The following is a 68,790-nucleotide window of genomic DNA, read 5'->3' on the forward strand; positions in this document are numbered from 1 at the left end:
TGGCATTTACTATCTAAGGGAGGGCGGGCACTGGGCGGACTCTGGGGAGCTCCGCCCGCAGAGGCCAAGCCCTGAAAACACGGGCAGAGAAAGACACAATCAAGTGCATCACAGAGAAGTGGGTGGAGCGGGAGCGGGGGGCGGGGGCCGCGCGGGGGCGGGGCCGAGGAGGGCGGGGCCGCGCGGCGAAGGGAGCGGCTGCGCGGGGAGAGGGGGCAGAGGGCACGGGGGCGGGGCTGCGTGGGGGTCGCGTCTGGCCGCCGGGCAAGGAGGTGCTGAGGGGACGGGCGGCTGCTGGGGGCCCAGACCCGCGGCGCGTAGCCGGCGGAACTGACGGCTGGAGGCGGGGCTGGAGCTCCGGGCCGGGATCACCCAGGAGGCGGAGCGGGCGGCTGTGGGGGCCCGGCGCTTCGCGTCGCGGAAGCGGCGGGCGTAACGCAGGTGAGGGCGCAGGCCTGGCTGGGATGGCGGGACGGAGACGGGGTGTTGGGGGCGGGTCGCCGAGGGGACGGACGGAGGCGGGAGCGGCTTCAGGGGACTCCGGCCGGGAGGCCCGGGCCGGGTGACTTCCGCCTCGGACGCCTACTGGCCGTGCGTCAGTCCGCTGGGTTCGGACTGGGCCTCCGTACGCGCCCTCGCCGCTTCCCCCTCCGCAACCTGGGGCCCCGGGGAACCCCGACCGGTTTGCGAGGAGGGCCCGGCTCCCGGCCCCTGGTTGACCCCACACCGCTATAACCCTGCCTGGGTTCCTGCCCCCAGCCGGTGTGGGTGTCGGTATGCCAACACTTGCAAATTTATTGTAAAAGCAGAATTTGTGAGAGTCGATTTGCTGTATGTTCACTCTCCTTTGAGAATCCACAGTGTTTACCAAGATTCTCTAAGCCGTAGAGTCAAAGGTAGCTTCCGCCGTCAAGGAAAAAAATACTGTGCAAGAAACTACGAGTTACATGTGTGACTTTAAAAGGGAAGAGCGAAATTAACTTAGTAATACACTTTACTTAGCCCACTGTGTTTAAAGTATGGTCTTTTCAACGATGTCATCAGTATTTAAATTTTTAATGAGATATTTTCTTCGTTTTGGTAGGAAGTATGAAATTCGGTGTGTATTTTACACTTCGACTCCATCTACATTCAGACGAGCATCGTTTATTTCAGGTGCTCAGGAGCCCTGTAGCTTGTGGCCCCTATACCGGATGGCAGGTCTGAGGCTCAAGTCGTACTCCTTGCCATCAGTGTTTTTCAGTCTGGCCACTGTCTTTTTCTGCTCCTCCTCCAAGGATGGTTTTATCTTCCCTGCCCAAACCACTTGCCCTTCCCTACACACCTTTGTTCAGCTGCCCCTTCTCCGTGGGGTGCTCTCCCTGCCCTCTTTCCCAGGCCTGGTAGGGAGACACAGCTTCTGCCAAGAGCTTTTCCAGACTCCCTGACCCCACTTGCTCCTTCCTCATTGTCCCCTAGCACTGGGTTCACACCTGGATTAGAGCATTAACACCGACTGTTTAATTCTTTTCCACGCTGTCTTCACAGCTAGCATAGCGTCTTATTCTTCTCAGTTGTGGTCAGGACCAGTGCCTGATAGTTGATCAGCCCTTGTTAGACAGAATGAGTAAAAGCTCTGGACACCTGTACTGAGGCTCTGAGTTCTTTGACAGACTTGCTATTTCCTTGCCAGGGGGCTTTGTGCCTGTTGCCCCCCCTGGTGCGTGGACAGACACACATTAGGTGGGTGACTGACCATGAGAAGGGCATCTCAAGATGAGCACAGAAAGTACCTTCTTTCTGCCTTTTCCTCCCTCTCTGTCTTACAGGTGGGAAAACTGAGATACTGAACTAAGCTGGGATGCCCAGCAGAGCTGCATCACTGCAAATGCAAAGAGGGGCAGGAGTGGGGGTGGTTTGGGATCAGTTGGCTCCACTTTGGTCACTTGATGGTGGGAGGAGAGGTGGGGAGGTGATGAGTTACTCCGAGAATCCTGACGAGGGTGCTAGGCAGGCTCAGGTGTAGGAAGCTGCGGTGTTCACCGCTGGAGAAAGGCTTGGAGAGCAGACTGGTCATCTCAGACCAGGAAAAGTGCTGGCCTCAGAAGGGTAGGAGAGAACAAGCTGGGTGGAAGGTAGAGTTGGGGAAGCCAGCAAAGGGCGAGAAGGAGTAAGCTCCAGCATGGTGAGGATGTTGGTGTGAAGCATTGAGCATAACCACTTTTCAGAGGGCAGTGCCATTCTCAGTCTGTGGGATGAGAAGTGGAAAGAATCAGAGATTCAGAGAAGGCAAGCAACTTACCCCAGGTCACATAGGACTTGAAGCTCAAACAAAGCCTCCTAAACCCACCCTGGACTGACTTACCCAGCCCCACCCACACTTCTGTTGCAACCTAGGAGAGCAGGTCTGGGCCATGGTGCCAGGCTGATTAATGTCTTCTTCACGGTCTTCTACCGAGGGGCCGTGATTAGGCCTATTTATAGGGGCTTGGTGCCTTAATATTCTGCCCTATGCCTCTCTTGCCAATCACATCAGTGCTGTCTGCGGTGATTGCTGCTTTGGTGGCACCAGGGAGTGGAGTTAATTAAAGCCAGTATAAATAGACTGACTCTGCCCTCCTCTTGCAGTTCGAAGGAGGGTTTTTCCTTCCCGTCCACCTCCCATGTGTCCTTCCTCTTGCCTCCCCCCACTCCACGCGCAGCTCTAATCTGGGAGAGCAGAAGCCGGACATCCCTGCCTCCCGCCATTGCCTGTCCTTTCTCGGGAGCTGGTCCCAGGGACCAGAAGAGGAAGAACCCAGAGTCCATATTTTCTGTGCTCTTGCAGAACCGGTGCCATTTGCTAGTACCCGGCAGTAGACACAGGCAATTCCCCCCTGCCCTGCAGTCCATCCCTCTTTTTCACTCTGCAGCCACGGTCTCTTTATTGTTCATCCAGGCTTGGGAGGTTGAGGTGAGATGAGGTAGGGCAGGGGCACCTAGCCGGGTACCATGCACCCACCTTGTGGCAGCCAGTCAGTGCCCTCTGAATGCCTTGTGTCCATCTCTGGTCCTTACAGTTTCCCTTGTTCACTCAACCAGCATTGACAGAACAGCAGCTCCTGGGAGCCCCCCGACTGCCACGCAGGCTGAAGCCATGCAGACCATTGGGATGGGGGGCTGCGTGCATGCTCTTCTCCTGCACCTGGCCCTGTGTTGGGTGGGTGTGAGCAAGTATAGGGGGGTCCTGATGCTCCCTTCTGTCCCCCAGGCACCATGACCCCCACGGGGACCCAGCATTCCTTGGCCGGTCAGACCTATGCAGTGCCCCTCATTCAGCCAGACCTGCGGCGAGAGGAGGCCATCCAGCAGGTGGCGGATGCCCTGCAGTACCTACAGAAGGTTTCTGGAGACATCTTCAGCAGGTGGGTGCTGCTCCCTGGCCCGGGCAGTCGTCTCTCCAGTCCCAAAGGCATCCTCTCGGAGCACCTCTGTGGTGACTCTCGGTCCTGAGGGGGACCCAGCTGGCTTCCCTGTGCCCAGGGGGCCAAGCTGGGTGCCCTGCTTAGAACTTTTTCTTGTAAGCACTCACTGTTTACCATCCCGCTTAGCCCTGGGGTTCCCCATGCATCCACGGGCCCTGGCGGTGGTATGACTCTCCCAACTGCTCTTCCCTTGCTGGGGTGCCCTGTTCCTTCGCCTGTTCCACCAGTCAGCCCATGGTTGGTTATCCAGCATTTCTTGTGTGCAAGGCTCTGGGCCCTTTAATAAGGCAGCATCCTTGCCCAGCTGGAGGGTCCGCTCCAGCAGCAGAGACAGACTCGAAGCGATCAGTCGGGGGTTGGTTGCAGTTGTGGTAAAGCCAGTCTCTGCTGTCTCGTAACACCTAATACTTGCACCGCATTAACCGTGTGCCACCGGTGACCTGAGTGTGCTCACTCATTCAACACTCCCAACAGTTTTTTTTTTCAACATGTATTTATTTATTTGGCTGTGCTGGGTCTTAGTTGCGGCTTGTGGGATCTAGTTCTCTGACCAGGGATCAAACTCAGACCCTCTGCACTGGGAGCGCAGTCTTAGCCCCTGGACCACCAGAGAAGTCCCTCAACAACTTTTTGTCTGAGCTTCTGTTATTTCCACTTTGTCGATGAGGAAACTCTGGGAAAAGGGTCAGGAGACTTGCCTGAGCGGTGGAACTAGGAGTCACACCCAGGTGTTGGAGCTCCAGGCTCTGGAATTACCCCTATCTCTGTGATAAGAGGCCTGACTTGGTTTGCAGGGTCAGGGAAGACATTTGTGAGGAAAAGCCGGACCGGTGGGAGGGGAGATACTGTGAGTGGGTAGGCTGGGGGGAAAACCTTCAAGAAAGGAGGAAGGGCATGAACTAAAGTGGAGAGGGGCCTGAGTGGAAGCCAGCGTGGCTGGAGCAAGGGGCTTCGTGAGGCTGGCAAGGTGGCCTTGGTTCCTCAGTGGTCCCGGGTGGGGAGTGGTGGCTGTTTGTACCCCTAGCGCCGATCCAGCTCAGCTCTCAGGCTCTTGTGATTTTTCATTCAGTGTTGGTTGAACGTGTGTGCGTGGTGTTTGCTGTTTTCTGCAAAGGTTCCCTAGTTTTATCCTATGTAAGGTCCTGTTTCTCTGGTCATGAGCAAGCTAAGATGGGCTAGCGCTTCTCCCTGGATGCCCACACTGTGCTTCCCCGGCTGGAGCATTTGACCGCCTGACTCAGGTCCCTCTCCTGGCCAAGTCTCCCCCACTGTCCCCTGCTTGTATCCCAGACCAGGGACCCCCACCACTGCAGCGTGCAGTCTCCTCCTCCACCAACTGGAACCCCACCTCTTCCCAGAAGCCTTACCCAGTGGAGGCAGAAAATGGGGCCATTGTCTCCAGACGGAGAGTCCCAATGTTAGATCCACTTGACTCTAATGCCTCTGAGCTGCCCTCTAATGCACATGGCTGCCCCAGGCCCTGGAGAAGGCGATGGCACCCCACTCCAGTACTCTTGCCTGGAAAATCCCATGGAGGGAGGAGCTTGGAAGGCTGCAGTCCATGGGGTCGCTGAGGGTTGGACACGACTGAGCGACTTCACTTTGACTTTTCACTTTCATGTATTGGAGAAGGAAATGGCAACCCACTCCAGTGTTCTTGCCTGGAGAATCCCAGGGACAGGGGAGCCTGGTGGGCTGCCATCTCTGAGGTCGCACAGGGTTGGACACGACTGAAGCGACTTAGCAGCAGCAGCCCTAGGCCTCTCCAGGATGTGAATGTAACTGAGAGTGGGGCCTTATTAAGGGGGTTGACTCTGGAGCAGACTTCCTGGCTCCAGTCTGGCTTCCCCATTTGCTTGCTCTTAACCTCCCTATAAAGCCTCAATGTTCCCATCCATAAAATGGCAGTGATAATGGTGCCTTCCTCAGAGGATCATTGTTAAGATGAAATGAATTGAAATGTATAAAGGAACCGAAGATAGTAAGCATCTAGTAAATGTTCCCTCTTGTTATCTAGTAACATCATCTCTGCTCATTTGCCGCCTATGCTAGCCCTCCATTACCTGTTGTCAGTAGTTATAGAAAGTGTTAGGTGCTAAATATATCCAGGGGTCACCTAAGCAAGAGGACACAGGCCTTTAAAAGCCACTAGTGCCAGAGACCGGTCACCCCACATCTCATGATGAAACAGCCCGTCAGAGATGCTTGTGTTTCCTCACCAGGACCGTGACTGCGTGCCTGCCTGTCTGTAAGGGGAGCACTGGATTCTTAGTGTGCTTTCCCTTCCTGTAGCCATCTCCAGGTTCCTCTGCTCCTGGATGGGAGAAGCAGAGAGCAGGAAGGCCATGTCACATGGAGGGGTGGTGGGCTCGTTGAGGCCCAGGGCTGGCAGGGTGCTCCCCTAAACAGCCGACTTCCAGGTGGCCCTGCCCCTCTCCCAGCAGGCGCCCAGCGTTTGGGACTGAGGGATACCAATGATGCATGGCCGTGTGGTCCCTGTGCTCAGGGGCTGCATCATTTCAGAGGGGAGAGCCACCGGCTGAGCTGATTCTGAGCTGTGTAGCATGCACTGTGTGGGCATCTGGGGATCCAGAGGAGAGAGAAGCAAGACTTGGCAGCACATTTATCAGTTAGATTCCCCAAGCCAACTGAAGCAAAAGTAACCAGTCGGCAGAGCAGGCTTTGGAGCCGCAGGGCTCAGTGATGTCGTGAGGACCAGTTTGCTTTCATCCCCTCCCTGCTTGCTGCCTCTGGGTTGGCCCCACTCCCAGACAGGCCTTGCTCTGGCAAGGGGACCAGTGGGCCCACAGCTCAGGTCCAGCAGGAAAGAGCGCCTCCCCAGAAGCCCCAGCCTCACGGCAGTCCCAGAGCCATGGCTGGGGCAGCATGGGGGTAACACAGCGGCTGGCCTAGCCCTTGCTCACATGCCTAATCCCCAGAACCTAGGGTTTAACCTGAAATGTGGGGACCAGGCCTGTGGGAGCAGTGGCATCCCCAGTGGAGGCTGGCTGTGATGAAATGAGGGAGCAGATGGTGAGAGGAACATGACCGCCTGCTCCCGAGTCAGGGAAGGCCTCCTGAAGGGGGGCCACATGGGGCAAGTTCTGCTGAGGGATAGGGAATGCAGTCTGCATGGGACCTGGAAAGGGGCGCCAGGGGCTTGAGGCTGCCTGGGCGGCAGGGACCTGAGCACCCCAGCCCAGAAGCCACTGTCCCTGCGGTCTGCTCCTTCACTGCAGGGTGGAGTGAAAGTCAGCCTCTGTGTTTGCGCCCACCACCACCAAGCCCTTCTCATGTCTCCACAATGCTGGGACAGTCCCTGGTGGGAGGAGTGGGTGAGGGGAGAGCTGGGCCACATCAGGGCTGTGAGGGCTTCTCCCAGCTGGACGGGGCTTTGAGCTTAAGCCCAGGGTTTTGGGAGCCTTGATGGGTTCTGAGCAGGAAGTGATGGGACAGAGAGCTGAGAGGGGTCATCAGGCAGCTGCACAGGGGCCAAGGAGGGGGGCTGTGGTGCAGGGCAGGCGGATGAGACACTTTAAAGGGAACGGTGATGGGACTTGGTGACAGATTGGGAACGAGGTCGAAGGTGGGGGAGGGGTCGGGGATGACAAGGAGTGGGGATGCCGAGCCCTGTCCCCCTATCCCCCAGCCACCTACGAGCCTGAGGCTCTTCTGTCCTCATGGGCTTTTGCAGTGGGGATGTGACCCCAGCTTGGAATCGCTCCCCTTGAACGTACTCCTCTTGCAGAGAAGAGCCCCCTCGCCTCCCCTCCCCTCCCCTCCCCTCTGTTCAGGCCCAGGCGCAGCCCTTGGCCCCCCTGGAGCCCGTGCCCAGCTCTGCAGGCAGGTGAGCTCATAGGGTATTAGCATTCCGAGCTCTGCTCTGCCGCAGCCAAGTCTACAGAGCTGGAGAGAATGACAAGGACCTTGCAGGCGCCTGGACCGCTCCTCACAGCCCCTCCCCGGCCTCTTCTGCCTAGCAGACCTCCCGCCCTCACCTGCCCCTCGTCACCTGGGAGATGCCAGCCCCAAAATAGCTACCCAGAGACGTCACCTGCTCCACATGACTTAGATGACATGCAGAGGGGCTGCTGGAGGAGTGCAGTGGACTGTGTGAACGGCGGATTTAGAGACGGCCCTTCCAGCGGCCCCAGCCTGACCACTTGCCCTCTGCAGAGCTTTTCCCTTGTCTTTTCTCCACCCCCCCCACCTCCCCTCCCCTCTCTTCCTCCTCACTTCCTCCATCCTCTCCCCTTCCTCCATGCCCCCCTCCTCCCCCTAATTGGCACCTGGTGCCTCCTAGGGTTAGGAGGCCTCAATCAGCTGCCTGCATAATTAGCAGATCGCTCTTAATTACCCCAGCTAGTGGAGAAGATCCAGGGGAAAGCAAGAGCTGCTCAGAGGGCTGATGGCAGGGTGCTGGGGAGGGGAGGGAAGCGGCAGTTAGGGCTGGGGGTCTTCCCCCGCCCACCACCACCAGCTGACTGGTATGATGCTGGGAGCAGCAGCAGCCCCAAGGGAGCCCTGGGCCTGCCTGGCTCCATAGGCGATCTCCACAGAGGGTTGTGGGGATCAGCTTCAGCTTCGGAGGTGATGGGACAGGCAGCCCAGGCGCTGTCCTGGCCCCCTGGGGGCCTCGTTGACCTTGATCGCCTCACGCCCCAGGCCCCGGCAGAGGAACTCTCTGCCCTCCACGGTGCTCCCTTGCAGTGTGCCGTGTCCTTGTCTGGAGTCTGGAATGTTCTTCTCCGGGTCTACTCAGCACTGCCTGGGGCCCCTCACCCCACCTAGTCTGTGGGTGGTCCAGGCAGGTGTTGACCGTGTTCTGGGGACTTGTTGGCTTGTCTGGGTCATGAGACACATATCACTGACTTTGACCTTTATGGCAGCTCTCCGACGTAGAAGTTACCAGCTTTGCTTCTCATCTGAAGAAGGTGGGACATGGACCAGTTAAGTGACCTGCCCACGGCCATACTGCTCCTGTCCCCAGGGCTTGGGGACATGGCAGTTGTCTGTCTCCTTGGAAACAGGCGTGTGCTGCCTGATTTCTCTCTGCCCCAGGCTCTGAGCAGACCCACTGAGCCTGCCCCTCCCTGCTGGGGTCCTGGTGACACTGCGGACGCAGCTGCAGGGATGAGCCTGGAAGCTGAGCCGTGGGGTCTAGATGAGGAACAGACAAGCCACCCTCTTGGCACCGTCCTGTTCACAGTGGATGTTGCTGATCAGTCCTGGCTCTCGGGCCCCACCCCACCTGCCCTCACAGGCCTTCCTTCCCAACACTGCCTTCCAGCCTGTCCCTGCCAGTCAGGAGAGATGACCCGCCAGCTGAAACCTCTTCTCTCACCCTTGGTCTGAGATTGGGCTGCCTGAGGCCTTTGTCAACAAGCAGGACATTACTTAGATAAGAATAGAACTCTGGGAATTTCATCTTCCGTCCTGTCCCTCACAGGAATCCAGCCCGGAGCACCCTGACAGTGGGCATCCGGCTGGAGTCTGATGGCTTCCCAGGCCAGACGGTGGTTTACGAGGACGTTCTCCTCTGCAGCACTGAGGTCTGCATCCGTGTCACACACACTGCTCCCCCCGCCCCCACAGACTCTGATGCACCCACTCTCTGCATTGACAGTTGCCTTCCCACCTGACAGGGCTGGCGGTCTTCTGGTATCGGAAGGGAGTTACATTCTCAAAGTCATCTCATCTTTGGACCGAATGTCCTTCACTTACCTTGTATGACGTGAGCTTCTCACTCCTCACCTTGCTCCTCACCCTCCTCTGGACGTTCGTTACCTCGTCACGTCTTACCTAGCTGCTGTGTTCCATGTCAGGTGCTGTCCCAGGTGCTAGTGATGCAACCGTGACTCAGGCAGAGCCTGTAGCCTGGAAGGGAATTCAGGGTCCTCTTAAGGTGTGGACCTGGTTTGAAGGGGACACGGCTGTGGGTGAGTGGGATGTCCAGGAGATGAGCTCATGAGTCCAGGGCTCTGCTTCCTCTGCCATGCCTCCAAGAGAGTGGACATCCCGTTTGTTGAAAGAAGGTGGGAAAGGAACATGGTGCTGTGTGCTCCACGGACTCACTTCCTTAGTCCAGGTTGCCATTAGCGCCTAGGTGACCAAAGTCGTCAGGTCCTCCTCCACCTGAGCTCCTGCTCGACCTCTGTCCCCTGTGTGTGTGCACTTGCTTTTTAAGCCTGCGTGCTGAGCTTCAAGTTCTTCTGTATCAGTGTCACCTTTCCTGGCCTTTCAGCTCACGTGGGTCTTGATTCCGCCGTGCAGACCGTTTGGGGGCCTTCTCACTGGATACCCCAGCTTCCTCATCAAGCACTGGGTGAGCTGTGCAGGGCCCTGCCAGAGACCTTTGTTCACGACTGAAATCAGCCCATGGTGCCTTCCGGGTGCTGCTGTTCTCTGGCTCGCTCTGATTTTTCCTACGTGTGCTCTTCTCCAGCCCCCAGCTCCATCTCGTCCACAGGACTTTGTGAGGAGCCATCAGCGTCCTTGCTGACTCAGGCTGCACTGTGTGTAAGGTTTTTCCCCTCATACACCGGGCTAATAACCCTGCCAGAAAACGCTGTAAATTTAGAACAGTGCTGGCCCTGGGGATCCACCTCTTCCATTCAGATTTCTCAGGACCCTGTATTTAATAATCCATTCCAGAAATTTGCCAGGGCTCACTGTTAAGCTTGATGTATGCAACTTTGAGAAATCAGACAGAGAGCAGGCTCTGTCTGTGTCCAGTTCTGACGTCCACCCTCTATGCCGCCATTATGTTAACCGTGAGGTTGCTTCATCCCCCAGCAGCATGGGGCTGAGCTGGGAACTAGAGGAGATGGCCTGTGTGCAAGTAGAGAACCCGTCCTCCCTGCCAGAAAGTGGGCCCAGACAGGTCACTGGTTCCATATCTCCTGGAAGGAAGCTGTGCCTTTTGTTCTGGTATGCGTTGCTGCCCCACTCAGACCAGCCTGTCGAGGAAAACTAAGCTGGTTTGGGTACCTGCTTGGAGCCCATCTTCTGCGTCCCCAAGCCCCTGCACACGAGCGGCCACAGGAGTAATCAAGGAGACTTCATCGGGGTGGAGACCCTGGGCTTGTGAAACTGGCTGATGAGGGCTGGTAAAAAAGTCCTTGAGTTCCCTCGCCATGTGGTCTCTGACTAGAGACCGCAGGCCCTTCTGCCATCCACGAACTGTGGCCGTGGTCAGGGGCTGGTGTTCCTGGAGGTAGGGGGGCTCTTGGGCAGAGGGCACCCTGGTGGGGTGGGCTGGGGCTCCTGGGAAGTGAGAAGAACCTTGTGCTGCTGAATAGTGAAAGTGAGGTGCGTGTGCATTTACCTTGGGGCATGTGGTGTTGGCCATTCAGTGACCGCAGAGGAGCCCTTCAGGTGCCCAGCACAGTGCCACGTACTGGGAACACAGCAGAGAACAGAGCCCCAAGTGCAGGAGCCCCCAGGCAGGAGACACATGGCGACAGGTGGTTCTTGTTCAGTTGCTAAGTCATGTCCAACTCTTTGAGACCTCATGAACTGCAGTATGCCAGGCTTCCCTGTCTTTCACTACCTCCCTGAGTTTGCGCAAACTCACATCCATGGAGTCACTGATGCCATACAGCCATCTCATCCTCTGTCACCCCCTTCTCCCCTTGCCCTCAGTCTTTCCCAGCAACAGGGTCTTTTCCAGTGCGTTGGCTCTTCGCATCAGTGCAACATTGACTTCTTTTAGGATTGACTGGTTTGATCTCCTTGCAGTCCAAGGGACTCTCAAAGGTCTTCTCCAGCACCACAGTTGGAAAGCATTAATTCTTTGGTGCTCAGCCTTTATGGTCCAGCTCTCACATCCCTGCATGACTACCAGAAAAACCATAGCTTTGACTCTGCAGACCTTTGTTGGCAAAATGATGTCTCTGTGATGGTGACAGGTGGCAGTGTGTAACAATAGAGCCTGCTAGGGGTTGGAAAGTGACAGTGAGTTTTAAACTCTGTCTCCGGGAGGCTTTGGCCAGGGGCTGAGTGGAGTGAAGGACCAGCCGTGTGGGGAGATGGCTGGGCCATATGACAAGGCAGCGTTGGGCATATTCAGGAACTAACAGGGTACCCTGTTGCTGGAGCCCGCTAATCATGGGAAGGGGAGGGGCAGCCCTTTGGCAGCCCACCCACAGCTGTGAGAACCTCAATGGGGACTAGGGTTTACCCAGAGCCTCCTGCCCTGAGTCAGGCAGTTCCTTATGGACAGCTCTGGGACTGGAATCAGGACCAGTCTGACCTGTTGCTCAGCCTCGCTAAGCTCTAATTTCCTCCATGTCAGTCATGAAGATTCTGTCTCTGCTCACCTGGGCCTGAGAATGAAAGCCCTGGTGGGTGGGCACTATATCCTTTCAGGTGGCACGTACAGGTGCCAGCTTGGTGCCAGGGTGATTGCCTGTCCCTGCCCAGAGCTCCAGGGAACGGAATATAGTCTCTTCCCAGACCGTTCAGGTTGGATGGTCCTGATCGAGGTCACTTGGGCAGTTCCAGGATCAGCCCTGACAAGCAGGATATTGCTGTTTTAAGAGCCCTTACCTGAGGGCTTCCCTAGCGGTCCAGGGGTTAAGACTGTGTTTGCACTGCAGGGGCATGGGTTCAATCCCTGGTCAGGTACTAAGATCCTGCATGTTGTGGGGCGTGGCCAAAACAAAAAATTCAGGCACAAGCCCTTACCCGAGTCCCCGTTCACCTGTTTGCTGTTGGAAACAGAAGGGGGGCCAGAGGCTGCAGGGGCTTGGGGAGGAGCCTCCAGCCCTGGTTATTAGTTTTTGTTTTGCCTTTTTTTTTGGTGGCAGGATCTCCCAGCGAGTAGAGCTCAGCCGGAGTCAGCTGCAGGCCATCGGGGAGAGGGTGTCCTTGGCCCAGGCCAAGATCGAGAAGATCAAGGGCAGCAAGAAAGCCATCAAGGTAGCAAGCGTGTAGCTCTGTTCTCTGGCTGGTTGGTGGTCCCAAAAGTCCTCTTCTTTCCCCTCTCCCCATGCCTCCGAAGCTGCCGGGTCCCTGCTTCCACTACCCCTCAGGTTTCCTCCTGCCCACAATCCCTCCACCCCAAACCCAGGATGGCTGGAGCTTCTCAGGCCCCAGCAGGAGTGACCAGACGCCCTGTGTCCACAGGTGTTCTCTAGCGCCAAGTACCCTGCCCCTGAGCGCCTGCAGGAGTATGGCTCCATCTTCACGGGGGCCCAGGACCCCGGCCTGCAGAGGCGTCCCCGCCACAGGATCCAGAGCAAGCACCGCCCCCTGGACGAGCGGGCCCTGCAGGTCTGTGGGGGTGCCCTGTACCCTGGGGGGAACCGAGGCCCCAGAGGATTCTGACTGCTGGGGGAGTGGGGGGAGCACTTTGGCCTGGAGCCGAAACCCGCCTCCCTCAGTCAATTCCCATCTCCCCACACCCCAGGAGAAGCTGAAATTCTTCCCCGTGTGTGTGAACACCAAGCTGGAGCCTGAAGACGAGGCTGAGGAAGGGCTGGGCGGGCTCCCCAGCAACATCAGCTCTGTCAGCTCCCTGCTGCTCTTCAACACCACCGAGAACCTGTGAGTGGGGGCGGGGGGGGGGTGGACCAGGGGGTCTCCAGGCTCGGGTGCAGCAGAGGTCTATGGCCCAGGAACCAGGTAAGGCCTGGGTGGCCATAATCCTAACTTGAGCTGTGGCCCTAACGATGTGAGAAGGGTGGTCCAGCCCGAGGGCCGAGCACAGGTGCTGCATCCCCTGCCCTCCACCTTCTCCAGGTACAAGAAGTATGTCTTCCTGGACCCCCTGGCCGGTGCCGTCACAAAGACCCACGTGATGCTGGGGGCCGAGACAGAGGAGAAGCTGTTCGATGCCCCTTTGTCCATCAGCAGGAGAGAGCAGCTGGAGCGGCAGGTGGATGGAGACGATGCCTGGGGGTGGGAGAGGTGTGGCCCCCCCAGTGTTGTCTGGACCAGGGGTCTGATAAGCCCCCTACCCGCCCAGCTGTGCTTGGGGGCCTGGGAAACTCCAAGACCCGTTCCCTGGCCCCCCTCACCCTCCCAACCCACAGGTCCCGGAGAACTACTTCTACGTGCCCGACCTGGGCCAGGTGCCGGACATCGACGTACCGTCCTACCTGCCTGACCTGCCAGGCGTGGCTGACGACCTCATGTACAGCGCTGATCTGGGCCCTGGCATCGCCCCCTCTGCCCCTGGCGCCATTCCCGAGCTGCCCACCTTCCACACAGAGGTGACCCAGCCCTTCAAGCCAGGTGGGCCGAGAGCTGGGGACGGACTGGGGTGGGCACTGCCCTGCTCAGCCTCTTGCCTCCTAAGGTACCTGACACTCGATTTCTGTCCCAGACCTCGAGGATGGGGTGCTGACGGCACGCCCACCGCCCCCGCCACCTCCACCGCCTCCCCCAGCTCCAGCCGTGCTGATCAGTGTCCCCCCACCTCCGCCCCCGCCACAGGCCCCGCCAGGACAGCCCGCCAGGGGGGACGACAGCGGGGGTGCATCCCCTTCAGGTAGGGGCAGTCCTGGGGCGTGTGGGTGGGGGAGGGGCGCCTCCAACTTCTGGGTCCCTGGAGGGGTTTCTGTAGCTTAAGTGGTCATCAATCCTAGATTTTCAGAATAGTTCTGATTTCAAAATCACATTTTCCCAAGTTCATAAAGTAGTGGTTCCGAATGGTATCTGTGGGGCCCTGAAATTCTAACCTTCGGGGTAGAGGGAGCCTGGACCCCCATTCCCCTTGAACCAGTGACACGGCTGCTAGTAACCATGGAAAATACAGCGAGAGTCCCTGTGTGGCCCTTCAGTGGTGTGTCTCCCAGGCTACCTCGGCACCCACCCTGGGTGGTGCTGGCCCACAGCCTGGCTCCACCCCAGCAGCCTTTCTTCCTCGCACTTTCCACCCTCCAGCCCCGGTCCAAGGAGCACCCAAGGAAGTGGTTGACCCCTCCAGTGGCCGGGCCACTCTGCTAGAGTCCATCCGCCAGGCCGGGGGCATCGGCAAGGCCAAGCTCCGCAGTGTCAAGGAGCGCAAGCTGGAGAAGAAGAAGCAGAAGGAGCAGGAGCAAGGTGAGTCTGGACCCGCTGCAGGAGGGCGCTCTGCCCGTGTCTCCAGGAGCTGTGCAGGCTGCCCCGGCGTGTGCGGGCCCCTCCTGCCCGGTGGTGGAGCCTGCTTAGACTTGGCCAATTGTCCAAGGAAACAGGGACTAGGGATATTTTTAGAGACGGGGACCTGGTTGTGTCCCATTTCTCGAGGCCCCTTGAGGCTCCAGGCTACGTCAGCTGTGCATCCAGTGCTGACAGATGCCACATCTGGGCCCAAAGCATCCGTGCTCTGGGATCCCAGCCCTGAGTCATCCCAGCTGTGCTTCTGAGCACCGGACGGGGACCCCGGGCAGGCTCCTCTGTCCAGTGCTGCTCCCTGTGCCCGACTCAGAGCGGTGGCGACTCCGTTACTCAGTGGTCACCTGCTTTCCTAGTAACACTGACCAGTGCTCCAGGAGCTGTGGTAACCTGGTGGTTGTGGAGGGGCCAGGGTTTTGACAGTGCAGAGGACCCCAGGATTGAGCCCCGGGGTGTCACATGGGCTGGACTGAGCCCACCCCGGGTGCCTTCACCTTGTCCCCATGCTTTCCCACTGCAGTGAGAGCCACCAGCCAGGGCGGGGACCTGATGTCGGACCTTTTCAACAAGCTGGCCATGAGGCGCAAAGGTAGGAAGCAGGACCCCGGTGCCGCCTCCTTCCTCACGGTTTTCAGGTCTCTAGGGCCTGGGTGGCCTGGTGCCCCAGACCCGCTCCTCACTCCAGCATCTGCCCTCCCAGGTATCTCCGGGAAAGGACCTGGGTCCGGGGCCAGCGAGGGGCCAGGGGGAGCCTTCGCCCGGATGTCAGACTCCATCCCACCCCTGCCTCCCCCACAACAGCCCCTGGGCGAGGAAGATGAGGATGACTGGGAGTCCTAGGGCTGGGCTTATCCTCCCCCAAGTCCCTGACTGCACCACAGCCCCGTGCATAACAGCTGAGCCGGCTCCTTGGGGGGACAGGGTCATGGACGACTCTCCAGCTCTCTTGCTGGGATCTTCAAGGAGCAAGGAGGTTGCTTTCAGAGGCCAAACTGGGGAGAGGGGGCGGCATGGTGGCGGGGGGCGACCTCTGCCTTTGCTCCAGCCCCCTTCACCAGCGTGTGCCCTCTTCCCTAGAGACTGCGGTAACAGTACATGAATCAATAAAGAAGCGATGCAAGACGCGAGCCTAAGCCAGCAGTGCAGTTTTAGTTAAGGGGCCCTGGCTGTACAGACGCCCCTCGGAGCTGGGGCTTAGGGGGCGGGGGGGTTGCATGGAGGGAGGGCTGTTTCCACACAGGCAAGTGTCTCCGTGATGGACACGGGGCCTCTAAAAATAGCCATGCTGAGAGCCTAATGGCCCTCGGCATAATCGCTGATGTCAGGGGAGGCGGTGTCTTGGCGTCTGCTCCGTGGCTGAGCGGGAGGCCCTGGAGCCAGGCCAGGAGGATGATCCTGCTGGCAGGGCCAGGGGCAGGTGAGGGCCAGCAGTGTGGGAGGAAGTGAAGCTGGGAGGCTGGGGAGCAGTTCTTAAGGACTTAGAGAAAAGGTGGTTGAGGGGACCGGAAGCTGGGGCAGAATGGCCCTGCCGACACCAGGAGGTGGGGATGGATAACATTCTGAGTTTCCGAGGGTGAAAGGTCTGAACAGCTATTTCAGTGAGAAAGGGAGAGGCTGGAAGAGCCATCTCACCTCTGAGAATGTGGATTCTGCGAAACAGGCCAGGGCAGGGCGGCTGCAGCCTCCACAGCCGCTCACAGACTGGCCAGGAATCAGCGGGCCCATGAGCAGAAAACAGACTCCATCCAGGCAGGGCAGCTGCCCGGGGGTGAGCCCAGGAATGGTGGGGTCACTGTTTCTTTGGGGTCAGCCTCGTTGTCTCCTGCTGGCTGGTCCACCTATTCCTGCATCCTGGCAGCCCACTGAGTTCCAAAGGGGCTCCCACGGCACTCCCTTCTCAGGCAGGATCCCTGCAGACCAAGCTCATGATGAAGTTGCCCATGGGCAGGTAAAGGGAGGGCCTGGCGACCAGGCAGCGGTGTGACCACCAGTCAGGAAAGGCCAGCTTTCTCTCGATGGAACTGCAGAGAGGGAAAGACCATGACACCAGACTGGGGCAGGGGTGGGAGAGTTTCAGAGAGACAGGAGAAGGGCAGGACTGACCTTCCGCAGGGCAGCAAAGGCAGGGCCAAAGGTGGCTTTGACCTCCACGCGGTCCCGGATCCAGGCCGGCAGCTTGGCCTGGACGGCTGGGGAGGCGTACCGCTGGTCCAGGAGCACTATGCTGGCGAAGTCCTTCTGGTGCCTGATGGCCCTGCCTGGACAGAGCGGGGACGGGTCTTCCTTCTGTGCCCCTCCCCCTGCTCAGTGCTCAGGCCGGAGAGACGCAGGTGAAACTGCTCCTTCCTGTCACCTCAGCCCGCAGCCACCCCTCCCGCCAGCAGCACCGCCCCAGGCTCACCTATGGACTGGTTGACAGCCTTCATGCACAGGTTCTCCACCAGCACCTTCCCGGGGCGGGCCTGGCCTGGGGCTCTGGGCTGCGAAGGGCAGAGAGGACCCATCAGGGTTGACGCCTGCCTCCCGCGAGGGGTTCTTCGTGACTGACAGAGGCTCTGGGGCGAGACCAGTGGGCCTCACGGGCACCAGCAGCCGATACAACAGGCAAGAAGACATCCAGGAGTATGGAAGCACGTCCATCCCTCTGGGGCAAACAGGCACACATGTTGAGGGGTAGTTGCGGCCGTGGGAGGCACGGGGGTACTCACAAGTGTCTGGTCCAGGTAAGCCATCTTCTCCTGCAGCTCTGGAGACATGATGTTGGGGTAGGGCATGCCCACCATGACCACACACCTAGGGCGGAGGCACACATGAGCTGGGGCATGTGGGCGGTTCCCAAAGCCCAGGACGAGGGGCCCATCCTCACCCACCATCACCAGCTTCCTTCGGCCTCTCCTTCCCCTCATCCCTGCCACCTGGAGCAAGTTCTCTCATCAGCCCAGACATCCAGTCTAGACCAGGGAACTGAGTCCTGATCCACTGAGGGCAACCTGGTTTTCCAGCTGGCCCCAAAGGGCCCAATCCAGAGTTGGTGAGTCCAGGCCCCTCGCAGTTGTGGACCTGAGACGTCAGCCCAGGTGCAAAGTCAGAGCCCGAGGGGTGAGAAGCCACTGCTTACCGCCCGAGGTCATCAGAGAAGTTGATACCTTCACTCATCTTCCCCCCAACCACGGAGAGCAGCAGGGCACCCGTCTCCGTGCCCCGGGCCTGGCCGCAGTGCTGCGGGAACACCAGCCCAGAGCTGCAGCGCCCGACTGTGGGCGCCCCTTTCAGGGCCCTGGGGACCCGCAGCCTCACCTTGATGCACCTGGAGTACTCCAGCAGCACCTGCTCCACCCTGTGTGCTTTCCTGGGCTCCTGAAATATCTGAAGGTAAACAGAACACCTCCCAGAAAAGGGTCACAGATTGCCTGGGTGTTGGGTCACTCTTAGCCTTAAAGTTTTGTGGGGACTGGAAAAGCCCACAGAGCCGGGGTCCTAAAGGGACCCCCCCCATGGCCTGGTATCAGGACTGGAAGTAAGCATGAGACACTAGGGGAAGCCCCCGCACACGAGAAACCCCGGGAGGAACTCTGGGTGCCACCATCCTCTCAGGTGCTAAGTCCAGCTGAGTGCCGATCACTCACCTTTTTCCTGATGGTCAGGCGGGCCAGCAGGCCGCTCTTCTCCCAGTGGGCGCAGACCTGGTGTTGGTACTCATAGGAGGGGAAGAAGCAGACCACCCCTCCTGGCACCACATTGCACAGGTTACAGAGAATGCGGCCCGTCTCGTCCATCTAGGGAGGGAAGACGAGAGCCAATCCTGCAGCCCCTCCCAGAAGGCTCAAACCCACAGACCAAGGCCAGGGTGGCTGCGATTGGCTATGGGGTGCGGCCAGGCGGCACCACCTCAGTGGGTCCTGTGCCACCCTCCCTACCACAGGCCCAGCTGATGCTTCTGTGACAAATCGGGCACAGAAAACTGCAGACGGGCCCCTAGAGCTGTGCCCAGCACCCCCATCCCTGCCCAGCCAGGACCCTAGAGCTGTGCCCAGCACCCTCATCCCTGCACAGCCAGGCCCCTAGAGCTGTGCCCGGCACCCCCACACCCGCCCAAGTGAGCCACTAGAGCTGTGCCCAGGACCCCCATGTCTGCCCAGGCGGCACCCACAGAGCCACATGGCAAGAGAACGGAGGTAGTGAGCAGCTTGCTCATACACTCTGCTAAAGGGTGAGGATGGGGCGGCTCAGTCCCTCCCTGGTGGACGTCCGTCCACACAGACACAGCTCAGCCTGTGCCAGCTGAGATGGGAGACCCGGAGCCTGAATACCCGGGACTGGCCAGAGTGCCCAGCCCTAAATCCATCTTCCAGCCCCACGAAGGCCACCGGCAGGCACGCTGGCTGGACTGACCATCTGAGGCAGCCCCCTCTTCTGATATGTGAAGTCCAGCATCTGGTTGGAGGGCCCGCTGCAGATGATGAGGGGCAGGATGTGATCTGGAGGGATCACGTGACCTGGGCGAGACCCAGTGAGGCTAAGTCCATGGAGAACGCCCCCCACCCCCAGCCCTGTCTCCCAGACCCAGACCAGCAACTTACAGCACCCGCCCTCTGCCCCACTCCCACAGAGAACCAACTTGGGACGCCCAGGCCTCCACATGCAGACAGAGGGACTCAGGGCCAGAAGCTCTCCCCTACCCCCAGCCCTACCGCCATGGCTTTAGCCCCTGGCTGATCACAACACACGGCTGGACTGTGACGAGGGCCCCCCTGCCACCGCCCCGGGCCTGGGTCCTCACCACAGGAGAACTCCACCACTCGCTCCGCTTCCACCCCGGCACTGGCCAGCAGCTGCTCCCGGAAGTCGGACACCTGCAGACCACAAGGCCAACACCGTCACCTCCCAGAGGGCTGGGCCGGGAGGGGGCAAGCGCGTAAGAACAGGAGGGAGAGGTCAAGGGAAAGCCCGGTACAGATTCGCTGAAAGAAAAGACAAAACCAACGATAGCCGGTGTTGGCGGCCTCATTCCAACCACCTGAGGGAACAACGGGGGAAATTCAGCAACCTGGCAGAGTGGGTCTGAGCCCTGGCTGTACAACAGAATCACTATTTGGAAAAAAAAAAAAAAAAAAAAAATATATATATATATACACACACACACACACACACACATAGTCAAGCCCAGCCCAAACTACTGAGTAAGAATCTGTAGTGAGAAGACATACACATTTGTATTTTTTAAAGAGGTCCAGGTTTTTTCACCTATCAAACTGGCAAAATTTCCCAAATTTGAGTACTCTCTGGAGAAACAGGTATTCTTTTAGGCTGCTGGTGGGATACAGAGCAGAACAACAACTGGGAAGGGGACTTTGACAGCACTTAACAAATCAATTTTTACTTTTTAACCCATAATCCCGTATCTGGGCATCTCCCCTGAAGCACAGCTCCACAAACCAAACATATGCACGGGGATTATTCCCGTGAGGTTGTTTGTAATCTGTACTTCAAGAGAGAGTCTGGCTGAAGGACCGACCCTGCCTCCACCCAGCAGAGGATGTGCAGCCCTGGGAAGGACACAGACCAGCCCGTGCACGAGGGTGGGCATGCCAGGGAAGTCGGGCTGCATGTGCTACCTCTGATGCAAGTAAGAAAGCACAGGGGAAAATATCTGCTCATTTTTACAAAAAAAAATATATATATATAGTTGTGCCATGCTAAGCTGCTCAGTCATGCCCAACTCTGTGACACTATGGACTATAGCCCGCCAGGCTCCTCTGTCCATTGGATTCTCCAGGCAAGAATACTGGAGTGGGTTGCCATGCCCTCCCCCCGCAGGGGGTCTTCCCGACCCAGGGATCGAACCTGCGTCTCTTCCATCTCCTGCATTGGCAGGCAGGCTCTTTACCAGTGAACCACCAGGGAAGGCCCCATAATATAATTCATCTTGGTCAAAAGGCTGAGGAGTGATACCCACACACACCACACACACACACAATGAAACACTGGGGAGACAGATCAGAAGCTAAAGGATTACTTGTGGGAACAGGGAACAGAAGTTTGGAGAGGAACAGTAGTGAGACTGAGTATGTGTTGTTACAGCTCTGACTTCTGAACCATGCAGATGCGGACATCTCTTAGAACACAAGAAAGTAAAAAGGCAAACTGTGAAACCGAAAACAAACCAAGAAAGCCTGGCTACCTGTCAAACTCAAAGCACAACTGCACAGAGCAGAGCTGGCTCCCAAGTGGCTTTCCACGCCTAGTGACCACACTGCCTTGGTGGGGCGCTTCAAGGGCAAAGAATAAACGCAGGTAAACGAATTCAAGCCACAGTTTGTTCGAGTGTTGGTATAATTTTACAACTGTTCTAAGTACCTTGTGGGACAGAGCAAAGAATGATGTTAATGTGCTGTAAAAAACCAAACTGCAGCTTAACAGGCATTGTGTAAAGTCAAGTAAAATGACTGGCTTTGATACAGAAACATCACTGTGGATTCGCAACTTCTGAAAACTAAGTCCTAAGTCTGTCCACTGAAGAGCGGTCATATATAACATAGTCACGTAACGGAATAAAGCGCAGCCCGAGTTGGGCAGGATAAATGCCAATTTGCTGACAAAGAAAAACGTTTAAGATGTTTGCTGCTGAGTGAAAAAAGCAAATGACAATAGCAGTGTGTGGAGACACCATTTTTGTTTTCAAAATGTGTCTGTATATCTGTAACAATTACATATTCAAATTCTGTAGTAATGATGTACACCAAAAGCAGTCTTTTCCTGGTGGAATTACGATCTACTATTGATTTCCTATTAGACTCCCCTAAAATGTGTATATTAAAACTTAAGTGTATAAAAGAGAGAGAAAGAGAGTTGTATATAGAGTGGGTACAACAAAGGAAGGCCACTGCATTCTGGGTCTGAAGCTCCAGGATGGCTTTCTCTGGAGAAGAGGCTGCAGAAACATCCAGTCTGCCTGACCCCAGACACTGGCCTAGAGACAGAATAGCAATGCCACCTGGTGGATGCTGCTTGGCCAGCTCAAGCTGCACACCCACCCCACCCTCCTACCCTTCCACCCCCGGCCCTTTGGGCCAGGGACCCTTCCCCTCCCAATATCCAGGTGCGAGGCTGGGCTGCGTCCTTACCGGCTGCATGGTGCCCCCCGCAATGACCACTGCCCGGCATTCCTTCACCACCTGGGCGAAGTGCACGGCTGGGTTCAGGAGCAGGAACTTCAGGCTGCTCTGGCTGAGGCTGCCTGCAGACAAAAAAAGACAGCCACGTGGAGAAGGGTGGGTGGGTGCAAGCCAACCAAAACCTCCGTCTGTCTGAGACAAAGATGGTGTCTAGTCGGGTCCACGCAGGAGCCACAGAGATGCCGCTTTCTCTTTAAATGAGACCCATTTCATCCCCAGGACGACCACGAGGGAGACGCACAATCGTCTCCCTTTCCACACGAGGGACTGGGGTTTGGGGAGAAACTGGTCCAGTTACGCAGCTTGTAGATGATGGGGCCACGACTCCAACGCAGCCCCCCTGACCTTCACACTGGGCCGCGCAGCTTCTCAGGTAACCTCGCTGAGGCCGGCCAGCAGCCCAGCACCTCCGCGTTCTCCTCCTCGCCCCTTCGTCCACTGGCGCGGGTCACAGGCGGCCATTTCCCTGTCCTAACCCAGTGAGATACGAACACCAACTGGAGGTGAAGAAGCCCGGCTCCTCCCAGTTACCTTGGCGGCTCAGGATGACCCGGCCATCCTGGTTGGCAGTGGTGAGAGCCTCGAGGAAGCCTTCAACGTGCATCAGCGGGGAAGCAGGCCGCGGAGACCGGTCCTCCCCCACCTCCACGGGGGCGGCAGGGGCTGCATGGAGCAGAAGAAGAGGGTCAGCGACTCCAGACAGAGGACAGAGACTGCGCATGTGAGGAAGGCCGCAGCCCAGGCTGCCCGTCCCCACTCACCCGCCGTCGCCCCAGGCTGCAGGCTCTGCAGGAAGTCCTGGAAGCCAGACAGTTTAGGCTGCTCCATGGAGGGCACCAGGACTGCCCCGTATCTCTCTGTGAAGCCAAGGAGCTGGGATGGGATGAGAACAGCAGCCGTGAGGGGAGACGGACGGGCCTCCCTGCCTGCCCACAAGCTGCCCCCAGTGAACACAGGGACAGGTGCCCTGGAGCTTCTGCAGGGCAGGAGGGAGGGGCACGCGGGGCAGCCTCGGGCTGAGCAGAGGGTCGGGTACCTTTCTGCTGATCTTGCTCTTCTCACAGTAACGCCGCACCTGCAAAAACACCCAGCCAGAGGCGCTGTGAAAATGGATACAGCTGGAGAGACCTTCCACACGCCTGGGAGTGGGCCTACCACCACCCCCAGTGCCCAGAGCCTCCTGTGGCCACGTCAGCCTCCCGCCTGGGGCCTCTCCTCTGCCACTGCCCCCATCACTGCAGAGAGGAGAAAGGGGGGACCTGGAAGCACCAGCTTATCACAGAGAACAGTGCGGCTCTCATCACAGTGACCCTTCACCCCAAGCTGACGACCCCTCTCCTGACACGAGCTGTGTGTTAAGTTATCCCATTGACCCTCAGGCCTCTGAGCTGCTCAAGGACAGAAGGAACTCACTTTTGATTCCTTCCACGGTCTTGATGCAGAGTCCTGCCCACAGGTGGGGAGTAATAAAGGAGCCTGGGGGTGCCTACCCCCAAAGGGGTACCTTTGATGACCTACCTTGAACAGGTTGATGTTGTCGATCTCGCTCTGGAAGAGGAAGTCGTTGATGGTCTTCAGCTCTGTCCCTGAGAACAAACATGTGGGCCAGACGTCCCCCCCGGGGACCAAGGCCTGAATCCCGGAGGGAAAGCTCACCAACAGCTGCCGCCTGCTCTTACCTGCCTGCGAGAGGCTCTGTGTGTTGGGATTTTGCTTAATGTTCCCTAAAAAATAGAGAATCAAACAGGTCAGGACAGTGGGCCTGGCCCCCGTCTTCTCCCTCTGCTCTGTAGTTATCGAGCAAGAACGTTACTGTCTGAAGGGGTCTTCTGCCCTTTATAGCACCCAAAGGACCCACTGGAGGGGGGGGCAGGATGTCCCAGGGGCCCAGAGGTCTGACCCACGTGTTTCATGTACAGCTTGAGCCTGGCGATGTCACCCTTTGCAAGGCAAGGACAGGGACCCCCCCCACCCCCATTCCTATAGGTGTGAGCAGGAGTCCGCCAGGTTGCAGGGCAGAGACCCAGTGAAGAGTGCCGAGCCGAGAGATCCCCTGAAAACTCCCCTGCCCTTCTGCACTTCAGCTTCTATGGGTAAAGGCACTCAGTAAAGGGATGCTGGTGCAGAGTAAGACAAAGGAGCCTGGGGCCAGGAGCCAGGGACTCCAGTCCCTCTCGTTGGGCTCACGAACCAGCGGCCGGCCATGCCCCTGCCCCGGGCTTCAGTTACTGCCCTGAGGGTGAGCACACCTATGCCACCCTCCTTGTGGGAGCACCGAGGCCTGAGTCCTAGCACCAACAGGGTCATACACACATTTATAGCACAACATGTGATGGGTGCTGCCACCTGAGGAAAGGGCCTGGCCAAGTAAAAAGGACTCAGGACAGAAGCATATGCATCCAGGTTCTAAAAAGATCTAAGCGGGGACAGATGAGGATTCCTAAACCAACGGCTGAGACGATGCCTGCGACCGGAACCCTGGGGGTGCTGACTGGCATCTGGGGACCAGGCTCCACCAGGCTCGGGGGGGCGGGGAGGCCCCTCACCGCCCAGCACAGCCACGAACTTCTCCAGAAGATACAGGAGCTGCTTGATGTACATCAGGTTCTTGGCCTTCAGGCGCTTCCTGGAAAGGGGGAAGCCCGAGCACGTCAGTGGGAGGGATCCCAATTCCCCTCCTGGTCCCGAGTTGAGGCCTTCCTGCCTGCTGCCTTCCCAAATGGGGCACAAGCCGCAGCCAGGTCTCCCAGAAGACAGGCTGGCTGGGGCCCAAGGCCTCCACGGCCTAGTGGGATGCAAACCCAACGAACCAGGAGGTGAAGGGCATGCCGGTCCACCGCTCTGAGCCCAGGCCAGAGACACCCCGCGATGCCTCCTCTCGCAGGTAGGCTTTGGGGCACCAGGGCTGAGCGGGGCCTTCCCACCCACCTAGGAGGCAGCGTCTCACCCGTATCGTTCCATGTACTGGAGCAGCTGGCTGTGGGCCTGGCAGAGCTGGGGGAGGAGACAGCGCACGTGAGAGGGCGGAGCAGACCTGGGCAAGCCACCCTGGGCAGTGCGAGTGACCCCTGGACGCCTGAGTGTGCCAGCTCAGGACACTCGGGGCAGTTGAAATGAAGGGGGAGCTGGGGCAGACCAACATGTGGGTTTTCAAGGCCCTTCGGCTGGTGGGGCCAAGAGACGGGGGAGGCAGACTGCTGCTGGGGCATCCAGTGAGGGTCAGGGAAAAGGCCAGACGGCAATAATCACACGTAAAGAACATCTCTGCTAGTGTTTCCTGGGACGGGAAGGACACGCTGTCTGCTGAGAGAGACAGTTCAAGGCAACCCTCACACCCTGGCCCAGGTCTGTCAAGGGGAGCATCATGTGGGGCTTAAGGATCAGGAGCCAGTGGTCAAATCCACTGACCTCAAAGTCAAAATCGCTCAGTCGTGTCCAACTCTCTGCGACCCCCATAGGTTGTAGCCCACCAGGCTCCTCTGTCCATGGGGATTCTCCAGACAAGAATACTGGAGTAGGTACCTACCTATTCTCTTCTCCAGGGGATCTTTCTGACCCAGGGATCAAACCCAGGTCTCCCATGTTGCAGGCAGATTCTTTACTGTCTGAGCCACCACGGAAACCCTCAGGGACAGCACTTAACCTCCCTCAGACTCCCAGCTCTTGGAGTTAACAGGACCAGCCCGATGCAGAGTCAGAGAGCCCCGCCAACGAGGTGCAAGGCACATAACAAGCAATAAACAGCGGCTGTCAACCATCTCTAGCATCCCTCACAGCAGTGTCAACAGTAACATCCAGCCACGTGAGGACCCGCTTCTCATACGCTGCCACTCTGACCTGGAGGCCTCGGGTCACAGGCCAGGGAGGACCACGCAGAGTGCCCACCGCCGGGCTGAGCCCAGTCCTAAATCCTGCTGGGGGGTCCCAGTCTCAGCTCAGCACACGCCCTGCCCCTCAACCCCAGGCAGGCCCTGGCCTGGGAAGACGGAGGCCCACCCACCTGGGAACCTCTGACCTCCAGGCTGTGGATGTTGGTGATGGTGTCGATGAGGTTGTGGGCCTCGTCGATGACCACCACCTGGCCCTGCAGCCGGATGCCCGCTGCCTGGCGGGTGGGTGCGTGCAGCAGCATCTGATAGGGGAGCACCACCAGCTGGAGGGGGAGAGAGGAACTGAGGGGGCGGGACCCCCTTCCTCCCCAGGGGGGTTGGCCCAGCTACCTTGCAGCCCCAGTGTGCATGGTTCCACTTCCCGCCCAGAACACATGCAGGGACACAGAAGGGAGAAAGCTAGAGCAGCACACTGTGAACTGAGCGCGAAACCCTGCCGAGAAAGCCTTGTGTGGACCAAATAGGAAACAGATAAAGCTGGAGCCCAGTGGACCGCTGGCAGTCGTTGACCGGGGCGGGGGGGGGGGGGGGGGGCGTGGCTAGGACCCCAGCTGCATAGGCCCTTCTGTGCCCCTGGAAGTGGGGAGGGACCTGGGGGAGGGAGCTGGGACTCTGGCTGCAGAGCCCCTTCTGTGCCCTCAAAGCAGCCCTGGGTTCTGGTCCTGGAGCCATGCACTCGGGGAAAGTCAACCTCAGTTTCCTTATCTGCAAAATGGGCTCGATACACTATCTCACATAAAACCACCACTGCCCAACCCCTGGTCTTCACCTGGGCTGCAGGAATGGCGAACCGGCCCCCATAGTAGGGACAGGCCTGAGCCTCCTTGCCCAGGGCCACCAACTGCTCGACATCTTTCACCCCCGCCAGGACCTCGTCCCGGAGGAGCTGCAGCCGCTCGTAGCTGTAGAAGGGGCAGGTAGCCCTCGGCTCCTGCCTCCGCCTCCGCCTCGTGGGCTCCTCTTCCTCAGTGATGCTCTTCCTCTCTGAGGGGCACAGGGGCACAGGCAGAAAGCCACAGCTGTCCCAGGGCCAGGAATTGTTCTGTACCATCCAGACCCGTTCCCACGGGGCGGAGCCTATGGACCTTCCAGAACTGCTGCTTATGGTCTCATTGAAACATCCTGGCATTTTACTGTCTTTCTAGAAAAGGCCTACAAAACCATCTCTCAGCCAGGGTTTTGGGCTAGATCTGGACTAAAAGGCAGACAGGCCCCTTTTCCCCACGTGAGGCTCTTTAGGAAGGAAGGCGGGTCTGCCTTGCCCTCACTCCCACCGTTTCCCGCATCCCTGCAGCCACTCCCCTCTCCATTCCCAGCACCGCCCTGGGCTGCACGAGGGTCCCAGAGGCCTGGGGCATTGGCAGCTACCATGCTTGCTTCTCTGCATCTCCACACAGCGGTCATTGATCAGCTGCACTGAACCCAGCTTCCGCACATCCCCATTGACACACAGGTTCTGTAAGACCGAGCAGAGGGCAAGAGAAACGGGGTTGCCTGAGTGACACGGAGGGAGCCCCAAGGCCTGCCCGCCCTCCCACTTCCTTCCAGGGACCAGCACGGCCCGTCCTGCCCTGCAGCCCGCCTCGGCCCCATGGTGGTTTTTGCCTTCTGGGATGGAAACCAGTGGGATGGCACCAGGCTCTCACCTGCCGAGAGCCCAGGGAGACCAGCCGGGTGTCCTGGCCAAAGGGGCTCTTCTGTACCTCATGCACGAACTGGGCCAGCTGGGAGTGCGTCCGGCTGCAGTAGTAAATCTGCCCGGGGAGGGGGCGTCGGGGGAGACCGTCACTCCAAACACTCTGCTCAGGGAGGACGGCCGGGGCCCAAGAGGCCAAGGGAACGGGGAGGGCAGCCAGGACTCAGACCTAAAGAAGGCGACCACTCCCCATCCCCCCACAGCCAGCAGACCCCAGGCGCCCCCTGCCCCTGGGTCACACCCGGCTTCTGCCTCGGGTGCGTTGCGGGGCTTGGTCATGTCAGGAGAGGGAGTGTCCCCTCAGTGGTAACTCAGACACCAGAAGGACTCTGAGAGTCAGAGGTGTGGGGGTGGGAGTGAGGGTTCACACACACCTCCCAAGGCTCAGGGGCTGGGGGCTGGGTGGGGATAAAGCAGGAGGAGGCTGAGCTCAGTTCTCTGAGCCCCTCTGAGAACCAGGAGAGGAAAAGGAGAGGGGGCGATATCTAATGTCAACAGAGAAAACCAAGTCTTCAGTGCAGGAAGCTGGAGCAGCGTGAGAACCATACAGGGCTCCCAGCCCCCAGGCAAATGCACACTCAGACCAAGGACAGGGGCCTGCCACCACCCACCACCCCCTGGAGACAGGGGGCAGAGCACTTGCCACCCTCTGCCCACCCCCATGGAGACCTGGGCCCTTGGCCCAGAGGCTGCCCTTCGACACCCTGGGGCGCAGGCATCTCCCAGGGGCCCTGCCCAGGGAGTACCCGGAAACTTGGGGGTTGGAGACATGCAGACGAGGCTCCTGCCTCATCCGCAGACCCGGGTGGCTCACCTGGGACCCAGGACCATGTGTCTCACCTTCGTTACGTGTTCTTCATCCAGGTCATCCTCATCCACGCCCACTCTGAGAGGAAAAAACACACACACGGAGAAAGTCTTCTCCGACTTCAGTTTTTGTTTTTATCCACCCAGAAATTCAATGTTTTTAAAAGGCATTAGTGTGCACTGCCTGAGGCTCTGAGAGAGGAGGTATCAACAGGGCCAGCCTCCTGGTCCGTGGAGGGCTGTTTGGGCAACTCTGGGATTTAAACCACAGGCCACCCAGGACAAAGTCGGCATGACCCCCAGGAGAAGCTGGATGTGGGAGGGGGCAAAGCACATCCTGTGGGTCAGAACCAGGGGGGGCGTGTCCTCAGAGGCTTGTATCTCAGGACGCAGGGCATCGAAGCCACAGAGGCTAAGCTGCAGGATCAGGGGCCTGGCTGGACCTTGAGGTACACTTTCTGCTTGAATATTGACAAAGTGCACTCGAGTTCTTTACCATGTCCCCCAGGGGCCTCCGGGCAAGGAGCAGGAGAGCAGGCCAGCAATCCAGGGATGGGTAGAAGGGCTGTGGGGCACTAGCTGCTCCTGTCTCCCCAGGGCAGGATGGGGTGTGGAGAGCAGCCTGGCACCTTAGCCCTGGGTGGGGTAACAAGTGTCCGTTCTTGTCCAGGTGCTGAAACCTGCGGCTCAGGGCAGGCCTTTGATTACCAACACAGAAAAGCCCCAGGGCCAGGTGGCTTCACCGGTCAATTCTACCAAATAAAGAAATAATGCCAATCATTCTCAAATGCTTCCAAAAAACCGAAAAGGGGGGATCAGTCCCGAACTCATTTATTTCATGAGGCCAGTGTCACTCTGATACCAAAGTCGATAATGACACAGAGGAAAAGAGAATTGCTGGCCAAGATGCCCACTGACTACAGACACAGAAATCCTCAACAAAAACATCAGCAAACCAGCATGTTAATGCATCATGCTTCATGATCAAGTAGGATTTATCCCTCGGATGCAAGAATGTGTCAATATAAGTAAATCAATAAATGTCATAAATCACTTAGTGGAATGAAAGAAAAAAAAAATTATATGATCATCTATCTCAATAGGTGTAAGAAAAGCATTTGACAAAAGTCAACATCTGGGGCTTCCCTGGCGGCTCAGTGGCAAAGAATCCATCTGCCAATGCAGGAGACACGGGTTTGATTCCTGATCTGGGAAGACCCCACATGCCGCGGAGCAACAAGCCCATGCACCACGACTGCAAAGCCTGTGCTCTAGAGCCCAGGAGCTGCAACTACTGAAGCCCGCACACCCTAGAGCCCGTGCTCCGCAACGAGAAGCCACGGCAATGAGAAGCCCAAGCACTGCAACCAGAGAGTAGCTCCCGCTTGCTGCAACTAGAGAAAGGCCCACACAGCAATGAAGACCCAGTTCAGTTCAGTTCAGTCGCTCAGTTGTGTCCGACTCTTTGTGACCCCATGAATCGCAGCACGCCAGGCCTTCCTGTCCATCACCAACTCCTGGAGTTCACCCAGACTCACGTCCATTGAGTCAGTGATGCCATCCAGCCATCTCATCCTCTGTCGTCCAATTCTCCTCCTGACCCCAATCCCTCCAGCATCAGAGTCTTTTCCAATGAGTCAACTCTTCGCATGAGGTGGCCAAAGTACTGGAGTTTCAGCATCAGCATCATTCCTTCCAAAGAAATCCCAGGGCTGATCTCCTTCAGAATGGACTGGTTGGATCTCCTTGAAGTCCAAGGGACTCTCGAGAGTCTTCTCCAACACCACAGTTCAAACACACCAATTCTTCGGCGTTCAGCTTTCTTCACAGTCCAACTCTCACATCCATACATGACCACTGGAAAAACCATAGCCTTGACTAGATGGACCTTTGTTGGCAAAGTAATGTCTCTGCTTTTGAATATGCTATCTAGGTTGGTCATAACTTTTCTTCCAAGGAGTAAGCGTCTTTTAATTTCATGGCTGCAGTCACCATCTGCAGTGATTTTGGAGCGCAAAAAATTAAAGTCTGACACTGTTTCCCCATCTATTTCCCATGAAGTGATGGGACCGGATGCCATGATCTTTGTTTTCTAAATGTTGAGCTTTAAGCCAACTTTTTCACTCTCCACTTTCATCAAGAGGCTTTTTAGTTCCTCTTCACTTTCTGCCATAAGGCTGATGTCATCTGCATATCTGAGGTTATTGATATTTCTCCCGGCAATCTTGATTCCAGCTTGTGCTTCTTCCAGTCCAGCATTTCTCATGATGTACTCTGCATATAAGTTAAATAAGCAGGGTGACAATATACAGCCTTGATGTACTCCTTTTCCTATTTGGAACCAGTCTGTTGTTCCATGTCCAGTTCTAACTGTTGCTTCCTGACCTGCATACAGGTTTCTCAAGAGGCAGGTCAGGTGGTCGGGTATTCCCATCTCTTTCGGAATTTCCCACAATTTATTGTGATCCACATAGTCAAAGGCTTTGGCATAGTCAATAAAGCAGAAATAGATGTTTTTCTGGAACTCTCTTGCTTTTTCCATGATCCAGCAGATGTTGGCAATTTGATCTCTGGTTCCTCTGCCTTTTCTAAAACCAGCTTGAACCTCTGGAGGTTCATAGTTCACATATTGCTGAAGCCTGGCTTGGAGAATTTTGAGCATTACTTTACTACCGTGTGAGATGAGTACAAATGTGTGGTAGTTTGAGCATTCTTTGGCATTGCCTTTCTTTGGGATTGGAATGAAAACTGACCTTTTCCAGTCCTGTGGCCACTGCTGAGTTTTCCAAATTTGCTGGCATATTGAGTGCAGCACTTTCACAGCATCATCTTTCAGGATTTGAAAGAGCTCAACTGGAATTCCATCACCTCCACTAGCTTTGTTCGTAGTGATGCTTTCTAAGGCCCACTTGACTTCACATTCCAGGATGTCTGGCTCTAGGTCAGTGATCACACCATCGTGATTATCTGGGTCGTGAAGATCTTTTTTGTACAGTTCTTCTGTGTATTCTTGCCACCTCTTCTTGATATCTTCTGCTTCTGTTAGGTCCATACCATTTCTGTCCTTTATCAAGCCCATCTTTGCATGAAGTGTTCCCTTGGTATCTCTAATTTTCTTGAAGAGATCTCTAGTCTTTCCCATTCTGTTGTTTTCCTCTATTTCTTTGCATTGATCACTGAGGAAGGCTTTCTTATCTCTTCTTGCTATTCTTTGGAAATCTGCATTCAGATGCTTATATCTTTCCTTTTCTCCTTTGTTTTTCACTTCTCTTCTTTTCACAACTATGGTGGAGAGATCTGACAGAATGTGGTCCACTGGAGAACGGAGTGGCACTTCAGTATTCTTGCCTTGAGAACCCCATGAACAGTATGAAAAGGCAAAATGATAGGATACTGAAAGAGGAACTTCCCAGGTCAGTAGGTGCCCAATATGCTACTGGAGATCAGTGGAGAAATAACTCCAGAAATAATGAAGGGATAGAGCCAAAGCAAAAACAATACCCAGCTGTGGATGTGACTGGTGATAGAAGCAAGGTCAGATGCTGCAAAGAGCAATATTGAATAGGAACCTGGAATGTTAGGTCCATGAATCAAGGCAAATTGGAAGTGGTCAAACAAGAGATGGCAAGAGTGAATGTCGACATTCTAGGAATCAGCAAACTGAAATGGACTGGAATGGGTGAATGCAACTCAGATGACCATTATATCTACTACTGCGGGCAGGAATCCCTTAGAAGAAATGGAGTAGCCATCATGGTCAACAAAAGAGTCCGAAATGAAGACCCAGCACAGCCAAAAATAAATCAGTGAAATTTCTCTTAAAAAAAAAAAAGCTAATAGCTCTAAAAAAGTAATCAATGTTCTCTCATGATAGAAATTCTCAAGAAACTGCAGAGAAGGAGCCTACCTTAACACAATGAAGGCCATTTGTGACAAGCCCGCAGGTCACATCACACTCAGTGGTAAAGGCTTTTCCTCTAAGATCAGGCACAAGGGGGCCCACTCTCACCCCTCCTGCTCAGCACAGTATTGGAAGTCCTAGCCAGAGCAATCAGGCAAGAAAAAGAAATAAAAGGCATCCAATTTGGAAAGAAAGAAGTGAATCATCTGTTTGCAGATGACATGTTTTATATGTAGAAAACCATGAAGACATGACCGAAAAACTGTTAGAACTAATAAACAAATTCAGTACAGGAGAAGGTGGCAGAGGATGAGTTGGTTAGATAGCATCACTGACTCAATGGACATGAATCTGAGCAAACTCCGGGAGACAAAGGACAGAGGAGCCTCGAGTGCTATAGTCTATGAGGTTGCAAAGGCTCGGACATGACTTAATGACTGAAAATCAACAACTGGCATAAAAGCAGATGCACAGACCAGTAGAACAGAACTGAGAGCCCAGAAGTCAACCCCTGTGTATACACTCAACTAATGTGAAAAGGGGGCCAAGAATACCCAATGGAGAAAAGGGTCTCTTCAACAAATGGTACTGGGAAAACTAGATATTCACAAGAACAAGAATGAAATTAGACACATATCACATACCACTCACAAATTAACTCAAACTTGATTAAAGACTTAAGATGTAACCCCTGAAACCACAAAACTCCCAGAAGAAAACACGGGGAAGAAGCTCCTTAACGTTGGTGTTGACAATGACTTTTCTGAATATACGAGAAGTATAAGCAACAAGCAAAAGATAAACAAGAGGGACTACCTCAAACTATAAAGTTTCCAGACAAAAGAAAAAAAAAATCAACAAAGTGAAAAGCAAACCTATGGAATGGGAGAAAATATTTGAAAACCATCCATCTATTAAGAGGTTAATTTCTAAAATATATTAGGAACTCCTACAATTCAATAGCAAAACAAACAAACAAAAAAAACCCCATATTTTAAATGGGCAGGGGAACTGAATGAACATTATTCCAAAGCAACATACAAATAGTCAACAGGTACGTGAAAAGATCAAATCCCTTATCATTATACATATCCCTTATGATTATACAGAAGTGACAAATAGATTCAAAGGATTAGATTTGATAGACAGAGTGCCTGAAGAACTATGGACAGAGGTTCACAGCATTATACAGGAGGTCGTGATCAAAACCATTCCCAATAAAAAGAAATGCAAAAAGGCAAAATGGTTGTCTGAGGAGGCCTTACAAATAGCTGAGGCAAAGTGAAAGGCAAAGGAGAAAAGGAAAGATATAACCATCTGATACAGAGTTCCAAAGAATATCAAGGAGAGATAAGAAAGTCTTCCTCAGCGATCAGTGCAAAGAAATAGAGGAAAACAATAGAATGGGAAAGACTAGAGATCTCTTCAAGAAAATTAAGAGATACCAAGGGAACACTTCATGCAAAGATGGGCTCAATAAAGGACAGAAATGGTATGGATCTAACAGAAGAAGAAGATATTAAGAAGAGGTGGCAAGAATACACAGAAGAACTATACAAAAAAGATCTTAATGACCCGGAAAACCACGATGGCATGATCACTCACCTAGAGCCAGACATCCTGGAATGGGAAAGTCAAGTGGGCCTTAAGAAGCTTCACTATGAAGAAAGCTAGTGGAAGTGCTGGAATTCCAGTTGACCTATTTCAAATCCTGAAAGATGATGCTGTGAAAGTGCTGCACTCAATATGCCAGCAAATTTGGAAAACTCAGCAGTGGCCACAGGACTGGAAAAAGTCAGTTTTCATTCTGATCCCAAAGAAAGGCAATGCCAAAGAATGTTCAAACTACTGCACAATTGCACTCATCTCACACGGTAGTAAAGTAATGCTCAAAATTCTCCAAGCCAGGCTTCAACAGTACGTGGACAGAGAATCTTCCGGTTGTTCAAGCTGGATTTAGAAAAGGCCTCTGCCAATATCCACTGGGTCATCAGAAAAGCAAGAGAGTTCCAGAAAAACATCTACTTCTGCTTCACTGACTACACTAAAGCTTTTGACTCTGTGGAATCCAACAAACTGTGGGAAATTCTTCAAGAGATGCGAATACAGACCACCTTCCCTGCCTCCTGAGAAAGCTGTGTACAGGTCAGGAAGCAACAGTTAGAACCGGACATGGAACAAGGGACTGGTTCTAAACTGGGAAAGGGGTATGTCAAGGCTGTATATTGTCACCCTGCTTATTTAACTTCTATGCAGAGCACATCATGCGACATGCAGGGTTGGATGAAGCACAGGCTGGAATCAAGGCTGCAGGGAGAAATATCAATCACCTCAGATATGCAGATGACACCACCCTTATGGCAGAAAGTGGAGAAGAACTAAAAAGCCTCTTGATGAAAGTGAAAGAGGAGAGTGAAAAAGCTGGCTTAAAACTCAACGTTCAGAAAACTAAGATCATGGCATCCAGTCCCATCCATTCAGTCAGTTGCTCTGTCGTGTCACTCTTTGCGACCCCATGGACTTCAGCACACCAGGCTTCCCTGTCCATTACCAACTCCCAGAACTCACTCAAACTCATGTCGATCAAGTCAGTGATGCCATCCAACCATCTCATCCTCTGTTGTCCCCTTCTCCTCCTGCCCTCCATCTTTCCCAGCATCAGGGTCTCTTCCAATGAGTCAATTCTTCACATGAGGTGGCCAGAGTATTGGAGTTTCAGCTTCAGCATCAGTCCTTCCAACAAATATTCAGCATCAGTCCTTTCCTTTAGGATTGACCGGTTTGATCTCCTTGCAGTCCAAGGGACTCTCAAGAGTCTTCTCTAACACCACAGTTCAAAAGCATCAATTCTTTGGCACTCAGCTTTCTTTACAGTCTAACTCTCACATCCACATGACTACTGGAAAAACCATAGCTTTGACTAGACAGACCTTTGTCAGCAAAAGTCTCTGCTTTTTAAAATTAAAATGCTATCTAGGTTGATCAAAGCTTTTCTTCCAAGGAACAAGCGTCTTTTAATTTCATGACTGCAGTCACCATCTGCAGTGATTTTGGAGCCCCCAAAAATAAAGTTTCTCACTGTTTCCATTGTCTCCCCATCTATTTGCCATGAAGTGATGGGACCAGATGCTATGATCTTAATTTTCTGAATGTTGAGTTTTAAGCCAACTTTTTCACTCTCCTCCTTCACTTTCATCAAGAAGCTCTTTAGTTCTTCTTTGCTTTCTGCCATAAGGGTGGTGTCATCTGGACCATGTTTTGTCAGAACTCTCCACCATAACCCATCCGTCTTGGGTAGCCCTACATGGCATGGCTCATAGTTTTACTGAGTTAGACAAGGCTGTGGTCCACACGTCCAGTCCCATCACTTCATGGCAAATAGATGGGAAAACAATGGAAACAGTGACAGACTTTATTTTCTTGGGCTCCAAAATCAGATGCAGACGGTGACTGCAGCCATGAAATTAAAAGATGCTTGCTCCTTGGAATAAAAGCAATGACCAACCTAGACAGCATATTAAAAAGCAGAGACATTACTTTACTGACAAAGCTCCATCTGGTCAAAACCATGGTTTTTCCAGTAGTCATGTATGGGTGTGAAAGTTGGACTATAAAGAGAGCTAAACACCGAAGAATTGATGCTTTTGAGCTGTGGTGTTGGAGAAGACTCTTGACAGTCCCTTGGACTGCAAGGAGCTCAAACCAGTCAATCCTAAAGGAAATCAGTCCTGAATATTGATTTGAAGGACTGATGCTGAAGCTGAAACTCCAGTGCTTTGGCCACATGATGCGAAGAGCTGACTCATCTGAAAGGACCCTGATGCTGGGAAAGATTGAAGGCAGGAGGAGAAGGGATGACAGAGGATGAGATGGTTGGATGGCATCACCGACTCAATGGAGTTGAGTTTGAGCGAGCTCTGGGAGTTGGTGAAGGACAGGGAAGCCTGGCATGCTGCAGTCCATGGGGTTGCAGAGTCAAACAACTGAGCAACTGAGCAGAGCTGAACATGAAAAGGTGTTCAACATCGCTGATCAACACAGAAATGCAAATCAAAACCAGCATTTCTAGTTCACTCAGGAAATAATAGCTCACCAATTAGAAACCTATGAGCGTAGACCAACAGAAGCCTTAGGTTAAGAAAAATTCAGCCTGACGATAACTCAAGGGCTTACCTCACAAGCCTTACACAGCTTGACTTGGTGCTAGAGCCTGAGACTTAGAGTCAGACCAGTGGGGTTCAGATCCCCAGCTGCTGGCCTTGGCCCTGGCCTGGCACCCTGCTGGACCACAGTGCCCTGAATGCAGAGCCGAGATGCAAATACCACCGAGAGGAGGGAGCTGCCCGAGCTGGCAGAGAAAGGGCTTGCCGCTGTGGGCATCCTCCATGCCATGAAGAGGGGCCTCACTGCAGAAGAGGGGGCCCGCCTCTCGGGGTGGAGGAAGGAGCTGCTCCCTGGAAACCTGCGCAGACCCAGGCAGGGCAGTGGGTGGAGGTGATGCTCTTACCCACTGGGCACTCCTTTCTCCTCATCGCTCTCATACTCTGCGAGGACCAGCTCTTCCTCTCCAGAGGCCACCTGCTCAGGCTCTGTGCCTGCGGCCAGCATCTCACTGCTGAGCCGGAGCAGACGCTCTGTTTCCTCATCTTCCTGTCTCTGTGGGGCAAAGAGAAAAAAACCTTGGTGCTGGTGCCCCACCCCCAACGAGGCAACATCAGGCGGCCATGGCCAAGGGCAGTGCGCCCGCCATTGACATGGGCCTCAAGCGACTGGTGCCAATGCCCCAGGACCAGTCCTTCAGCTCAGGCTGCCCCGCTCCCAGGGAAGGGACCGAGGGCCCGTCTGCTCACCCCGACCAGCCGCGCGGGCAGACGCCGCCTGGACGTGGTCCCAGGGACCACACTCACCATGCGCTTGGCCGCGAATCGGAGCTTCGTGTTGTGACGGATCTGCTGCAGACGCTCTTCTCGCTTCTTCCTCCGGACCTGCTCCTCCTGGAGTGGGGAAGCCAGAAGGGAGACTCCTGCAGGAAGCCCCAGAGCAGGCCGCTTCTGGAGCCGGGGTGCCCCAGTCCAGGGCTTTTCGCCTCTGGGTAGCCTGCCCTGCCTTGCTGGCCTCCAGTCGGCTGCAGCATGGCCAGCAGACCCTGAGCCCCTAGGCTCACTGTAGAAAGGACACACTCTCCATCCAGCATGGCCCTTAAGGGGCCCGGTGCCAGGGAAGCCAGGTCCGTGCTGCCACTGGCAACAGAGCGGTTCCTCTCCCAGCAATGAAAGGAACTGCTGGTAAAGAACCCACCTGCCAATACAGGAGACCCGGGTTTGATCCCTGGGTTGGGAAGATCTCCTGGAAAAGGGAATGGCAACCCACTCCAGTATTCTTGTCTTGAGAACTCCATGGACAGAGGAGCCAGTGAGCTACAGTCCATGGGGTCGCACCGAGTCAGACACGACTGAATCGACTTAGCACGTACTCGTGAATGCCAACCTAGAGAAAGCCTGGTGACATCAGCTTACCACAGGCAGTGAGAGCGCAGCACCATCCACCCGGGAGGTGGCCAGAGGACCCATAGCAAGGACACAGGCTGTCCGGCCTTGGGGTTCACCTGACATCACCCGGATGCCCTGTTTCCCAGATCGCCCCACCTCCCATAACCCAATCTCACCTTCAATCGGTCCACCAAGTCCCTTTCTTCCTTCTTCTGCACAAACTGAGTGATCCAGTCGGGCTCTCCGGTGGCCTCTGGGGTGCCTGGGCTCCCCTGGCAGGAGGATGGGAGACCCAGGGCTGGGGCCAGCCCATTGTTTGAGGCTGGGGCTCCAGCCCCCAGCAGACGCTCCTCCTCTTGGCGTTTCTTCTGTTCAAAGTCGCGGAGCCAGGACAGAGCCCCGCAGATGAGACTTAGGGATTTTCCCTACAGGCAGAAAAATCCTCTCAGACATAGAAGCCAAGAGACCCAGCTTCCCGAATGACCTTTCCTGTCGTAATAAAGCATCTGACATTTAGTATCAGAGGGTGCTCCAAGACCCGCTTCTGAAAGGAAGAAAAGGGAAGGGAACTGGCCTTTTCCTAGAGCACAGCTAAGAAAAAAATATATATAAAAGCGAAATTCTTTAATTATATGTCTTCACTGTTCTTCAAAGAATAAAAGAGGCTTATCAAACTACCTGTAAGCACCACAAGTCATCACAATAAGAATGGCAGAAACTGAATAAATAGCCCAGAAAATGAATTAAGGCCCCCCCACCAAAAGGGGCACATCATGAAATCCTGGATACGACCTGCTGAGGCAGAGATGCAGTCACCACATCTGTGCAGACAGAAGGTGATTGGCTCCGGGAGTCCCATTGCTATGAAATTTTGAAGCAAACCAATTGCTCTGGAGAATACATCTATTGGTTTAAACATCAGACTTTTCCCTGGAGGTCCTTGACGTGCATTGAATTGTGTCCCCCTGACCCCAATGTCTCAGAATGTGGCCCTGCTAGAAAACAGACATCCTGAGTTAAGAGAGGGTGGGCCCTGATCCAGAGGAACAGCGTCTGCGTGTATGTTCTCAGTCGTGTCCGACTCTGTGCAACCCCATGGACTATAGCCCAGCAGGTTTCTCTGTCCATGGAATTTCCCAGGCAAGCATACTGGAGTGGGTTTCCATTCCTTTCTCGAGGGGATCTTCCCGACCCAGGGATCGAACCCATGTCTCTTGTCTCTCCCGTATCGACAGTCAGGTTCTTTATCAGCGGAGCTACCAGGGAAGCCCGTGTATAAAACAGTACCCTTGCATAATAAAAAGGGGAAACGTGAACACAAAAGCAACGAAGGCAGAGAATGTGAAGAGACGGGAAGAAGCTTGCTGTCCACATGCCCAAGAGAGGGGCGTGGACAGATCCTTCCCCAGAGGGACCTTGCCGACACCTTGATTCTAGATGTCTAGTCTCCAGACGTGAGACCATAAATTCCCACATTTACTCCACTGTCTGTGGTGTTTTCTCACGGCAGCCCGGGCAGGCAGGCAAAGAGGATGACTGTATGATGAGTTGTAATGTTGAGACACCGCTGGATGGTGAAGAGAAGAACAGGTGTAAGTACACTGAAAGTGACACAAACCTTTAAAAGACAACTACTGACTTAAAAGTTACTCAACAGAGAAAAAAAAAAGAGACCGAAAATATGTAACTGCAGCGGGAGGGTGGGCAGAGAGAGGGGAAAGAGGTAGTCAGAAAGCTCCATCTTACCTACGGCAAAGAGTCCCCATTGACCACAGCCAATAAAGCGAAAAACAGCAGCATGGGCTTGTGATTTCAACATATGCAGACCAACGGTGTTTAAGACATAGATAAGAGAGTTCAAAGCACCGGCCCAAGGAACCAAGTTTGATAAATGTGACTTTTTAAACTACACACACTGTTCTTTGATCCAATGTTTCGTGTGACTTTAAAGAGAGGAGGACAAGGGACCTCCCTGGTGGTCCAGGGGTTGAGACTCTGTGCTTCTAAACAGTGGGAGCAGGTTTGCTCCTTGGTTGGGGAGCTAAGATCCACATGCTGCATGGTGTGGCCAAAAATAGATAAATAGAGCTTCCCTGATGGCTTAGTGGTAAAGAATCCGCCTGCCAACGCAGGAGACACAGGTTCCATCCCTGATCTGGGAAGATGCCACATGCCCCAGAGCAACTAAGCCCATGCACCACAGCCGCTGAGCCTGTGCTCTCGAGTCTGGGAGCTGCAGCTACTGAGGCCCACATGCCCTAGAGCCCGTGCTCTGCTACCAAAGAAGCCACTGCAATGAGAAGCCTGCACAGCGCAACTAGAGGGTAGCCCCCACTGACTGCCAGAAAAAAGCCGAAGCAGCAAATGAAGACCCGACAGAGCCAAAAATAAATACCAAAAAATTATTAAAAAATAAAGAAAGAAAAAAAGAGAGAGGAAAAGATGCTTCACGACATCAGGTGAGGCAGATGGTCAGATGAGGACTTGAACATCCTCAGATCTATTTACAGGAAGCCACTTCTGATCCCGGTCAGTCTTTCAGTGGGTTGGGAGGGGAGAAGTCCCATGCACTGCATTATTTATTTATTTTTGGCCACGCTGCATGGCACCTGGGATCTTAGTTCCCCAACCAGGAATCAAACCCATAACCCTGCAGTGGAAGCGTGCACTGGCTGTAAATGGAGGGCTGGAGACTGGCAGAAAGATGCTGCTTTAACAACTCCTCAACCCGCAGAGCATCCTCGTCCCACACAACATCCTCATCCCGCGTAGCAACTTCGTGATCCACACCGTGTGAATCGGCAGGAGGGAGTCCCTCCCACTCACTGCGTCTGAAGGAACAAAACGGAACCAGGAGAGCAGCCCCGTCTGTGTCTCCCCAGGAAAAGATGACACACTCCCATCAGCAGATGAGAAGACATGAGTCACTTTCCTCTGTTCATTCAGTCAACACACACATTACCACCCCAGGCCAACTGGGCCAAGCTCCCCAGACGGCAGGGACACAAAGGCAAGGCCCGAAAGGTCCTCCAGGAGGTCACAGCCATGCCCACATGGGCAGCCCACAGTCACATGGCACTTGCTGCAACAGTGAGGTGCAAGAGAGGAGCCGGACCCCAACAGTCCTCAGTGGTCAACCTCCAACAAACCCCCTCCTTCCAGGCAAGGAAGGAAAACTGAGGGGCTCCAGACGGGGTTACTCTGGCCCTTGGTGACCCAGTTTGTGGAGAATAAACCCGTGTTTGATCTGTGAGTAAGCCAGAGTAATTTCTGTGTTTCTCAGTTGTGTGCCCAGAGCAAGATGGAAGGTTTCAGTGCTCTGAGTTGTGGTTTCCACGGCCATTCAAATTCTCATTTGCCTCTGGCCTAATTTTTCTGTGACCCCAGGGCTGTGTTTAACTGTTTAATAGACAGGAGTGACTTACTCAGAATGATAAATAGAAAGAACGACCTTTCTAAGCTTCACACCATGACTCTCTGTGCAGGCAGATGAGCATGCTGGTGGCCTCTGACTTGTCATCAGCGTCTCCCCAGACCTTCTCGGGCCCCCACTGGTCATACTTACAGTGCCGGTTGGACTCTCAAATATCCCAATCTTGCCAGCCTCCAGCACCTGGTACAGCGCTGCCATGAAGTCTTTCTGGATGGCATATGGTGTGAAGGGAAACGGGAAGTGGACGCCACCAGCCTCCTGGGTCTTGTCAGCCATAATCCTGGAGGGAAAGAAAGCCAGCAGCTCTCTGATGGACAAGTACTGGCCTGAGATCTAGAACAGTTCCTAAGAGCAGCCTCAGTACTAGTTACCCACTTTCTCCCCAGAAGGGACCATTTTTGGCAAGCAAAGATCTCTCCAACTGTGGGCCTCTCCATGAGGCCTGGCCAGAGTCGCAGTTCATCCAGAGACACTCATCAAAACTGGACACAGGGGAATTTGGCCCAGGCAGCCCTAACAGAAACCCCTGCCGCTCCACCTGCCTGCACACCTTTCTAAGGGCTTGGAGATTTCCCCTGGATGGCCTGTCATTTTATCTCCAGCCATTACGCTTTGTCTCCCGGCCATGCCTCCCGGCCACGCCTGCATGGGAGAAGCGTAATGGCTGCAGAAATAATGACACACCTCCCGGCCACGCCTCCACGTTCCGTGTTTATTCTATCTTTTCCTCTTCTTCTGACCCTGGTTTCTCTGAGACAGCTTTTACACACCCTTTCTTCCTTTAATCACCATCTTCCAACCTGGTCCCCGCTCTCTCTCTTTGGAAGTCACTGCTCTGAGCTAGGCAAACGGGACCAGCTCACCTCAGTACAAATACGAATAAATCGAAATCCCATGTACACCTCCGCTGCACAAGTGACCTCAGGAACACCAGGAACCATGTTGATTCACTTATGAGGAGAGGGAGTTGCACGGTGTTGTTCCAGTTAAGAGTTTAGGGGTAGTTAAAACGAGGACTGAGGCGGAACGATAAAAATAAGGATGACAAAACCAGGGCAGTTCAACAGCAGAGGCAGGCCTGTAACAAAAACCCACCAAGACATGGAGGGAGAGGAGACAGGCCCTAACAAACCCAAATACCTGCCCTGCGTTAAACACTCCACAGGCCCTTCCATTTTTGTCCTCTTGTTTTAATCTGCACAATACTGTAAGGATATAGTTGTTGGATCCTGACACAGCAATTAAATAACTGTTCAGAAGACTCAGCTCAGAAAGGAAACCCAGGGATCCAAGCCCAGGTTCACATGGCTGTTCTAGTCCAACTCATGTGTCAGCAAAAGAGAACTAGCATCAATAAAAGGGAGATTTACTGAAAAGATACATACTTGGAGATTAAGAATACAGCCGATCTGGGAAATCCAAGAGCAGAAGCCATGGACAGGGTAGTACTTCTTGCAGACTAGAACTGCAGAGTGGTTCAGGTTTTAAGACGGTTCCAGGAAGTCCACCAGCAGTAAATGCCTTGGGATTCCCAGTTCTTCTGCTCCAACACATGCCACGTGGGGCCTGCCCAGCCTCCTCTGCTCAATCGCGGCTTCAGCTTTACCCTGACACTGGCCTGCACACTGCCTCTGCAGCCCCTTAACCTTCTGGCTTCAGGTCCCATAGTCAAGCAAAGTCTTCTGTTTCCTAGTTCTAAATCCCAGGAGAGAAATCTGACCACCCCGCCCAACCCTTTTGTTTTTTATTTTTAATTGGCCTTTAACTGGTGGCTCAGATGGTAAAGAATTCACCTGCAATGAGGGAGATCTGGATTCAGTCCCTGGGTTGGGAAGATCTCCTGGAGAAGGGAACAGCAACCCCACTCCAGTATTCTTGTCTGCAAGAAGTACTACCCTGTCCATGGCTTCTGCTCTTGGATTTCCCAGATCGGCTGTATTCTTAATCTCCAAAAATTCCATGGACAGAGGAGCCTGGCAAGTACAGTCCATGGGGTTGCAAAGAGTTGGACATGACTGACTAACACTTAACTTGTAATGATGGAAATGAGCTACATGGATACATATATATGGACACATATATCTCTTCTCTGTTGGATATCCCTCCCAGCCCTCCTCCATTCCACTCCTCTAGGTCATCACAGAGCACCAAGCTGAGCTCCCTGTGCTGTATAGCAGCTTTCCACTATCGATTTCACACATGGTAGTGCGTATATGTTGATCCTAATCTCCCAATTCGTCCCACTCTCCCTTCCTCCCCACGCACCCCTTGTCCACTTGTCTGTTCTCCGCATCTGCATCTCTACCCCTGCCCTGCAAATCTCCTGTCTTTAAAGACAGATTTCTTGACAGCCTAGAGATCACTGGCTGAGCCATGATCTAATCAGCCTGGGCCTTGTGCCTGCGGTCCCTCTCTGCTTGGGGACTGGAGTCCTGGACATTTAGGACTCAGCTCCTCAGAGGCCTCTCACTCTATTTGCCACCCTCTAGTGGTCAAACCGGAGAAGGCAATGGCACCCCACTCCAGTACTCTTGCCTGGGAAATCCCATGGACAGAGGGGCCTGGTGGGCTGCAGTCCATGGGGTCGTTAGGAGTCGGACACGACTGAGTGACTTCACTTTATTTTTCACTTTCATGCACTGGAGAAGGAAATGGCAACCCACTCCAGTGTTCTTGCCTGGAGAATCCCAGGGACGGGGGAGCCTGGTGGGCTGCCGTCTATGGGGTCGCACAGAGTCGGATACGACTGAAGCGACTTGGCAGCAGCAGCAGCAGCAGTGGTCAAACACCTCTCCAAACACACACACTGCTCTGCTTTGTCATTCTTTTATCTCATTATTTGAAACACTGTATTTTTGTTGTTCATAGCTCTCAGCACTATCTGAACTTATTTACTGTCCTCCCCCACTAGAATATAAATAGCATAAAAGGAGGAACCTTGTCTGCCTTGTTCTTCCCGGCCCTAGCATTCAGGGGCGCTCTGGCACTTAGCAGGCAATCAATAAACAGGCAATAAAGGAATACCTAGTCTGAGGTAGGGGCTGTGGGAGGGAGTTTCTGTTCTTCAGAGAGATGGGGAGAGGAGATCTATTACTTCAGTGTCTAGTCCAAGGGCCAGTTCTTTGATGGTTTCAAACTGTTTTCATATAACCTCACAACCCTATGCAGTCAGGATTTTTATTAGTTCTATTTCACAGTTGAAGAAACCAGGGCTCAGAAAAGTTAAGTGATTTGCTCACAATCACTCAGGAAGGGCTCGAATCCAGGATTTTAACATATATCTGCCTGAGCCAGGGCTTCCCAGGTGGTTCAGTGGTTAAAGAATCCGCTTGCCAAGCAGGAGACCTGGGCTTGATCCCTGAGTCGGGAAGATCCCCCAGAGAAGGGAATAGCTCTGGTATTCTTGCCTGGGCAGAGCAGCCTGGCAGGCTACAGTCTGTGGGGTCACAAAAGAGTCGGACACAACGAAGCGACTAAACAGCAGCAGCAGCCTCTGAGCTCCTGAGCTACAGATTTCTAATCTTCCTCCCACCAGGGTAAGTAGGATGAAAAGACTTGGTTACCAAACTTTAGAATGACAACACGAAACAATAAAGAACAAAAGTAATTATTATTTCACTTCTCTGTGGGTGGTAATTAGGGATCTCATTATTCCAGGAGCAGCACAAGCTAAACCATAAGTGAGAAAGGGTTTAGCTAAATCCAATAAAGGATTCACTAAGTGCTGTTTTAAAGATGTTTGGTATAACTTTTTCCAATCTCTTCAGGCTGGTTGCCTGGACATGAGCCCACACACACATAAATTGTCCCTAAAATTCCCCACCAGTGTGAAGACACAAGGAACGGCAATCTCATGCTCACTCAATGGGTTAAGACACATGAAGGCATCTCAGGTACAGTTCAGTTGCTCAGTCGTGTCCAACTCTTTGCGACCCCATGGACTGCAGCACACCAGGCCTCCCTGTCCATCACCAACTCCCGGAGTTTACTCAAATTCATGTCCATTGAATCGGTGATGCCATCCACCATCTCATCCTGTTGTCCCCTTCTCCTCCTGCCTTCAATCCTTCCCAGCATCAGGGTACACACAAGTCCTGAAAGTACTCATTTTCTTCAGTCTTCGATGATCACTTATTTACCTGGGTACAAACTTGCTACAGGCAGATGGTGTTCCCCCTACCACAAATTCATGTGTTAAAAGCCCTAACCCTCATTGTCAGGCTGTATCTGGAGAAAGAGCTTTTAGGGAGTAATTAACATTAAATGTGGAGAAGGAAATGGCAACCCATTCCAGTTTTCTTGCCTGGGAAATCCCATGGATAGATAAGCCTGGTGGACTTACAGTTAATGCAATTGCAAAGAGTCGGATGCTACTGAGTGACTAACATTTTAACATTAAATGAAGGAGGTAATTAGGATTCAATGGAGTCCTAATGGTGGGGTCCTGTCCCCTATAGGACTGGTGGCCTTGGACTTCCCAGCCTATAGACCTGGAGAGAGTTCTCTGTCCAGGCCTCCCAGACTATGGCAGCCTGAGCAGGCGAGACACCTGTATTCCAGGTACCATCCTACTGTTCTCCTCCTAAAGCGCTTTAACTCCACACACCTGGGAGACAACGCAGCTCTAGCTCACCTGCTGTGAATCTGGGGTGGCAGGGCTGAGAGCTGCCAGCTGGCCCCAATCCCACGTCCTCGTCTTGCTTCTGTCTCCCACCCAGCTCTGCTCTCGGAGCTGTCACACTGTGTGACGATTTAGCTGCACTTTTCACGGCACTGCCTCCCACAGTTCAGTTCAGTCGCTCAGTCGTGTCTGACTCTTTGCGACCCCATGAATCGCAGCACGCCAGGCCTCCCTGTCCATCACCAACTCCCGGAGTTCACCCAAACTCATTTCCATCTGTCCCAGTCCTCTTGGCCAGCCACTGCTCCACAAGGATTCGCCGAGTGGCAGGATGGCTCTGGGGGGTCAGACTGCCCAATTTGGGATCCCGCCTGTATCCCCAGAGAAGGCAATGGCACCCGACTCCAGTACTCTTGCCTGGAAAATCCCATGGCAGAGGAGCCTGGTAGGCTGCAGTCCATGGGGTCGCTAAGAGTCCGACAGGACTGAGCGACTTCACTTTCACTTTTCACTTTCATGCATTGGAGAAGGAAATGGCAACCCACTCCAGTGTTCTTGCCTGGAGAATCCCAGGGACGGGGGAGCCTGGTGGGCTGCCATCTATGGGGTTGCACAGAGTCGGACACAACTGAAGTGACTTAGCAGTAGCAGCAGTAGCCTGTATCCCCGCTTAAGTCCACATCTCTGACTCCGTTTCCCCAGCTGCAGGGGGCAATCAGTTCAGTCGCTCAGTTGTGTCAGACTCTGCGACCCCATGGACTGCAGCACGCCAGGCTTCTCTGCCCAACGCCAGCTCCCGGAGTTTACTCAAACTCATATCCATCGAGTTGGTGATGCCATCCAACCATCTCATCCTCTGTCGTCCCCTTCTCCTCCTGTCTTCAATCTTTCCCAGCATCAGGGTCTTTTCCAATGAGTCTGTTCTTCGCATCAGGTGGCCAAAGTATTAGAGTTTCAGCTTCAGCATCAGTCCTTCCCATGACTATTCAGGACTGACTTCCTTTAGTATGGACTGGTTGGATTTCCTTGCAGGGGACGGGGAACGGCGCATTGGGTGGCCCTGCAGGGACCAGCAGGTACTACCACGTGCAAACCGCCCTCAGCACCTCCAGCTGGCGACCAGGTCCCGCCCCGCGGCCTCTCCCGCCCTCCCATTGGTGCCTGACCTGTCGATCACACGGCGGCCCCGCCCCAGGACGCTTTCCCGCCACCGGCCAGTCCCGCTCCCCGGCAAATCCAACAGTCTGCCCTTTCTCATCTCGCTCCACGTTCTCGGCACCGCGCTCACCTTCCTCGGCGGGAGGGCTGCTCCGCCGAGGCCAGACCGGCGAGCAGTCCAGGCGGACGCCGCTGAACCTGAAACTCTGCTCCTCGGCGGTGTCAGCGTCTTCCAGGGCAACACGCCGCGCTGCACGCCCCCCCCCCACAGCACTGCGCATGCGCACCCCGGGGCTCGGTGGGGCGGGTCCCCGTGTTGCGCCACTGCGCTTGCGCGGCCGGCTAGTCCCGGGCTCTGTCTCCGTAGCCAAGTAGAGCGTCCCGCCGCTGCGCTCCGGGGTCACTGCGCGTGCGCGCTCCTTGGCGCCCCTGGGGATGGAGTTCGCGTTTGGTGTCTCTGCGCGTGCCCGGCGCGTTCAGCTGGGGCGGGAACCCTAGCGGAGGGATCTTGATCTGGGCTCGGTAGCCTTCCTTCTCTGCGCCCTCCGCCGCCATCCGTGGGGGGGGTGTTTCTTTGCCAGCTGGCAGACATAAATACTGAAGGCAATGGCACCCCACTCCAGTACTCTTGCCTGGAAAATCCCATAGACGGAGGAGCCTGGTGGGCTGCAGTCCGTGGGGTCGCTGAGAGTCGGACACGACTGAGCGACTTCACTTTCACGCATTGGAGAAGGAAATGGCAACCCACTCCAGTGTTCTTGCCTGGAGAATCCCAGGGACAGAGGAGCCTAGTGGGCTTCCGTCTATGGGGTCGCACAGAGTCGGACACTACTGAAGCGACTTAACAGCAGCAGACATAAATACTGAGCGCGGTCGGTTGACTTCAATTGACCACGTTTATCAAAGAGGTGGCGCTAGTGGTGAAGAACCCGCCTGCCAGTGCAGACTTAAGAGACACTGGTTCGATCTGTAGGTTGGGAAGATTCCCTGGAGGCGAGCATAGGCAACCCACTCCAATATTCGTTCCTGGAGAATCCCATGTAGTTTGGTGGGCTACAGCCCATGGGGGTCGCAAACAGATGCTACTGAACCGACCTGGTACCACCTAAGGACCAGGTGCGTAGCTGACTAAGGAAGCCAGTATTCTGGTCCTGGAACTGAGCCTGGTAAAACCAGCTTCCTCTGCCCAGGTTTTCATTAACATCTTTATCTAAAACTTTACTCCCTTTCTTATCCCGCACCTGTTGCCCTCAGGATTGGAAAGTATCCAAGAAAAGGGGGGATTGGAACCCAGCAGCACCCTACAAGGGCTTCCCAGGTGAAAACGCCTCTCCGTGTTCTCGTTCTTGTTTGTAGAAAAGGGCTTTGGTCTTTTGATACCCTTCCTGAGTTCCCCAGGGAAGGCACAGGCAATTATTGATAAAGGAACACAGAAACAGAGCAGTTAAACAGACGTTAGGAGCATCATTCATTAATAAAACAACCCTGGAGCCTCCTCAAGACGTATACATAATAATCTGACACCCATCTTTGAGCAGTTCTGTGGGAACTGAGACCCTCACCCCGGGGAGGACAGTGGCTACAAGCTGAGCACAAGCATGTGAAACCCAGACTGTCTGGAACCAGAAGGTTGAAGATTAAGATACCTGAAACACTGCCCTGTTACCTCATCTCCAACCAATCAGAAGACAGCCGCTGTGCTCCTGGCTCAATCCTGCAGTCAGCCTTGTACTTTCCCTCACCACAACCCCCTGTCAGGAAATTGACTGCCATGTGGAGGGTTGTTCAGTCGCTCAGTTGTGTCCAACTCTTTGCAATCCCATGGACCACCACGCAGTGTGGAGGGTGAGCAGCCCCAAAGTGCAATCTGGTCATAGACCCTGCTCCTGTCTGACCTTAATGTGAGACCCAGTTATTTTACCTCTAGAATGGACAGCACCTCCCCAGCCCACCTCAGCAGGGTTGAGACAGACTAAGTGATTAAATAGTTAATCCCACTAAGGGATTCTATATAGAAAGATGGGAGACTCCTGTAAGTTAATGATTACTCGAGAAAGCAGGTGTGCTTAGCAACACACCCATGTGACAGAAGCACGAGACATGCCCCCAGACAATAAAACAATGGTGGCATGAGCCCCACATCCTGCCCAGTGAGCTCAGTAAGTTAGTGATCCCTAGGACATGCTCTCTGCACAGATGAAAAATAATATTGTTTGTGAACCTAGATTAACCATGCAGGGACAAGAAAACTCCCCTGCTCAACCTGGAGGAGGAACTAATGATGAAAATGACATCTACTCAAGAAAGACAAAGAAGGTCTTATCCCCCTCCCCACTTTTCCTTTGATTATAAAACTGTAGCCCAGTACGTCCTCAGCATATGGCATGTCTTGCCCACCTGCTTAAAAGCCTCACACATGTCCTATTCTGGTAAATCACTTATCTACCACTTTGCTCTTACTGAATTCTTCTCTGCACTGAGACATAAAGGACTATGGTACCGAAGCTCTTTGGAGCCCCCGTGAAATGACACTTTCTGGTCTGGAAGCCAAGTTGAGGACTGTTGCTACTGGCCCCAGTCCTGCCTCGGGGGGTTCACCTGGTCGGGAGGGTAAAGCACATCTCCTCACCCCCTCGGACGTGGTTCTTCTTTGTCCACTCAGGGGTTGGACTGCATGACCCCTGTGAGCTTTGCTGAAGGCACATCCAGTGTGTGTTTTCCAACACCACACAATAACCCAGTTTTGACACTACCTGCAGGTAACTGGGATCCCACATGTTAGGGGCTCAGTCCTACAGGACCGCAACATGAGACAGCCCCAAGGCCAGGTCGTCATCTGTGCTGCTCACCTTGTTGTTCAGTCACTCAGTCATGTCCGACTCTTTGTGACTTCATGGACTGCATCACGCCAGGCTTCCCTGTCCTTCACTGTCTCCCATAGTTTGCTCAAACTCATGTCCATTGAGTCAATGATGCCATCCAACCATCTCATCCTCCATTGCCCTCTTCTCCTCCTGCCTTCAGTCTTTCCCAGCATCAGGGTCTTTTCCAGTGAATCAGTTCTTCGCATCAGGTGACTGAAGTATTGGAGTTCCATCTTCAGCATCAGTCCTTCCAATGAATATTCAGGGTTGATTTTCTTTAGGATGGATTGGTTTGATCGCCTTGCCGTCCAAGGGACTCTCAAGAGTCTTCGCCAACACCACAGTTGTTAAGCTACTCCTGACTGTAGATCAGAGGTTCCCACGAGCTCCTCCTTGGGTTTGATTAATTTGCTAAAGAGACTGACAGAACCAAGGAAAACATTTTACTTACGAGAACATCAGTTTATGTAAAAAGACATAACTCAGGAACCCAGGAGGAAGAGATGCACAGGGCAAGTGTATGGGGAGGGGGCAGAGTTTCCACTTTCCCCACACCTCCATGAGCTCACCAACTCAGAAACTCTCCAAACCTCATCTTTCCATGTATTTAATAGAGGCATCATTACCTACGCACAAGTTGATTAAATCAATGGTCATTGGTGATTTCTTCCTTTTTTTTTTTTTTTTTTGTGGCCACATCCTGCTGCATGTGGGACCTTAATTCCCCAAACAGGGACTGAACTAGCCTAGCGTCCACTGCCTTGGAAGGCAGAGTTTTAACCACTGGACCACCATGGAAGTCCGATTGATGATCGAACTCCATCTCCAGCCCCCTCCCCTCCCAGGAGGCTTGGGGATGGGCCTGACGGTTCCTACCTCCCAGTCACCCAGTTTGTTCCCCTGGCTCACAACCTTAGGCTGGTTACCTAGGGGCTTCCCCAAAATCACATCATTAACATAACAAGAGACACCTGTATGTCTTTCCTCACTCGGGAAATTTCAAGGGTTTTAGGAGCTCTGCTAAGAGCTGGGACAGAGGCCAAAAGTATATTTATTATCACAATATCTCAGGAAGGGCCTATGAAGTTACAACTGGGGGCATTTTATGCTAAATGGTCCCTGGGAATGACCTTGGTAATTGGTGTGATTTCCTGGCAAGATAAGAAACTTTAGGGACAGTTTCTGAGGCTTTAAGGAAAGGTTTTCAAGAAGAGCCAGTGTTACAAGTTGTGTAAAAACCTGGGGGTGGGAACTTACAAAAGGATGATTCCAGAGCCTGTTTTCTGTCAGTACTTCCAACTATCACTGATTGGTGTAGTTTGAAAAGGGCAAAGTACTATCACCCTTTGGAATGCATTTAATTTTTACATCGGACACAATTCAGTTCCTAACACAAACCATGGATTCACGTCTTCTACATATATTTGTGTTCAGTCGTTCCAACTCCTTGCGGTCCCATGGACTACACCCCACCAGGCTCCTCTATCCATGGAATCTTCCAGGCAAGAATACTGGAGTGGGTTGCCATTTCCTACGACGGGATCTTCCCGACCCAGGGACTGAAACCACCACTCTTGCATTTCCTGCAAAGACAGGCTGATTCTTTACCACTAGTGCCATCTGGGAAGCCCCTAGAGAATGGGCCCTTTGAAATGAGGCCCATCAAAATCCTGAAAAGGTCTCTGATGCTTCAGTCTTAAGTTTACGTAAATGTTGCATTTACTATACAACCACTGCTTGTTTCCACATTTAAAAATTGTCTTAAAGTAATTGTCATCTGGTAAACTTGACACTTCAAGAAAATGTACTGCGATTTGGTCTATTTCTTCAAAGTTCCCCCTCCCCATTCTAAACACACACACACACACATCCCTAGAGTACAAATTCTCTAAGAAGCATCACGGGAGGAATAGAAGATGATAATACTTGGGGTCTGGTTATAGAAGACTTTAAAGTGTGAAAGTGAGTCGCTCAGTCATGTCCGACTCTTTGTGACCCCATGGATTGTATATGTATAATTCTCCAGACCAGAATACTGGAGTGGGTAGCCTTTCCCCTTCTCCGGGGGCTCTTCTCATCCCAGGGATCAAACCCAGGTCTCCCACATAGAAGGTGGTTTCTTTACCAGCTGAGCCACCAGGGAAGCCCAGAAAACTTTAAACAGCAAGCTAACAAGTTTAGACTTTATCTTATAAGCCATTTGTACATCACTGAAATGTTTTTTTAACAGAGGAGTGAAATTGCAAAAGCAGTGTCTTGGAAATAATAAGCCAGAAGCAGGGTGAAGAATAGCTTGGAGGGGAAAGAAACCAAAAGCAAGCAAACAAGTCAGGTTATGCAATAAACCAGACAATGCAGTAGGGACTTGGACCTCAAGAGCGGCAATAAGAATGGAGGATAGGGACTTCCCTGGCAGCCCAGTGCTTTAAGACTTCACCTTCCAATGCATGGGGTGAAGGTTCAATCCTTGATCAGGGAGCCAAGATCCCACATGCCTTGGGGTCAAAAAACCAAAAAGTAAAACAGAAGCAATGTTGTAACACATTCAATATTCTCCTAGTTAAACCCCTGTTTAAACCCCTAGTTAAACCCCTGTGGCTTCCTGTTTCCTCCATGGGTCTGGCCCAGGCTCCACAGCACAGCAGTCAACGACCCCTCCGTGGCCCCCACTTCTGAGTCTTTGCATCCCTCTCCATCACCCTTTGTTCAAGCTGAGCTTGCTGTGGAGGGTCAGGCTCACTCAGCTGGTTTTGAAGCAGCAGGGAAGGGGGCTGTGAGACTCTATTTGTGTTTTGTAATAGGTTCATTTGTACCACTTTTTTATATTCCACATATAAGTGATGTCATTTGATATGTGTCTTTCTCTGATTTACTTCACTCAGTATGACAGTCTCTGGGTCCATCCACGTTGCTGCTTGTTGTTGCTGTTCAGTCGCTCAGTCGTGTCTGACTCTTCGCGACCCCACGGACTGCAGCACGCCAGGCTTCCCTGTACATCACCAACTCCTGGAGCTTGCTCAAAGTCAAGTCCATCGAGTTGGTGATGCCGTCCAACCATCTCGTCCTCTGCCATCCCCTTCTCCTGCCTGCAATCTTTCCCAACATCAGGGTCTTTTCCAATGAATCAGCTCTTCCCATCAGGTGGCCAAAGTATTGGAGATTCAGCAGGCTGCTAATGGGCATTATTTCATTCTTTTTACGCTGACTCACTCTTTTAGATCATGGACTCCTCCAGAGTTGGGTGTCAGATTGGCATCCCCAGTGCCCAACGCAGAGCTTGGCATCTGGTAGGCACTCATTGACCCCTGGAGATGGCGCTGAGGTTGTGCCTGCAGGATAGGGAACTGACTGCTGCCCTCTCCTGGCAACAAGAGGCATTGTCCAGACCACAGACTTCCCTCCCATCCTTTGCCAAAAAAAGAAAAGGAGGAAAGAGAGGCAGTGCCTAAAGACAAAGAAAGCTCCAGTCACTCTTTCTAACTCTTAAATACTTGTGAATTAAGAATATGGGCAGAAAGTGGATTCATGGGCTGGGCGTTGAGGATGGTTGGGAAGTGACAGCCAAAAGGTATGAGATTTCTTTACAGGGTAATGAAGATGTTGTAAAATGAATTGTAGGGACCTCCCTGGTGGTCCAGTGGTTAAGACACCACACTTCCAATGTAGGGGACCCAGGGACCTGGGTTTGATCCCTGGTTGGGGAACTAAGATCCCACAAACCTCGAGACGAAATAAATACATAAATAAAATGGATTAGAGTGGCGATTGCACGACTCTATTAAAAGCCCCTGAATTGTACACATCTTTTCCATGAAGTGTAGCTTGAAGGATTTTAATTTCCTGACCAGGGATCGAACCCAGATCCTCCACAGTGAACATACAGAGTCCTTACCACTGGACCTGCAGGGAACTCTCTGAATTGTACACTTTAAATGGATAAGTTATATGGTGTCTGAATTCTATCTCAGTAAGGCTGTTACTAACATCCGCTGGATCATGGAAAAAGCAAGAGAGGTCCAGAAAAACATCTATTTCTGCTTTATTGACTATGCCAAAGCCTTTGACTATGTGGATCACAATAAACTGTGGGAAATTCTGAAAGAGATGGGAATACCAGACCACCTGACCTGCCTCTTGAGAAATTTGTATGCAGGTTGGGAAGCAACAGTTAGAACTGGACATGGAACAACAGACTGGTTCCAAATAGGAAAAGGAGTACATCAAGGCTGTATATTGTCACCCTGCTTATTTAACTTATATGCAGAGTACATCATGAGAAACGCTGGACTGGAAGAAACACAAGCTGGAATCAAGATTGCCGGGAGAAATATCAATAACCTCAGATATGCAGATGACGCCAGCCTTATGGCAGAAAGTGAAGAGGAACTAAAAAGCCTCTTGATGAAAGTGAAAGTGGAGAGTGAAAAAGTTGGCTTAAAGCTCAACATTCAGAAAACAAAGATCATGGCATCTGGTCCCATCACTTCATGGGAAATAGATGGGGAAACAGTGGAAACAGTGTCAGACTTTATTTTTCTGGGCTCCAAAATCACTGCAGATGGTGACTACAGCCATAAAATTAAAAGACGCTTACTCCTTGGAAGGAAAGTTATGACCAACCTAGATAGCATATTCAAAAGCAGAGACATTACTTTGCCCACAAAGGTCCATCTAGTCAAGGCTATGGTTTTTCCAGTGGTCATGTATGGATGTGAGAGTTGGACTGTGAAGAAGGCTGAGCACCGAAGAATTGATGCTTTTGAACTGTGGTGTTGGAGAAGACTCTTGAGCGCCGGTGCAAGCTCTGCTCAAGCTGATGAGATCGAGCTCCCTCCCTCCCTCCATCCCTGGGTCCCTGGGCCATGTCCCTACAATGGGAAATCCAGGGCAGCTACCCGAACAGTCTGGGTCTGAGCCCGGGGATCCCAGGTGGCCTTGCACACTCAGTTCAGCACCTGCCCTTGGAACAAATCGGGGGACAACTGGAAGGGCTGTCACCGAGGAAAAGTGCAACGCTGCCCTGAGTTCAGTGCCCAGTGAGCTGTCGCCAGCTCTCAGCTCCAGGGCCCTAAGGTCGCCTGCGGCTCCAAGCCTATGGGCCCGGCCGCCCGCCCACTCCGTGCCTGGAGGTCTCCGGACCCACTCAATAAATAGCTTTGCACCAACTGGCCACCAATAGGTAATACAGACGGTGAGCGTTAAGTGGGTGCAAGTTGAGAAAGAATAGTTAGGACGTCGCCACTGATCAGTGAAGCCCCTGAGGAACCCAGAGCCCCGTGCAGAAAGACACCCCTTCCCCCTTCGCCCTCTACCTGGGATCCCTGAGTACTCCCACCCCGCCCCACCCCCCTGGCTAGGGGCGCCCAGAAACCCAGGAGGAAAAAAGCTGAGGCCGTCAGCCCAAGGACACGCCCAAAAATAGTGCCCCTGGAGGAGGCTGGCTTGGGGAGGAAGGCTGCTGAACAACACACCTGCAGGGCCTTTGGGAAGAAATGAACTCCCAGGTGCTTCTGAGTACACGTTTTGGCTACATGCTGGAAGGGTAAATAACAAAGTCAATATTTGACTAGCAGGGACTGTGACCGATATAGATGGACTTTGGGGATACAAGAGTAAATCTGAGCTTTCATACAAGCTTTTTTTGTGGTTATTATTTTACGAATTAAACATTTAAAAATATTAACAGACCAGTTACAGAAGTTTGATGTAATACCAAAGAAACAATAATTTCTTAATTTCTCAGTAGTAAGAGCTGCTGGCTTGCCCCTGTGGTCACTGCAGAGCACATTTATGATGGTAAACACATTCACTCTCCACTGAGGCCGATGCAGGGCTGGGTTCCTCCCAAAAGGGGATCCTAGTTCCAGTTATGCTGATTAGATCTGATGCCCTGGACCCACACGTGATCCTTGATCACAGACAGGTTTGGGGAGGGTGGAAATGAGGCATTTGGTTATTGGACACTCCCATGAATGAGGCCAAAGCCAAATTTCAGTTTATCTACAAACATGGAAGGATGAAGACAGGCTACTTTTTATTGCCCCAAGGAGCAAAACAAAACAAAATATATTTATCTTAAGCGTGAAATTAGATTTTATCTTTTAAAAGAAGGAAAATACTCCTTTCTTTCAGTAGGACAGGCACCAAATATACCATCTGCTTTCCCCCAAGGAGATCGGAAACCCAAGGAAATAATATTAAGATCACGTCTTTACTTCACAGGGTGTCCAGACTTGTTGGAATGACAAAATATCAAAGCTAGTGTATTAGATAGTCATTTTCATCATTGAGTGCGAAAGAGAAAAAAGTACAGATGTTATTCATAATAGCATCAGGAAGAAGCACTATCCTAGACACCATGATCAAACCCCTGTCCAGACCAGTCAGTGGCTCTCAATCTGAAGACTGGAGACTTTGGGGTCTTTCAGATCTATACTCCAGCATTCAACAGGCTGAACAAGTGAGACATGGCACACACACAGTCATGACCGTTTGCTATGTGCCATGCACTGCGTTAAGTACGTCACACGTGATAATTTATCATTTAACCCTCAAAGAAAACCCCTGTGACATAGACAGTATTACGATTCCCATCCATCCCAGAGATGAGGAACGCTTGCCCAGTGACCCGGGGTGTGTTCAGGGATGAAGCTTCAAGCATCCACTGTGTGCAGACCCCACATGTTATGCAGTGTTCAGTCGTGTCTGACTCTTTGTGACCCCATGAGCTGTAGCCAGCCAGGTTCCTCTGCCCACGGGATTCTCCTGGCAAGAATACTGCAGTGGGTTGCCATTTCCTCCTTCAGGGGATCTTCCGAACCCAGAGATCCAAGCCGCATCTCCTGCATTGCAGGTGGATTCTCACCCCTGAGCCACTGGGGGAGCCCGAGTAGCAGTCTATTGTTATTCAAATGCGTGAAAATGGAGCTGTAATCTCTAAAATAAGTAAATATTTTATGAAATGTTCAGTAGCTGTTTTGGTTAGTATAAATTGTGTTTTCTCAGTTGACAGACACCAGAAGTAGCAAGAAGTTATGAAATGTCCTTAACATTTTTGGTATTAACATTTTTTTTCACACCAGTCATATTGGTGATGTTCTAATTCTTAGGTTGGAAGTGTGGTATATTCCCAAGGTCCATTATGTTGGTATGTTACATAACATGTATGTATACACACACATGCTCATCTCACATTCTCTTGGACGATTCAAGTACTACTTTTTTTTTTTTTTTTAATGTTTAAGAGCATTAGCAGTCAAAAAAGTTCCTTTTTAAAGAACCTTTAGAAACAAAGGGTTTAGGGAATTTCCTGGTGGTCCAGTGGTTAGGACTCCTTGCTTCCACTGCCACAGGCAAGGGTTCAACCCCTGGTCAGGAGGAACTAAGATCCCACACTCCAAGCAACATGGCCAAAATAGTAACAACTAAATAAAATAAAAACTAAACATTTAAAACAAGGGATGTTTATGTCTGAGGGATGGACCTGGCATTTGGGAGGTGTACCATGTGAGTTCCCAAAAGGTTCATTCTGACAATAATGAGCCAGATAATAACAATAACAAAACTAACCAGAGCACCTAAAGAGTAAGGTGGGGAGTGGGGAAAGGAAAAGTGTGCTCTCTTCCTCTAGCAAAAGGGGGGAGTTTCAGAAGGATTTTGAATGACTGACTGGTACCACTGAAAATAATCACATTAAACACCTTTAATGGGAATACTAATTTAAACCAGCTGAGGGTTAAAAAAAAAGGGGGTGTGGCTGGGAAATAGATGAGGGAGAGGGAAAGAAAATTTTGGGAATTTCTTGGTGATCTAGTGGTTAGGACTCTGCCCATTCACTGCCAAGGGCATGGGTTCGATCCCTAGCAAGAAAAGAATGAAAGGAAAACAGATTGAAAAAGAAACAAACCTATCTGTGCACTTTCTACATTGAGTATGTGTAAGTTTTACAATCCGAAGAATATAATGTAAATAAAATGCAAAATAATTCCAGAAACAGAAAAAAAAATTGGGGGATCCTAGAACCCAGTGACTACTGTCCCTCCTCACCCCCTCCATCTCCCAGACCCCTCAACCATTCATTGACTGAAAGAGCACAGCACTTCCTCCCTGGAAACCTTTACCTCTGACCCTTCCCCTTCCCCTTCCACGAGGTTTTCTCCTGTCTTACAGACGTCTGTATCCTATCCAGGTCTCACCAGAGCACTCATCCCATCAGAATCATGAGCATGATTTACTAACCTGTGTAAAGGTGGGCTCTGGGCTAGATGCCCGACATACATTCCTGCTTTGTAACCATCACAACTACCCTCGTTGACAGGTGTTCCTATCCCCGTTAATCTGCCCCAAATTGATTAGTATGTTGGGGACCCAACTCCTTGCTTACTCTCTAGAAAGAGCACGTGCTCTTTCTACTGCCAGTATGTATGCAAAAGCGGTCATATCTTGGGTGCTCAAGTAAAACATGCTGACTAGCAGATACCTACAACTGTTTGCTGCCAATAAATAGATGCTTTTAGAAAAGCATTACTCGACCAGAACTTTTCTATACCAACTTGTTCAGCCAGATAATATCCAGTGGCCCCAGCTTCAAAAGAAATCAGTACACACAAGAGAGTGACCGTACACAGGTGCAGGAGCCAACAGCAAGATAACTGCCAAGGCGGCAAGCCAGCACCCTACCCTCCGCCCTTCTCCTGCAACTTCGGAGGGCCACCGTTACTTCTCACCCTCCTGAGGACAGTGGTAGAAAGGAAGCAGATTTACTCTCTAGTGAGTCAATCCCCCCAAGTCCGCTGAAGGCCAGTCACTGAATGAAAAACGCCTTAGTCGAGGCTAAATACATTTGCTGTAAATTGCTGGAAGAAACGATTTTATTCGTCCTGCATCCCTTCCCAGCCAATCCCAACAGAAAAGACTACAATGAATTACCTGGTTATAATATTGAAATTTCATCCGAAAACAGCCCTTTTAGTTTTCTACCTATATAGGACACTCTTCATAATACAGTGCCAAGCACTGAGCAAGGGCTCCAAAACAAATAAACAAAAAACCTTATTATTATTGGCATACAAATTCCTGCAGCCAATAATTATTTTATAACACGCACCAGACACTAAATTGGGCTTAAGTGCTAAGGAAGAGCAGGACCCTCCATACACAGATCTTTTTGTCAAAAGGTTATTGTTTCGGTCACTATGGCGCTTCCTAGTCGCCACGGGAAGTCCATGAACACACGGGAACCCAGTATTAAGAAAATATTCCTTTTCATGGGCCTTCAGTAAGATGCAGTGGCTCTCCTCGCGAGTTGAACCCATTCTATGTGTTCAGTAGTATTATTGTCGGGAAAGGCCCCTTCAATACGCGGGCCATTTCTTGCAAACAGGCAGATCGCAGCGTTTCGCCGGGCCCAGGGCGCACGCTGGCCCCTCTCCGGGGAAACCCAGACGCCTCCCCGGCCCTACATGCCCAGGTAACGCTCCCCTCGCTCTGCGTTCAGGACGCGCGCCTGGGCAGGCGGGGAGGCCGGCAGCCCGCGGCTCGGGCCGGGGAGACGCACGCGCGGCACCCACGTCCGGCCGCGCGGCGTCGGATGCTGCGGGGGTATCCAGAAGGATCTGGAAGAATCCGGCTAGACTGGGGGGACGGGAGAGGGAGGCCGGGAGAACGAGCGGCGGGGGCGGGGGCTGGCTCCCGAGTCCCAGGGTCTCAGGGCCGGGGCGGGGCTAGGCGGCCGGCGGGAGGAACGAACCAGAAACCACCTTCCGCAGGAGCGCCCTGAGCTCCAGAGCCTGCACCAGCTCGGCCGCCGGCGCCTCTAGAAAGTTCTCCCCCCACGTCCCTCGCGGCCGCCCGGCTCCTCCCAGCCCCTCCCTCCGAGGCGGTGGGACCAATCGCTCCCCCGGCCGCCCACGACCCCACCTCCTCCTCCGCCCGCGCCCGCGCCCGAGCAGAGAGGTGCGCGAGCCCCGACCCGCTGCCCGCACCGCCGCGCACACTCCGGCGCCCGCTGCCCGAGAAACGGCGTGATGACCGCCGAGGAGACGAAGGCGGCCGAGAGCGGAGCGCAGTCGGCGCCGCTGCCCCTCGAAGGGGTGGACATCAGCCCCAAGCAGGATGAAGGGGTGCTTAAGGTAAGGGGCAGGGGGCGCCCCGGGGCGTCGGCGGGGGGGTTCGGGCACTGGGAGCGCCCCAGCATCTGGCCAGGGCTCGGACGGCCGCCTTTCAGCCTCCCGGCTGGCCGTTGAGCAGGCCATGCAGCCGTGGCCCTGCGCATCGCCTTCCTGGCCAGGCTGCCGGTTCAGGGCGGGAGGGCTGCCACACGTTCGGAAGGGGAACATCTGGGCTGAGGCTCCCCAGGCCTGGAAAGGGTCCCTGAGCGCAGCGCCTGCTCTGGCTGCGGCATGCGCCGGGAGGGGCGCGGCGGGGGGCGGACGCGCTCGCGCGGGGGGCCCGGCGGCGTGCACCGCCCCGCTGCGATCTGCGACCCGCGGCCGGCTTCTTCCCGGCCGCCGCTGCCGCCAGGGAGCACCCCCACCCAGCCCCAGCCGCCTGCGTCTCCGGGGTGCGGAGCTCGCCGACCGCGGCAGTTAAACATTAGCCAGGACGCGAACAGGGTCCCGGGAGTTATTGCCTGGCCCGCGCGGGCCTTTGTGCGACTTGGCGCGCGGTCCTGGCGCCCTCCGCCCTCTGGTCACCCCTTTCCTAAAGGCTGGGACCCGGCTAGGTCACCCGTTCGGCCATGCTGTCCCCCTCCCCCCCCCCCCGCCCCGGTGCATGCCGGGACCTGTAGTTCACCTCCCCCTCCACTCCCCGCCCGCACCGCACCCCACCCCACTCCACCCCCCGGCCCGGGGCCTTCCTGAGCGCGGGGTGCGGGACTGGGAGGAGGTGCTTTGGTTGGGCGCCCTAAACCGTGTTACGGCTGGAGGAGCCAGGCAGCAGGGCGTCTTGACCCGGGTCAGGACAACCGGCCGCGGTTCGGAGCAGGTTCTGCGCTGTCCAGGATGGCGAAATCCTAGCCCGGCTTCGTTCCTATCTTCACCCGGTCTTTCTGCTTCTCCTGGCTTCCCGCAGCTCAGCCCACGTGTGCGTGTGGCCAGGGCAGGTTAGACCTCGGCGAGCTTAGCCGTTTCAGAAACGCACCTGGCTGCTCTCCCAGTGTGCACGTGGGCTTCCAGGGAGACCCATTTCCCCTTTTCATTCTCCACACCTCCTTTTCACTTTTCTGTTTACTCAAGTCCATGTCCATTGCATCATGGGAGCTTTCCTTTAGAGGATAACTTGCACACTTATCCAGGTAAACCACCTTTTTATAAACACTAAAGAAGAGAAGCAGGTTCTTCTAAACACTGGGAAATATTCTGGCCCTGACTTCAAGGACTGCAGTAGCCTACCAGTCAGGAATGCTCAAGTCCCAGGTCAGAGCCTAGGGCCTGCTCAAAGGCCCTTGGCTCACTTGTAAGCTGGTAATTGCTCTTAACCTCTCCTGGACTTTCTGGTTTCCCTCTTCTCTCTCTAAACCAGACCTGATTGGATGACTGGAGTTTAGGAAGCATGAGGAAATGTAGCATAAATACTTTCCCTTTTGCTGCTGATAAATTCAGTGTTTTACTGGTTTAGTCCTGTAACCACTCTGATAGGGTTTATCATCACTACTTTACAAATATGGTCAGTTTAGAGAGTTAAAGTGACTTCTATAAGATCGTAACAGCAAAAATGATCTCAGGTGTTTTGTCTCCAGTGTTTCAAACCAAGTCATGTCATGGTCCAAGAAAGGGAGGTCAGTTTAATTCTAGCCAAAGCCCACAGCAGAGTCATTTGATGATGGGTTTGTTGAGTTACTTACAAGGAGGCAGAAGAGACCGTTTACATTCTGGCCAGAGGCATGCGAACTGTCATGGTTCCTCTCTGTGTCCATCCCCAGGGACTCAACCTTCTCTCCTTCCCTTCCTTCCAGGTCATCAAGCGAGAGGGCACCAGCACAGAGACACCCATGATTGGGGACCGAGTCTTTGTCCACTACACAGGCTGGCTGCTCGATGGCACCAAGTTCGACTCCAGCCTGGACCGCAAGGACAGGTTCTCCTTCGACCTGGGGAAAGGTGGGCATGGTTAGCAGGCTCTTTGGACTGGGGTGTGTGCGCTGTCACAAACAGAAACCGTATTCTCAGAAGCTTAAACAGGGAACAGTTTATTACAGTTCTTTTTTTAATTTCCACTGTCCTGAAACTATTGATTTTTTTAATCTCTCATTGCCTTGATCACCTTTGAAAACCTTGCTTCCTTTTCTGGGGTGGACTGCCTTGTTTTCTTGAACCTCTTTATTTCAGAGTTGAGTGATTTTTCTTTTTTATTTTTTTTGAGAGGTCTGAGACCTGATACCATTTATCGCAACCAGATTTTCTACCTTCCTGGTCCCATTTCTAAATAGTACCCAGCTTCCCTTTGGGCATGGGACAGTAAGTCTCTCAGGCCACTGTTTGAACCCAGAGGGAGATCCCTGCCAAAGAGGACCTGTTTCTTTTCTGTACCTACAGGGGAGGTCATCAAGGCTTGGGATATTGCTGTAGCAACCATGAAGGTGGGTGAAGTGTGCCATATCACCTGCAAGCCGGAGTACGCCTATGGCTTAGCGGGCAGCCCCCCGAAGATCCCTCCCAACGCCACGCTTGTGTTTGAGGTGAGTGTCCGGCCACAGAGGGCCAGGCAGAGAGCCAGCCTTATCTCAGCCCAGGGTCTGGCTGCCCTCCAGCCCTTCCTGCTGCTTGGAGACAATGTAGCCAAGGCTGAGGGCCTGCTCTCAGGGGAGGGAAGACATGGAGTGCGCATCACCTACTGCTACTGCCAGAGAACTGTCAGTGGGCAGGTTTCAGTTGGGGGGAGGTGACCGTGAGCCCCTCTTTCAGACTTGAAGCAGCGGGGTGAGGGCTTGAGGCCTATTCATCTCAAGAGGGGTGCTCAGAGGGAGGTGGACCAACACGAAGGAATTGGGAGGCCACAGGCTCCATGCAGTCATGACTGACAGTGGGAGAACATTGGTGCCCTGGAGATAAGAGGCGGGCAAGGGGCAAGCCTTTGCTGAGAAGATGGAACTTCACTGTGTTAAGACTCACAGATGGTTGAGCCCTACGCAGTGGAGGCTTGGAGAATGTTGGGAAGACTGGTGAGAGATGTGGGGTCATTTCTAATGCCTGTCGGATGGAGCTTGTCTGGCAGCTGAATTAGGACCGTCTGGAACACGTGCTTGTTCTATAGAGCAGTCATTAAGGAGACTGATAGCAAGGTCGAGACCAGGGCCACTCCTGAGAACTTAGCCACTTGGTCCACTCCTGGTGTGGCTGCCTGTGCAGTCAGACCTGCTCTGGCCCTTACTAGGGACTCTTGTGGGAGAGAGGGGAGCATGGATCCTTACATCTTTTCCCACAGGTGGAGCTGTTCGAGTTCAAGGGTGAGGACCTGACAGAAGAGGAAGACGGCGGGATCATCAGGAGAATACGGACACGGGGGGAGGGCTATGCCAAGCCCAACGAAGGCGCTATCGTGGAGGGTGAGGCTCACAATCTGGGATTCTCCCTCGGGTTCCGCTGTGCAGGGCCTGGGTGGCTTTGGGCAGGTCCATACCTTTCTCTGATCCAGCTTTCTTATCTGTAAAGTGAGGGATTGAACCACATTCTCTTAACATCCCTCCATCTGAGAATGCAGAAAGGCATCTGGGGAGTAGGAAGGGACAGGGCGGCAGGGTGGCTGGGGGTGGCTGGTGCATCCCTTAGTCACCAGCCCACTCAAATCCAGTGCATTGTCTGTCTTCCACACCAGTTGCACTGGAAGGGTACTTCAAGGACCAGGTGTTTGACCGGCGGGAGCTCCGCTTTGAGGTCGGCGAGGGGGAGAGCATGGATCTGCCCTGTGGGCTGGAGAAAGCCATCCAGCGCATGGAAAAAGGAGAACATTCCATTGTGTATCTCAAGCCCAGGTGAGGCCAGCTCCGGCCCAGGTGTGGGCATTCTGTAGAGCAGGTGGGCGAACTGAGGTCAGATCTTGTCCAGGTGAGTTGTAGAGCCAGCCTGTATTGTATAGCCAGTTGTATCCTCCCCTGCCAGCAGTCACTATGCGCTGGGCACCCCGCACAGACACCTCAGGACCTCTGTTGTACTCAGGAGTGTGGCCACAATCACTCACATCTTTTTGAATCAAAATCTCATCTCTTCAGTTATGGCTGTGGCAGATTGCCTTTTCCAGCCCAAGCTTTTCGTCTCCTGTTAATTGAGTCATTACTAATGTTTGTTGAAACCTACCTATTATGTGCCAGACACAGTGCAGAAAATTCCTGGGTATTCAGAGACATTGTTCCCACCTTCTAATGGCTCTCTGCTCAGGGAGATAATTGTGCCAGTGCGTAATGTGAGTTACTAGAATGATGTGTAAGATGTAAGAGCCCAACTAACTGTGTGAAGAAGCATCAGGGAAGATTTTGCCAAGCAGGGAAGTTTGCACCAAGACCAAAGGGATGGAGGGCACCTTGCAGGAAACCTTTTAAGTATGAAGCAAGTTAAACGACCTGGTGTTTTCTTGCCCCCACAGCTATGCTTTCGGCAGCGCTGGGAAGGAGAAGTTCCAGATCCCACCCAATGCTGAGCTGAAGTATGAAATACATCTCAAGAGTTTTGAGAAGGTGAGTTCGTTCAGCGTCTTCCCTGCCCCACCTCGGACGTAACTCCTTGGGGCGGCTGAGCGCTTCTTTTTCTCTTTTGGGGTATGGCAGGCCAAGGAGTCCTGGGAGATGAGTTCAGAGGAGAAGCTGGAGCAGAGCACCATAGTGAAGGAGCGAGGCACTGTGTACTTCAAGGTGAGCCCGCAGCGAGGTCCTCAGACACTCCCAGGGTGGGCTCTGCCACGGCAGCAGGCTTTCTGCCAGGAAGTGGACAGGCTGGTCCCTGCAGCTGTCACCAAGAGGATCTGAGCTGGCTGGTCGGGTTGGGGCGGGGCGGGTCATGACTCGCATACCCCTGGGTCCCTGGCGTCCACGGGCTGTGACAGCCTGGGGCCGCCGAGCCTGTGCTGGGTGCCTGAGCCTGCCCCCGCTTGTAGGAAGGCAAGTATAAGCAAGCTGTGCTGCAGTACAAGAAGATTGTGTCGTGGCTGGAATACGAGTCCAGCTTCTCTGAGGAGGACACACAGAAGGCGCAGGCCCTTCGGCTGGCCTCCCACCTCAACCTGGCCATGTGTCATCTGAAGCTACAAGCCTTCTCCGCTGCCATTGAAAACTGTAACAAGGTGAGGCTCCTTAGGCGGGTGAGGGCGGTGTGTCCAGGCAGGGCTGAACTTGGCCCTGGTGACTAGGGCAGGGGAGGCAGGATGGAGCTGTGGGGCTCTGAGGTGGAGGCCCAGAGGCAGCAGTGTGGGAAGCAAGCGGGTTTTTGGCTTAGTTAAGGTCGGGGACGAGGGCACAGAGGCGAGTGGAAGCACTGGTTGGAGGAACCAGTCCAGCATTCTCCCCTCCTGGCCCTGTGCCTCTCCCTCCTGTACCCGCTTTATTCTGAAGGGGGATGGGCTTCCCTGGAGGTCCAGTGGTTAGGACTCTGCGTTTCTATCACAGGGGGCGTGGATCTCTGGTTGGGGAACTAAGCCATGAGCCGCATGGTTCCCCTGCCCCCCAAAAAGAGAAGAGTGTGTTAGCGTCCCAGGTGGTTTTCATCTGAAGACCCATTTTCCTGTGTGCCTCGTAGACTAAATGAGGTGCCTTCCTAGCCTTAGGTCCTTTCCACGTGGTGCCCAAGACCTGTTCATTTGGGGTGGGGCCCATCTCACCGGCAGTGACTTGGGAGGATCTGAGACTTTGCTGCTGCTCCTCTGTGTGTCTTAGGCCCTGGAACTAGACAGCAACAATGAGAAAGGCCTCTTCCGCCGGGGAGAGGCCCACCTGGCAGTGAATGACTTTGATTTGGCAAGGGCTGACTTCCAGAAGGTTCTGCAGCTCTACCCCAGCAACAAGGCGGCCAAGGCCCAGCTGGTCGTGTGCCAGCAGCGCATCCGCAAGCAGCTTGAGAAGGAGAAGAAGCTCTACGCCAACATGTTTGAGAGGCTGGCTGAGGAGGAGACCAAGGTGAGGATGGGCAGGGTGGACGGGAGGAGGTGGCATCACCTGGTCCCGTGCCAGTCTGTGTGTGTCCCTGTGTGTGTGTGTGTCCCTGCTCAGGCCCTGCGGGTTGGGAGCTGGATGTTCTGGTGTGCTTCCTGCCCTGTATTCTCTGTGCCCGTTAGTAAAACACAGGTTTAAGAACCTGAGGTTTAAAGAGGTGATAGTTAGATTCAAACTGCACAGAAGAGCGTGTAGTGAAAAGGCTGCAGGGCAGGCAGCGCTCCCGGGTGTCAGGCAGCAGGCGCCGCCTCCTGCCTGGGCCTTGTGCTTCCTGGACGTCAACCTGAAGCTCATTTTACATCAACATGCAAAAGAGCTCACATAGTATTTCACTGAGTGGGTGTATCGTATCTTATTTACCCTGTTCCCTGCTTCTTAGTCTCTGTGTTCTAAGCCTGCAGTAACAGAAATATAATGCAAACCACATTTCTAATTTTAAATTCCTAGTAGCTGTGTTTAAAAACAAGTAAAATAGGTGAAGTTAATTTTAATATTTAATCGACCCAAGGTATCTAAATATTTTAACATGTGGCACTTTTAAATTGCTGGGGCAAAGGTAGTTTTTTTTTTCCCCAGACTGAGGCTTCAAAATCCAATGTGTATTTTAAACCAATTTGAACTAGCTATATTTGAAGCGTTCAGTGCCCTGCCATGGCCAAGTTCAGTTTTCCGTAGTATTGCAATAAACGATGAGTCCCTGATTCTGTACACGCATGCACAGGTGTGTCTGGTCTCTGTAATTCTGTTGGAAGTTCGTGTGTACTATTTTTTATGTGGGGTGCGTGTTTTGGGTACAGACTCCATGGTGTCAGTGTGCAGGGCGATCACTTGGGTACAGGCAGGTGAGTGGGGGCCTGGAGTGATCGTCACCTTTCTCGTCAGGGGCGAGGGCCAAATGAGAACTGGCGTTGACACCCTGCCCCTCTTCCCTTCTCACAGGCCAAGGCCGCAGTGGCTGCGGGAGACCAGCCGGCTGACGCCGAGATGAGGGACGAGCCGAAGAACGACGTGGCTGGGGGCCAGCCTCAGGTGGAGACGGAAGCATAGCCTTGCCCCAGCCCTGTCCCCATGGCTGCCTGCCTGCCCCCCCCACCCCCACCCTACTCCACCCTGTTAGTTTTGTACAAACTGAAGAATTTTGAGTGAATTAGACCTTTATTTTTCTATCTGGTTGGATGGTGGCTTTGGGGGAAGGGAGAGAGGAGCAGGCTGAGGGGTGGGGGGGTCATTTTAGGTGGTGTCTCCCCTCCCCCCACTCCATTCCACGTGAGTGAATGTCCCTCCACACGCACACTCATCAGAATGTTAATTTATTTTGCTTCCTGTTTGCTGTGTCCATTTCTCAGATAGTAGAAGGGGTGAGTGGTAGGGATGTGAGGTCCGACAAGAAGGCAGGGTGGACAGGGAGACTCCTCCTGGGCAGCCACTTCCCCTCCTCCCTCCTCCCGGTCCGTTTCCAAACACGCGGCCTCCACGTGGGTGCTAGGGGCATGGGAAAACCACTGCTGTGCCCGTTACCTCCACTCCCTTCCTCCTCAGCCCAGTTGTCGTGGCTGATGCTGTCTTCTGGTGTCATGGTGACCACCCTTGTACCCCCTCCTGTCAGTGTCCCTTTTCAGCCAGGTCGCATCCCCACCCCCTCAGCCTCTTCTCTGCACGTTGCTGAAGGTCCAGGCTTGCCTCAAGTTCCGTGCTTGAGCAATAAAGTGGAAACACTAAAAACTGGGTGTCGGGCAGCCCTTTCTCTGTTCAGCCTCAGGGTGGGTGTGGGCGGCTGCACGGTTGGGGCAAAGCTCAGGGAGCCACCCACCTTGTGCCCAGCCCCACCTGCAGTGCAGCAGACTTGTGCTGCAGCGGTCCAGGAGGGCCTGCTGGGCACTGCACGGACTACAGCAGGGCCTGCGCTGAAGGCCTGGCCAGGGGTTCCCCACATCCCTCCCTGCAGCAGCCTGGCAGGTCTTAGTAGTTCTAGTTTTTCTTTTCCTAACTGCTTAGGAAAATATACAAACATCTAAACTTCTGGGACCGAACTACTGAGTTTGCTTTGAGGTTAGATGTTTTGGCTTCTGCCTAAGCAATTGAGTAGCGTGTTCAAGCTTTCTTGGCTTCCTTACAGAGTGAAACCCCTGGTGTCAGCAATACCTGTCATCTTGTACACAAGGGAACAGGGAGGAATAGTCATAAAGCCTGACGGCACTGACAGCCGCTCGGGCCTGCTCTCCAGCTTGCTGCTGCTAAGTCGCTTCAGTCGTGTCCGACTCTGTGTGACCCCATAGACGGCAGCCCACCAGGCTCCCCCATCCCTGGGATTCTCCAGGCAAGAACACTGGAGTGGGTTGCCATTTCCTTCTCCAATGCATGAAAGTGAAAAAATGAAGTCACTCAGTCGTGTCTGACTCCTAGCGACCCCATGGACTGCAGCCCACCAGGCCCCTCCGTCCATGGGATTTTCCAGGCAAGAGTACTGGAGTGGGGTGCCATTGCCTTCTCTGCTCCAGCTTGTTGCTTGGCCTCAATGGGGGGGAAAGCTTGTGCTGCTTCCTCGCCGTGCTTTGACCCATGGCTTCTGCAGCATTCCAGGGCTCTGGGAGAAGCCAAGGGGCACAAGTGAGGCATCACATGTCTTGTACAGATGATCCTGACTGCAAGCCAGAGCCTGTGCCTTTCTGCCCCTGTGTGGGCTGTCCAGTCCTTCCTGCACCGTGATACAGGTAATCTGCCCGCCACATGCCTGTACAGTTACTTCCAGGAGGGCTTTTCTCCATCCTTTGTCATGGTGCAGGACTCACTTGTGTGTGGAAAGGTTCACCAAGCCATAGAGCACAGCTGCTGCTGGAGCCAGAACGAAAATTCGCCTGTTCTCTCCCAGCGCCTCTGCTTGCTCTCTGCTGGGGTCACAGCAACGCCCTGGGCTTAGGGTTTGTGTCCTGGTGTCACAGCCCATGATACAGATAACCCTCAGTAAGCACTTCTGATATAAACCCAGCCCTAAACCAAGAGCATCACACGGATTAACTTGGATCCTTGAAACCATCCCACAGAAAGAGGCATTGCCCCGGATTACAGGCGAGG

General features: G+C 53.6%; 3 protein-coding genes across 6 annotated transcripts; 2 read left to right on the top strand and 1 right to left on the bottom strand.

Annotated features, from left to right (window-relative positions):
- Positions 1-214: 214 nt before the first annotated feature.
- WASHC1 (WASH complex subunit 1) lies at positions 215-21,325 on the top strand. Of its 2 annotated transcripts, none has more exons than XM_044940967.1 (11): positions 215-441; positions 3,230-3,383; positions 12,254-12,365; positions 12,573-12,719; positions 12,856-12,992; positions 13,188-13,323; positions 13,481-13,682; positions 13,774-13,938; positions 14,334-14,492; positions 15,067-15,135; positions 20,650-21,325. In XM_044940967.1, the coding sequence occupies exons 2-11, from the start codon at positions 3,235-3,237 to the stop codon at positions 20,664-20,666; spliced, it is 1,293 nt and encodes a 430-aa protein (XP_044796902.1). In that variant the 5' UTR covers positions 215-441; positions 3,230-3,234; the 3' UTR covers positions 20,667-21,325. The 2 variants fall into 2 exon arrangements, with proteins under 2 accessions (XP_044796902.1, XP_006069097.1); XM_006069035.3 differs by lacking the exon at positions 20,650-21,325 and adding an exon at positions 15,247-15,673 and having other exon boundaries at positions 217-441.
- DDX11 (DEAD/H-box helicase 11) lies at positions 15,677-47,125 on the bottom strand. 3 transcript variants are annotated; one of them, XM_044940964.1, is made up of 27 exons: positions 46,847-47,119; positions 41,070-41,217; positions 37,681-37,929; positions 36,923-37,009; positions 36,523-36,671; positions 28,148-28,193; positions 27,258-27,365; positions 26,980-27,067; positions 26,381-26,595; positions 25,722-25,874; positions 24,669-24,715; positions 24,268-24,347; positions 23,401-23,445; positions 23,240-23,307; positions 22,758-22,796; positions 22,483-22,594; positions 22,253-22,384; positions 21,671-21,783; positions 19,327-19,399; positions 18,939-19,042; positions 18,173-18,322; positions 17,844-17,912; positions 17,665-17,765; positions 17,255-17,339; positions 16,948-17,026; positions 16,650-16,804; positions 15,677-16,567 (listed from the first exon to the last, which is right to left on the bottom strand). In XM_044940964.1, exons 2-27 carry the CDS (start codon positions 41,211-41,213, stop codon positions 16,538-16,540), a joined length of 2,721 nt encoding a protein of 906 aa, XP_044796899.1. In that variant the 5' UTR covers positions 41,214-41,217; positions 46,847-47,119; the 3' UTR covers positions 15,677-16,537. The 3 variants fall into 3 exon arrangements, with proteins under 3 accessions (XP_044796899.1, XP_044796901.1, XP_044796900.1); XM_044940966.1 differs by lacking the exon at positions 25,722-25,874 and having other exon boundaries at positions 46,847-47,125; XM_044940965.1 differs by lacking the exon at positions 17,665-17,765 and having other exon boundaries at positions 46,847-47,122.
- A 12,251-nt stretch (positions 47,126-59,376) lies between these two features.
- Positions 59,377-67,443, top strand: FKBP4 (FKBP prolyl isomerase 4). The gene is made up of 10 exons (XM_006069030.3): positions 59,377-59,710; positions 61,537-61,681; positions 62,117-62,259; positions 63,006-63,126; positions 63,396-63,552; positions 64,161-64,251; positions 64,342-64,425; positions 64,668-64,853; positions 65,443-65,682; positions 66,658-67,443. The coding sequence occupies exons 1-10, from the start codon at positions 59,606-59,608 to the stop codon at positions 66,763-66,765; spliced, it is 1,380 nt and encodes a 459-aa protein (XP_006069092.1). The 5' UTR covers positions 59,377-59,605; the 3' UTR covers positions 66,766-67,443.
- The last annotated feature ends 1,347 nt before the right edge of the window (positions 67,444-68,790 follow it).

This window comes from Bubalus bubalis, chromosome 4, assembly GCF_019923935.1.
Source record: "Bubalus bubalis isolate 160015118507 breed Murrah chromosome 4, NDDB_SH_1, whole genome shotgun sequence".
In the NCBI taxonomy this organism is placed as follows: domain Eukaryota; kingdom Metazoa; phylum Chordata; class Mammalia; order Artiodactyla; family Bovidae; genus Bubalus; species Bubalus bubalis.

Bases quoted from the DNA above. Each gene is read 5' to 3' on its own strand.
- DDX11 (XM_044940964.1), bottom strand. From the start codon at position 41,213: ATGGCTGACAAGACCCAGGAGGCTGGTGGCGTCCACTTCCCGTTTCCC. The intron at 22,595-22,757 runs GTACCCGACCCT...ATCCCATCCCAG, and splicing joins AGAGCAAGATCAGCAGAAAG to CTCCTTGGCTTCACAGAGAG. The intron at 16,568-16,649 runs GTCAGTCCTGCC...CCCTCTCTGCAG, and splicing joins CCTTTGCTGCCCTGCGGAAG to TTCCATCGAGAGAAAGCTGG.
- WASHC1 (XM_006069035.3), top strand. From the start codon at position 3,235: ATGACCCCCACGGGGACCCAGCATTCCTTGGCCGGTCAGACCTATGCA. The intron at 3,384-12,253 runs GTGGGTGCTGCT...TTTTGGTGGCAG, and splicing joins TCTGGAGACATCTTCAGCAG to GATCTCCCAGCGAGTAGAGC. The intron at 13,939-14,333 runs GTAGGGGCAGTC...TCCACCCTCCAG, and splicing joins CGGGGGTGCATCCCCTTCAG to CCCCGGTCCAAGGAGCACCC.
- FKBP4 (XM_006069030.3), top strand. From the start codon at position 59,606: ATGACCGCCGAGGAGACGAAGGCGGCCGAGAGCGGAGCGCAGTCGGCG. The intron at 59,711-61,536 runs GTAAGGGGCAGG...CCTTCCTTCCAG, and splicing joins AGGATGAAGGGGTGCTTAAG to GTCATCAAGCGAGAGGGCAC. The intron at 63,127-63,395 runs GTGAGGCTCACA...CTTCCACACCAG, and splicing joins CGAAGGCGCTATCGTGGAGG to TTGCACTGGAAGGGTACTTC.